General features: G+C 50.7%; 1 protein-coding gene, 2 non-coding genes and 1 pseudogene across 3 annotated transcripts; 1 reads left to right on the plus strand and 3 right to left on the minus strand.

Annotated features, from left to right (window-relative positions):
• Window positions 1–1,761: 1,761 nt before the first annotated feature.
• Window positions 1,762–1,833, plus strand: TRNAC-GCA. The gene has a single exon. It is a non-coding gene; the product is annotated as a tRNA-Cys (tRNA).
• Window positions 1,834–4,681: 2,848 nt separating this feature from the next.
• On the minus strand, window positions 4,682–27,545 carry LOC120381543 (zinc finger protein 3-like; the record flags this gene model as incomplete). The annotated part of the gene is made up of 2 exons (XM_039499720.1): window positions 4,682–5,544; window positions 27,317–27,545. Coding segments are annotated over 2 exons (1,092 nt in total), but the record flags the coding sequence as incomplete, so codon positions are not given.
• Window positions 21,806–21,878, minus strand: TRNAF-GAA. The gene has a single exon. It is a non-coding gene; the product is annotated as a tRNA-Phe (tRNA).
• A 29,148-nt stretch (window positions 27,546–56,693) lies between the features above and the next one.
• The window catches only part of LOC120381541, a 682,838-nt pseudogene continuing 668,244 nt past the window's right edge, over window positions 56,694–71,287 (minus strand).

Here is a 71,287-nt window from a genome sequence, read left to right on the forward strand (position 1 = left end):
CACTGAGGAGTATGTTGAGCAGTGCTGGTCCCAATACAGACCCCAAGGGGACACCACTATTTACCTCTCTTCATTCTGAAAATCAGACCCTTTCTTTCTTGCATTTGAACCAGTTACCTATCCCAGAGAGGACCTTCCATCTTATCCCATTTTTGCTTCAGAGCCTTTGGGGAGAGACCTTGTCAAAGGTTTTCTGAAAATTTAAGTATACTATATCCACGGGATCACCTTTATCCACATGCTTGTTGACTCCCTCAAAGAATTATAGTAGATTCGTGAGGCATGATTTTCCTTTACAAAAAGGATGTTCATTCCTCCCCAATGTAAGCGGGGGCAGACTCACCCGGCAGCACCTCCTGCTGGTCATCTTGGGAATTAGCTCTCCAGCCCTCAGAGCACCCTCTGCAGGCCGGTGATCTGCCTTACTGCAGCTGGCTCTCTGTCCCTCCAGGACACCCGGTGCCCCTTTACCCTGGCAGTACCCCTGGCAGTACCCCAAAGGTCTGAGTCTCCCCTCCCAGGGGAACCCCCACCCACTATCCCCACTTCACCTCAGTCTTGGCTACTGCCCAGTCTCCATCCAGCCCCCATTCACTGGGGCAGACTGCAGTATGAGCCACTCACCACAGGCAAAGGGGTTTGGACCTGCCGCCTCTGCTTCCCCCTGGGCTGCCCCATTGCAGCCCTGCACCTATTCAGCCTGGAGTCAGGCCTGCAGCCTGGGGCTTTCCAGGCCAGAGCTCCCAGCTCCTCTGGCCCTTCCCAGCCCTGCTCCCACTCTAGGTGTCTTGCTTAGGTCCCTGCAGCCAGGCCCTTCTCTCACTACAAGCAGAGGGAGACTGACTGGGCTCCTGGCTCACAGCCTCTTCTAGGGGCCAGCTGGGCCTGACTGGGGCATGGCCACAGCTGAGCCTGCTTCCCCCAATCAGCCCAGGCTCCTTGCCCCAGCCCCAGCCCTCTCCTGGGCACTTCAAGCCCCGCAGGGCAGGAGCAGGGAACCACCCGCTACACCCAGCAAATTCCGTTCACCGATGTGTCTAATCATTGGGCTCTACAATTCCACCCAATGTGCCTGGTACTGACGTTAGCCTTAGTGGCCTGTAATTGCCAGCTGCATCTCTGGAGCCTTTTTCACACACTGCTCCAGCCAGGGACTAAAGGCCGCCCCAGACTTTCCCTTTCTCCCTTCTGGGAAATCAAGTTCACGTTCTACAAGGAGCTAAAGAAGCCTCAACCCTGCATCTGAGTTAATGTCACATTTCTCACTGCCCGACACAAACAAATGTCATTTCAATCCCAGGTGAGTCCACTTCAGTCATTCCTCAGCCCCATTCCTTCACCCTCCTGCCTTAGCTTAGGGCATTGCGCCACCCTGTGGCCGTTTCATGTCCCTCCTCAGTTTCACATAGACACAATTTCCTTTGCTGTTCAACGAACAGCAAAACCTTTCTGTGTCTCTAGTCTGAGTCAGGGCATTCAACTCCATTGAAACCTTCTCTCCTGCAATGGCAACAGTCAGACAGAGGGGACGTGGCCACCTTCAGTCCTGAGAGTGAGATATTCACTCTCCTCTTTCTTCAAGCTGCTGCTGTTAGTCCATAAAACATGTACCATGGAATAAAAAGCTGAGTTTACTCCAGGGTGAGGAAAGAAAGGAGCCACCAACTCCCCGAAAAATCTCTGTGCCCCAGAGAGAACCTGCCCCTGCTATTAGAATCATTGATGTGCTTCAGCTACAATGGGGAAAGCATCTGCTCTCATGGGGGTATAGCTCAGTGGTAGAGTGTTTGACTGCAGATCAAGTGGTCCTTGCTTCAAATCCAAGTGCCCTCTAATAAGCCTCTCCTTATCCTTTTATTTTTTTATTTTTTTAAAAAAAGGGAAAACATTTTGATTACCATTCTCCATTATGTTCAGGAGCTCCACTATACGGGGATGCTTGAAATGAATGTAAACACTCAACATTTCACTGTCCAAATGCATAAAAACCTAGCACACCTGTCCATCAGCTGAAATCAGTTCCAATCCTCTAAGTGTCTAGTTTATGTTTTCATCAATTAAACAAAGGGATCATATGAATGTACATTTGCAGACCCCTCTTCTCCAGGGCTGTGCTGTGCAGAAGAACAAGAACCATCCAGTTGGGGCTCAGGAGTCTGACGAGCAAAGGCCACTTGGTGCAGGCTAAAGTCACCAGCACCCTCTGCTCCTTCCCATTCAACCAGCAGCTGGGCCCCCAGGACAAGGCATGAGAAGAAGACAGTGGCGGTGAGCAGGAAAATAGCCACCAAGAAGCTGGCTAAAGCTGTCAAGATCCCCAGGAAGGTCACCATGCCCATGTCTAGAATGTACTGTCTGCAGCGGGGACCAAAAAGGCAGAGAAAAGCCCTCAAAAGTTCTAAGCTGCCAAGCCCCAGAAGGTGATCACAATCCTACCTAAAATCAAGACAGGATAAGGCTAAGGTCATCTCCAAAGCCAGGGCTAAGAAGGTAACACTGAGAAAGAAGTGGAGAGATTTCCATTGGGATGACTCCTGCTCCCCAATGGCTCTTTTATGGATCACCATGGACCACCCGGAGAGATCAAAGTCCTGCAGGACAAACAGCCCCATGGACAGTATAATGAAGTGGTGGCAGTGGGGGGAAGTGCTGTGTTTTGTGTAACACCTGCCAGGTGAGTGATGCACTGACAGGGCAGCTGCCCATGAGCTCATTCTCTTCGATCTGCTCCTGCTGTTATTTCAGAGCCAGCACGAGCGGGAGTGTGTCCCTGTCACTTCACCAGCTGTAGAACAGGCTCTGTCTGCAGCCCAGCTCTGATTAATCCCACTTGTTAATGTATTCCTACTGCGATACTTTCCCAGTTCTCTGCCTCATTCGAATATTCCGGTCAGAGACTGAACATGGGGAGGGATGGACTAATTTGTGTGACATTCGGTAAGTGGCCATCGTATGTGATTGAAACCTCTGCTGGAGGTGGGCAGGAGCCTGTTACACACATAAAATAGCTAAGCTTTACCAAACTACCTGCTACACATTCAAACCTTCCTGTACACACACAATAGAAATTGAGGCTCTGAGAAATGGCAACTTTCCTTTAACACAGATCATTGTTTTCTGTACTTCCAGAGGCACTGAAGTAGCAGCTGTTTAAAGGTAATGTGCTTTTATTTCATGATCAGCAGCAGAGCCTCTGTCAATTTACCACCCGTAGAGCTGATTGTTTCTAACTGCAGGTTTAGCCAGACCATTCAGTAACATTATCGCTCTGTTTACAAAGCCTTTGGTTAGTGACGAATCATGAGACTTATCCCTTCCTGATGTAATTCCACTGACTCCAGTGTCTCTTTCTCCATTTCTGGTTCCAAGAAAATAAATTAAAACAACCTTCAGAACTAACATGCTGTGGGAAAGTGGAAATGATTCAAATAATTCAATTTCTTCTGTATCTTGTGTGTGTCTATCTGCTTTGTGTGTGTGTGACCGACCAGTGGGGCTTTTTGTTTGCTCCTGGCAGGTGCAACCATGTCAGATTTGTCTGTGGGGAGGGGCCAGAGAAAACAGACACCCTGGCCTTCCAGCTTGGGGTTAGGCAAAGGAATAACAACCCTGTCCCATAAAAAATAAAAAATGTTACAGAAACAGTGGTAGGAACAGTGCTAGAGAAACTGGTAAATAATCACAATACCCAGGCTTGAAGTAATCGGAAACACAGAATTCAAAAAGCAAAGCTCAGGGGATATTGGGGGTTTATTCTCTGAGCTTAGCCATGTGCTATAGCACAGGGAGCACTTTTGGAAGTCTCCCATCCCACAACTGGGGAAAAGGAAAAGGATTCTTAGGTTCTAGCACTGATTGAAGGAGGATGGTGATAGGGAATAAGGGAATCCCTCTGACTTACCCTAACTACATCTGTTGTTACAATGGGTGAAATGACTTCTTTTCCCTATCCCTGCCCTGTTCCTGCTCTTTGTTATAGTTCAATATAGTTCAAGTGTGGAAAATGATCATAAAAATATCTGTTCCCCAGCACAACCTGCAGCAACATCAGAACAACTGGGAATGAAACAATTTGTTCCCCAAGGGAGAACTCGATGACTAACAATGCTGTGAAATGGGGGAACAGTATAACCGTGATGCTCAGGGTTTGTTTAGACCAGGGAAAGTGATGGAGTTTAGGTCAGGTCAAGGGGAAAGCTAATGCCAACCCCTGCACCTGGGCTGCATCTGCACTACAATTTTTTACATTAAGATCACTAACTTGAGCAACCAACGCCATGTACAGTCCTAGTGGATGTCAGGCACAGGTAGTTTTTGCCTCAGTGTAGCTTGTTGGGATGAAACCTCTCCCCCCACCTGGAGGGATGAACATTCCTTGCAGGAGGGACACACACTCCTGTGACTCAAAAGGAAAGGAGTTGATAGAAAAGATCACAGGACTGACCCCAAAGAAGGGTGAGCTGCAAAAGGCAGAAGCAGGCAACTGATCTGGTGGAGCTGAGAGAAGATGGTACAAAAATCATTATGTGGGAAATGAGCAAATATGATTTAAAAAAAATTTTTTTGGCTAACCCTAGTCAAGGGATTTATTACAGTTCTCTCTCATGTGGATTTTCTGATGTCTAATGAGGCTTGAGTGCTGATTGAAGCTTTTCCCACACTCAGAGCATCCATAAGATTTCTCACCCATGTGGATTTTCCTATGTTTGTTAAGGTGTGAGCTCTGATTAAAGCTTTTCCCACACTCAGAGCATGTGTAGGGCCTTTCTCCTGTGTGGATTCTTCGATGTTTGATAAGGGCAGAGCTCTGACTAAAGCTTTTCCCACACTCAGAGCACATGTAGGGCGTCTCTCCTGTGTGGATTCTCTTATGTACGATAAGGTGTGAGCGCCGATTGAAGATTTTCCCGCACTCTGAGCATGTGTGGGGTGCTTCTCCTGTGTGGATTCGCTGATGTGAGATGAGGGCTGAACTATCGATGAAGCATTTCCCACACTCAGAGCATTCATAAGGTTTCTCACCTGTGTGCATTGTCTGATGTCTGATAAGGGCAGAGCTCCGACTGAAGCTTTTCCCACATTCATGGCATGTGTAGGGCTTCTCTCCTGTGTGGACTCTACGATGTCTGATAAGGTCTGAGATCTGACTAAAGCTTTTCCCACACTCAGAGCATATGTAGGGCTTCTCTCCTGTGTGGATTCTCTGATGTCTGATAAGGACAGAACTCTGACTAAAGCTTTTCCCGCACTCAGCGCACGTGTAAGGCGTCCCCCTTGTGTGGATTCTCTGATGTGAGATGAGGGCTGAACTATCGATGAAGCATTTCCCACACTCAGAGCATCCATAAGGTTTCTCACCTGTGTGGATTTTCCTATGTTTGATAAGGTTTGAGCTCCGACTGAAGCTTTTCCCGCACTCAGAGCATGTGTGGGGTGCTTCTCCTGTGTGGATTCGCTGATGTGAGATGAGGGCTGAACTATCGATGAAGCATTTCCCACACTCAGAGCATTCATAAGGTTTCTCACCCGTGTGGATTCTCTGATGTCTGATAAGGGCAGAGCTCCGATTGAAGCTTTTCCCACACTCATGGCATGTGTAGCGTGTCTCTTCCAAGTTGATTCTGTCGCTTGTTATAAGGTCTGAGAGGCTACTAAAGTTTCCCTCTGGCCTCCCCTGAGTCTCACAGGCTTTTGTTTTTTCTGGGACTGCATAACTCCCGGAAACATTCCCTTTGGATCTTCCTGATAAAGTTCCATGTGGTTCTCCTTGCTCAGCATCTTCCTGATGGGGTTTCTCCTCCTCATTCTGACTCACCATCCCATCACCTGATGGGAGACAGAGAGAATGCGGGCATAGATCACTACCTGCACCGGAAAGAAAGAAAATCACAGAGAGAGGAATGGAAAAAGGGATGAAGAATCCAAAATGTGTGTGGGAGAGATCAAACCTATCAGGAGCTGAATTTCCCCAAAACCTTCCCCAGAGGAGAGAGGAAGGGATCAGTTTTGGTCTGCATCTCATGAGAACACTCAGGGGAAAGAGAGATCGGGGAGCGACTGCTGCCAGTTGTCACTCATGGCTGCCCTCCTATTCTGACTGACATCTGCCATAATGATTCCACCTCTGCAGGGAACAATCCTGAACTTGGAGAGCTCACAGGGTCTTTGTAGGGCATCCCGAATGTTTCCTGCATTCCCACACAGTTGTTGAGTTGGTTTAACCAAGTCCTCACCTGTGCAGGCAGCTCTTGGAAGCACTTCTTTCTCAGAGCCCTGGAGGTCTGGGACCCACGGCTCTTCCCCTCGTTCCAGCTGCGAGATCACATCAGGTTTGGAAACTGGAAACCGTACTGCAGGCAAAGAAAACCAAGGAGGTCAGTGGAATTTGTGGGATACTTGTAACAAGGAATGGTTTTAACCCCAGCTCATTTTTAAGCAGTAACATCCCAAGACCAACTTCCTTGGCTCAAAGTGGCAGGAGAGTTGTTATTATAAATCATATTCATTACCTTAGTGCCTAAGGAGCAACTAACAGTGGGTCCCCATTGTGCTAGGACAAGTACAAACCCAGAACAGTAAATGGCCCATGCCCTGAAGAATTTACAGTCTAAATAAGGCCTTTGGCTAAGCAGCAGGGGCAGCCATAAGCTGGGAAGCGCAGGGTCACATCCTCACGTCCCAAACCAGTCACACTGAAATAAGGTGCTATTGGGCTGTTAGGAAGATGATCCTGTCCTGATAGTGCCCATCACCACCAGATAAAGAAACAGATCTTAAGATGGTTAAAGAAAACTTAGTTTGACAGCAGCCTGTCTGGCAAGAAATCCCTTATCAATGCTTGTGGTTGTGAAACCCTCATTTCTGTATTATTTTATCTTTATGGCCACCACTCTTCTATTGTTAATCTGTCTGGTTCTCTAATTGTTTCTGTCTGCTGCATAATTAATTTTTCTAGGTGTAAGTTCATTAGGGCAGTGGAATATGCTTGCTTGGAAATAACCCCAATAAACATCGCATTGTCTGTGCTTTGGACTTCTGGTCTTTCGCTGCTTGCTGTCTGCGTGACAAGAACCAGGGAAGTGGGAGGGTGAAGGGAAAACCTCTAACAAATAGACATGACCTGATAACCAAGAGGTAAGCCTTTAAGGAAGGTTTTAATACACTTTGGAACGGATCAGGGATTCTCATGAGGACTGATGAGGGGCTGATGGTAAACACACATTATGGTGTATAATTAATTTTGCTAGGTGTAAGTTAATTAGGGTGGTGGGATATAATTGGTTAGATAATTATGTTACAATATGTTAGAACTGGTTCGTTACATTTCAGCACAATGATTGGTTAAGGTATAGCTGAGAATATTACTATATAAACAGGGTCAAACAGGAGGGGGAAGGGAAATTGTAATCATGTTTGTTAATGTGTGGGGTGGAAACGGGAACACAGGCCAGGCTCAGCTGCATCAGAGCTGGGAAGGGGGACACGGGATAAACGCTCTGCGGCATCAGAGCTGGGAAGGGAACATTGGGGAACAGACTGTATCAGTAGATCGAGATAAGCCCGACCGGTGTGAAGGGCTTCGGAATATGCTTCCTTGGAAACTAATCCCAATAAACATGGCATTGTCTGCGCTTTGGATTTCTGGTCATTTGCTGCTTCCTGTCTGCGTGACAAGAACCAGGGAACCGGGAGGGTGAAGGGAAAACCCTCTGACAAATGGACATGACCTGATAACCAAGAGGTGAGCCTTTAAAGAAGGTTTTAATACACTTTGGAACGGATCAGGGATTCCCATGAGGACTGAGAGGGAGCGATGGTAAACATGCATTTAGATCCTTTTCTTGTTTGATATCTTTTCCCCCTAAGGCTGAACCTCTGGCACTGTCATGGATCCACAGGATCTGTGCAATGCCCTGGCTTTTAAACAGTCCTTGGGAGGTGCCCCTTGAGTGCACTAGACCCCCAAGGGCTCCCACTATTCCACAAGGACAGGCCACTTAGCTTCAGCACCTGAGACTGAGCCTCTGGCTTCAACACTCCTACTTCAACCTGTGAGCTCTGCCAGCAGGTCCAGCTGAACGACACTCCTGTTCAGAGACTGTTCCTCATTCATGCTTCAATGCACCTCAGCAAGTTTTTGCTGTGACACTGGGCAGACTTTTAAAACACTGCAGGGTTTATTAGTCAACCGAAACACAGCATTGGAAAGTCTTTTCATTAGCACAGAGAAGCAATGAAGACAATATAGTCCACACTGGCCAATGCCCTTGAGCCAGGCTGCTGTAGAAAACAGTTTGGTTTCTTTTCACTGTGTCTGTCCATTTGTCTTCACTCCAGCAAGGCTCCCTGCGTCTGTGAGCCCAGTTCTTCCTGCTCCCAAAAACATAACGAGTCCATGTGTGCTTCATTCAGCCAAGCTGAGATCCTCCCATGGACAGGTGACAATTATTCCCTTGTCTCTGTCGGGTATTCCATTGATCTAAGTTGGCCCCAGCCAATCCTTAGACAGCTACGTGAGAAAACACCTCACATCTCCTGCTCTTTATAATCACAGCAATACCAATCACAGCGGGAAACCGAGGTGTGTATTGGCTTCATACAAGTATCACCAAAAGTCCCACCTCTCTCACACACACACACACTGCTCACAGCCCCTGGAGAGAAAGCAAAGCACAGGAACTGGATGTTAGTCCAGTGAACACAGTGGAGGACAAGCTGCAATCCTCACACCCTGGTCAAAAAGGAGAGGCATGTGGGTCCCTGCCCATAGAGAGGGGCTGGCTAGAGGCCTGATACCTGAGGGGCCATTCCGTGAGCAGACCATGGAGGCAGGTCAAAGGCTTCGCTACCCCAGAACTGACACATCACAAAAGCACATTTTGGGGAATTAGGAAATCTAGTGACTCAGGTGTAATGGGAGGGAGAATTAAACTCCCCCAGTGGGAGGAGAAGGCTGGGGAATTACACACTAACATTCAGGAGCAACAGCCTCTCATTCTTCTGGAAAAGGAGAAGGTCAGAAACAAGAACTGGGCCAGGCAGCCTCAGGAGGGACAGGCTCAGAGATCCAAGGAGCCTGGCGGGAAGACAGCTTGTGGCTGCTGCAGATGGGGAGAGGGGGGACAAGACTCTCTCCAAACTCTCACTCTTCTTGACCCCGACCTGATTTTACGATCAATGACCCAGTCTCACGTCTTGTGGGCAATTTCATACTCGCTAGAGGTAAGATGTCATGATCAGAGAATTGCTTATGAGCTTGGACCATGTGTGGAGGGGCAAGGAGGTGAACATAAAGAAATGGGTTATTCAGCTTGCTACAGTTAAGGGCCTTATATGAGGCGGAGGCTGTGGGAGAAGTTCTGCTGAAGTCTGGGATTTACCTGACCAGGCCTAAGGAGAGAATCCCAGGTCAGATATTTTGCACCCTCATTTTGACAGACTAAGGAGTAACTACAAACAGGTGGAATACGCCACAGGATTCTGAAAGAAGGAAGTTTGGGGTGGGCTTTAGCAATTAGGTTGCTGTGCAGGATCTCAGCAGTTGGACACATTTATATATTGGGATTATTAATAACTAAGTGATGTAAATCATGAGTATTAAGGCTTGATGCTAAATTATGGACTTCCCAAAGGCCAGGTATGGTTTGGGGCAGCTATTGACATTATTGTAATCAGAGCAAAGCAGCAGATATGGTATATCGCCATCCTATTACCATAAGGAAGTGGATAAATTACCTCTCCTAGTGACCATTTTGTCAGGTCCCCGAGACAGTGTAAACTGAAGCAGGGCCTCCCTTCTGACGGGCTCCCTTGCCCCTCGATCTTTGTTTCCATTGGTGTCATAACTTGTACGTCCGCACCGTGCAAGCCCCTCTTTACTATACTGATCTTAGTCTAACTGTTATGTGGATTGATCCTTGCCTGTGATTTCAGTTATAACTGTCTGTATTTAATCAAGTTTCTGTGTGTTTCACCAAATTCCATCTTCTCCATTAACTGTGAGTAGCCATGTACAAGGGCAAGCTGTACCCCCAACACGTAATCTTATAGGTGTAAAAACTGTACAGGCTACACTACAACCCTGTGACATCATCAACAAAGTGCCCATTTGTGCCTGGGTAGGGGCCCTGCTCTGGGAGGGAGGATGCAGCAAGGACTCAGGATCGGTGGCCGGGGTCGCTGTGCACAGAGATGGGGAGGTTATATGGGGAGGGGGGTAATGAGTGAGAGAGGGAGGTCAAGAGTTAAAATAGTAATATTTGGGGGAGGAAATGTATAATGAAGTGAAACAGAACAGAAAGGAAACTGGAGTGTAGGCTCTAGAACAACAAGGCTTGGGCAGGGATTCAGGGTTAAAGGTCTGGGATCCCCCACAGCTCTAGATCCCCAAACCTCTCCTCCCTCCCACTGACCCACCCAGCCCACTTCCTGGGTGCCCTACCCCCACACTCTCCTCCCCTTCTTCCCATTACTGGCAGCCGGCACCACCTCCCAGCACCTTGGGAGCTTCTTGTGTTCCCTCCTCGTCTCTCACAACCTCCTCCCTCTCTGCTGATTCTTAGCTCTAACCCTGCACACACCCTCCCCATGTCCTGGCACCCCAGAATTAGCTACTCCCCCCTTCTGCTCCCCTCCCACAGCTCTGTTCTCCCTTCACCCGTGGGCTCCTGAATAGCAACATTATACTCACTTCTATCAAAAGAGGAGCTCATCTGACTGTCACACAAGCCATGCATCAGTCACACACCTATTTTTATTAATTAAATTATTTATTTTTTAATAATTTTTAAAATATTTTATTTTTTTATAATTTTATTAATTAATTTAAAAAACATTTATTAATGTAGTTACTAATATAGCCAATAAGGATACATTAAATGCAATTTCAAAATGACTGATGACAAATGTCTAAAAATTATTCTAGTGGGTGGGAGATGAGGCAAAAAGTGTGGGGGCAATGAAACTTGTCAAAACTTGTATGATGAATAAAGGTATAAAGTTATTACTACTCAGGTTCTTTAGAGACCTCACAGCTTCTAATAAGCCAGGGGACAGGAATCCTTACCCAGCGAGGTCACCGTCTCATAGTTCTCCTGCATGACATCCCAGTAGAGGGCTCTCTGAGCGGGGTCCAGCAGAGCCCATTCCTCCTTGGTGAAATACACAGCCACCTCCTCGAAGGTCACCGGCCCCTGAAAGAGCAAGAGTCCAACACTCAATACCTACTGCCCCACTCACACTTTCAATCAAATGGAAGCTCTGGTGGATGACAGTCAACAGAGTCCCACCCCCACCCCGCTCAGAGCAGCCAGGAAACGCCAGGGGGAGGGGACGAAGCGAGAGCCCCTTGTCTCTCCCAGCAGATCCATCCCCCCCACTAGCCACAGACGGACACAGGAGATGGAGGCCCTGGCAGGTGCAGGGAGAGCTCGCTGGCAGGGAGCCCAGCGCTGTTCTCATTGTGAAGAGCTGGACGGGGCCAGACTCAGTGGGGGGCAGACGACATGATGGTCCAGGGGGGCCTTGCTGAGGGGGTTCCTCCAGCAGGGGTGTCCTGTCTCTCCTCCCCCCACTTCTCTTCAGCTGTCTGCCCCTGCAGCTGTTCCTGCAGCCCTGCCCCCTCCCCCACTTGGAGCTGCCCCGGCCAAGCTGCTCCCAGGAGCCTCCTGTGCTGTGCGGCGGGGGGGGGGGAGGGTTGCTGATGTCGGGGTGGCCCCACCCTCCTGCCTCTGTGCCCAGTCTCTGCTGAGCTGAGCTGGGGGGACAAGATTCTGTGCTGCTGCCTCTGGGTCTGGAGTGGGGGCTGCTGGCCCCTGCTGCCGTGTGAACGAGCCCTCGGACTAGTGAGTGCCGCTGGCCTGGGAGTGACAGCGGGTGTGTCTCACACTCCCCCCCCCACACACACACACTCACCCCACCACAGACACGTCAGTTACTGTTGTTACTCCCTTTTACTTCCTGTCAAAATGCGCAAAGTACATGTAGTCTCTGTAATTTTATTCTTCACATTCGGTCAGGATGACAGTGCTGGTAGTTTAGCTTTTTAACTGGTCTGTGCATTTCATCATTTTATTTCTGTCTTATGCCTAAATTCAGTTCTCTGAGTAACGAGTTCTAAAATGCCTCACCTGTCCTGGCTGGCGTAATTATCATTATTACTGTTAGTAACATATTGTGCTTTATTGTGTGGTGTTGTAAATAACTAACACGTTATGTCATATAGAATCACTATATGCTAAATAGAGAATCGATTGATCAGTATGTAGCGAGAATAATCATGTATTAGGTATCTACGTAAATAGGGTTGAAACACAAGGCCTGTAGGCTGAGACCTGCAAGATTTTAGCTTCACTATTTTAGGCCTTGGAGCTAAGAAATGCTGACAGAAGTAAATGGCCGAAGAATAACCCGATGCCCTAAGATGATGGGAAAAGAGGTACCAAGTGGGAACAGGGTGAAAAATTAGCCGGAAGATTAATTTTAAATAAAAAAATTCTGGAAAGGCACCTCTGTTTCCAAATGTGCCTTAACCACAGGATACAGGTTGTATGTCAATGCTAATGAGGTATAATCAGATTCACATTATATAAAGGGGGTGCCCACAGGAGGAAAATTGAGCTCCCTATGGGAAATTCCAGCAGGAACCATCCCTCTACTGATGATCAATCCATGAAAGACACATCAGACCCTAATACTATTGTTCAGGATGTGAGTGGAACTAGAGTTGTTACTTTTGCACAGGTCTTCATAGAATTTCTGTGCGCTTGGGTCGTCATAACCTTAACTGTAACTTTAATAAAACTTGTAAAACCGACTAGACCTTGTGCTTGTGAATGTCTGTGTGGCCCCTAGCCTTGGTCTTTGTGTGTTCCTAGAGACTATACATTTGAAGCAAGTAGCAGAGGCGACTTTCACTCTGTTAAGCTTGAAACTGTCGCCACCAGAGCTGACCCCGCGGGGGTGAAATGCCACATTACAAACTGCACTTTACATAAAATCAAAGGCTGCACAATACACCACACACCAGGCCACCCTCACTTCTGCGCTGCTGCTGGCGGTGGCATGGCCTTCAGACCTGGGCGCTCGGCCAGCAGCCGCTGCTGTGAGGCCGCACTGCCAGTGCTGAATTTGTGCCAGGGCTGAGCTCTGGCGCCTCTTTCAATAAAATAAAGCACTAGAGGGAGGTATCAGGGTCTGGACGTGATGGTGGGGAGCCCGTGAGGGCCAGGGGGGACGGGAGTTCACCCAAGGCCCCATTTTCTCTAAGGCCAGCCCTGGAGCCAGGTATGGGGGAGGGGCACATCCCCTAAGGCCGCGGTTCTCAACTAGGGGTCCCTGGGCCTCTGGGGGGCTGCGAGCAGGTTTCAGGGGGGCCTCCAAGCCGGGCCCGTGTCAGATTCGCTTGGGCCCAGGGCAGAAAGCCCAAACCTCCCTGCCTGGGGCTGAAGCCTGGGGCTATGAGCCCTGCCACCAGGGGCTGAAGCCAAAGCTTGAGCCATTAGCTTTGCGGGGGGGCCTGTCACATGGGGCCCCAGGCAACTGCCCTGGCTGCCGCCCCCTAACGCCAGCCCTGGCTTTTATATGCAGAGAACCAGGCACATGCAGGGCCGTGGAGTTTTTATAGCACATTGGGGGCCTTAGAAAGAAAAAGGTTAAGAAACCCCCCCCCCCCAGCCTCCCTGGTGGGTGCCCCTCACGTCTCACAGCAGCCGCTGGTTAATCAGGTCGGGCTCCAGCCCTGGGAGTCTGGTCTGTTTTCCTAGCCCCACCTAGGGGGGTTGTTTCCTGTCCCACAAATTAGAGCATTTCCACCTTCTAACCCCGTGGGTCTGTTCCTAGAATGGAAGCCGCATATTGAACAAGTCCCAACAGGTTTGCTGCACCCTGGCCTCCTCCCATTCTCCACCCTGGGAATTATTTGGCAAACTCCAACCTCCAAACCAGACTGCCCAAGCCTCCCTCCTCTGGTGCGTTTGGTGTCCCTCCCCTCCAGCAGGAACCCACCAGCAAACCCCCAATAACCCCTACCTGGATGGGATCCTCTGCAGCCATTTCCCTTCCCTGTCCCATGGGAGGACGGGATGAGCTGGAGCGAAACACGGACGACATCCTGCAGCCTGGCAGGGCGAGAAGGGCAGTTGTGGAGGTTTCAGAACAGGCTTTAGTTCATGTCACATCACGACTCCCCCAGGATCTTTCCCTGCACAGACACAGCCTAGATTCTGCCATGCTGGGAACATGCTCCAGCTCTTTATTGCAAGGGAGACCTGGTCCCTCCTGCCAGGCTAAGCCCACAGAGAGATTTTTCAGCCTCCCCAGTAATAAAGTCTCTGAACAAAATGCTGGAAAGGAGCAGAACCAAAGGGGCGGGGCAGGCCCCATAGGGACACTGGCTCCTCCCTTCCCCTCCTGTGCGGCCATGTCCTGTCGCTGGCAGAGATCGGCCCCCCCCATCTCCTCCCCAGAGGCAGCCGTGTCTGCGGGCTCCCCCAGCCAGCACCTACTAACCACCACCCACGCTGGGGGAGTGACACAGGACAGCAAATTCCACCTACCCAAGGACAAATTGCTGCAGATAAACGGGCTGGGTTCACATCCCAAAGCTGAGAAGAATTTAAGAATTATGGAGAAAATAGGGAAAATGAGAGACTAGAGAGTCAATAATTTTAAAGAAAACGAGGGAATCTCCTTGGATTTTCTAGCCACATGTGGGGAGGGGAGAGAGAAGGGGAAGAACTAGAGAGAATTGTTCTCAGGTTTTGAGATGGAAAGAAATGGCACAAACAGGAAAAGAATGTGAGTAGCTCACCCCCGTGACCATAGGTGTGTGCAGCACATTTCATTAGGGTGCGCACCCAGGGAGCCCTGCCCTAGCCCCACCCCATCCCTTGCCTCCCCCTTCCTGCCCCCTGGCTTCCCCCCTCAGAACCCCAACCCCCCCTGCTCCTTGTCCCCTGACTTCCCCCTCCTGAGACCACCCCACTGTAACTGCCTCCCTAGGACCCTACCCCCTACCTGTCCTCCTGACCCTTATCCACACCCCCACCCCCAGACAGACGCCAGGGACTCCCACGCCCCATCAAACCACTCCCCGCCCCGACAGGCCCCCAGAACTCCCGACCCATCCAACTCCCTCTGCTCCCTGCCTGCCCCGACCCCGCTCCACCACCAGACAGGCACCCCCCGAACCCTCAACCCATCCAACCCTCCTGCTCCTTGTCCCCTGACCGCCCCCTCCACAGGCCCCCCCAACCGCTAATCACCCCTCCAACTATCCAACCCCCCTCCCCACCTCCTGACAGCTCTGTCTAGTGGCTGCTCCCACCCACACACTCAAAGTGGCGGAGGAGGTTCCCTCTCTTTCAGGGGGAAGGTTGCCTAGTGGTTAAGGCACAGGACTCAGGCTCAGGTGTGCTGGGTTTGAGTCTCTGCTCTGCCACAGACTCCCTGCTCAGCCTTGGGAAAGTCACTTCACCTCGTTGTGCCCTAGATCCCACCTGCGCAATGGGGCCAACACTGACCCTGCCTCCTGGGCTAAATCCATCCATGGCTGGGTGATGGGCGGGGGGGGAATGGAGATACCAACATGGGGAGATTTGGGCTGAATTTCTCCACAGCCGGAGAGTGGGAGCCAGCTCCACAGGGGGGATGGGAGCGAGAGGGGCTCAGGCCAGCTCCACACAGAGGGGGGTCAGGGCTTCAGCCCTGCAACTTCTGCCACTAAGGTGGCTGGGGCTCCCGAGCCAGGGACTTCAGCCCCAAATCTTCTGCCAGGGTCCGGGGTTCTCCTCCCAGCCCCAGGGGGGCTCCTCCCCCCGCCGTGCAGCTCCTGCAGGGGCCCGGGGCTTCTCCTCCCGCCCGCCAGCTCGGCTCCTCTCCCCCCCGCGACTTCTGCCGGTATCTGGAGCTTCTCCTCCCCCCAACCTCCCCCTACCCCCGCCCCAGCCCAGCTGGGCTCCCCGGGGCACCCGCCGCTGCTGTGGCCGGAGCCGAGCCTGGCGGGCAGGGAGCAGCGATTCACGCGGGGGCCCTGGCAGAGCCCCCAGCCCGAGCGGGGGGGGGGCTCTGCTGCTGCTGGCCCCGACCCCTGGGGCTGTTTGGGGGGGCTCACTCAGCCCCCCAGGAGCGGGGTGGAGCAGCGGAGCAGAGCCTGCCCAGCAAACAGCTGATCGCAGCTGCGCCCAGGCCGCCCCCGGGGAAAAGCTCCGCGGAGGAGGCGCCACAAGCTGCCGGCAGCGGGTCATTCCCGGGGGGGCCGAGCACCCGCCTGCAGCCGCCGCAGCCTCCTCCCCCCCCAGAGCCCCCACGAGAGGGGGGAGCAGCCTCCCCAGCCGGGGCTCAGGGCATTGGGGTGCCGGGGCTCCCCCCCTGCGCACGCCTGGGCCCGGGACACTCACACACACACTCGGCCCCGGGGCTCCCCTGGGGCCCAGAGACCGATCAACCCCCCGCCTGCCCCCCCGCCCTTCCCGCCCGCAGCTCCGGCCTCTCCCCTCCCGCCCCGCCAGCCACACCCAGGGGAGCCCCGGGCCCCAGGCTCTGTCCCCACCTGGAGCCCAGCGGGGCCGGGGGCAGCTCCTGCTGCAGCTGAGAACAGCGGCTCCGCTCCGGCCCGGGCGGCTCCAGCGCTGCTGGCAGCACGTGGCCACCAGGAGCAGCTGCTGAGCCAGGCTCCTGCGTCACAATGTGCCAGAGCCCCGCCCCAGGAGCTGCCCCGCCCCGGGCTGTGCCAGAGCCCCGCCCCAGGAGCTGCCCCGCCCCGGGCTGTGCCAGAGCCCCGCCCCAGGAGCTGCCCCGCCCCGGGCTCTGCCAGAGCCCCGCCCCACGAGCTGCCCTGCCCCGGGCTGTGCCAGAGCCCCGCCCCAGGAGCTGCCCCGCCCCCCGCCAGTGCCAGAGCTCCGCCCCCAGGAGCTGCCCCCCCCTCTGGGATTTGTTCTCCTGCCTCCTACTTCCCAGCACCCACCGCTCCCAGCTGCTCCCTTCCTGTGTCTGCAAACACCCCCCCGGGCTGCAGGGCTCACTGGGGCTGGCTCCAGTGGCTGAAGTTGCCTCCATCTCTGCTCACCTGGGGGTGGGGGAAGGACAAAGGGAGGACATGGGCCCAGGGTGTGAATGCAGAACCAGGGGCAGGGAAAGAAGGACTGTTTGGAAAGGTGGGTTTTTTGCAAGGGGGAGGGGGTGATCCAGATGGACTCAGAAGCAGTTGGGCAGCAGAGGCTCAGGGAAATTGAGGGGAACCCCCTGGGTGTCTCAGTGTTGGCCAGGGATTGTACAGCACCTAGCGCAATATGGGGTCCCAGAGCCGTAACTAGCAATTTTTACACCCAAGGCAAGAATATAAAATTGCGCCCCCTGCTGTGCCACCCAGCCCCCTTGAAACACCCCCCCCAGCGCCACCCATCCCTGTGGAAATAACCCCCTCCAGCGCCGCCCGCCCCGCAGAAACAAACCCTCCTTCCCCAGCGCTGCCCCCCCCCGAAACAGCTGTGGGCCGAAAAGGAAGGTTTGGGGGAGGGAGAAGAAACGGCCCCCGTAGGGTGACCAGATCTCACCGTCACACCCCTCTTCACCCTCTAGCCCCCCACTGGCCTGCTGCATCTCCTGCTAGTCAGTCCCCCACCCACCACTCCCCTCCTTTCACCTCCTCCCTCCCCTGCCAGAAACCCCCGTGCCCGCCCCTAGAGCCCCTGCTGGCTCACTGCTCACCTCTGTGCCCACCTGCCACTTGTCCACCCGCTCGCCCACCTGCTCCCCACTTGCCCCCTCACCCCCCACAGGTATAAAGCCTCATTCAGAGACCCGGCGGGGGGTCACTATATCACTGCACCCAGCAGTCACTCACTGCGGCACCAAACATTAAACTGCTGAAAATGGCGCCCCCCCTCCAGCCACCAACATTTTGGACTAGAAAGCTTTGCCCCAGACATCCCCTTCAGAAGACACCCCCAGACTGGCTGAGGGATGCTGGTGTGGCCTCACCTGGCAGCCCCCAAAGAAGGAATTGGGGGGACTAAATGGACAGGGCCCCTCTCTAGCTGAAGCCTGGCAAGGGAGGTACGTGGATCCCACTAGAATTTAAAATGAAAAGTGAGGGAGGGGAGGCTCTGCTGGACCTGGGCAGCTCTAGATACAGCACCAGGCACGTAGGAGGATTTCCACTCCTGAGCCATGGAAGCAGAAATTGACTTTTCCTTTCCAGATTTAGTTAATGTTCAGAAAGGGAATCCAGCGCCTGCCTTCCAGATTTGAACAGCTCAACATTCAGGAGTGCTCCAGCTCAGTTTGGGCAGCTGTTACTTCATTTCTCCCAAATCAAATATGCTGATCCACTGTCGTTTGCTGTAGAAAAAGTAGGATTAAATTGAGCAAGAAATGCTTCCCAGGGGTTATTAGGACTGGAATTGCAATTTTCAACAGCCATTGCCTTTTTGTTTGTAAGGAAGTCAATGATATTGCACTGGTAAATTCCCCAGAGGTAATAATTGAAGATATACCAATCTTGTAGAGCTGAAAAGGACCTTGAAAGGTCAAGTCCAGCCCCCTGCCTTCACTAGCAGGACCAATTTTTGCCCCAGATCCCTAAGTGGCCCCCTCAAGGATTGAACTCACAACCCTGGGCTTAGCAAGTTAATGCTTAAACCACTGAGCTATCCCTCCCCTCTGCCCTGCTGATTGACCCACCCTGGAAGCAAGTTACCAGTGACCCAGGGCTGGCGTGGAAGGAGAGTGCAGGGCGGGGTGTGTGGGGAGAGCCCAGGGCTGGGGTGGCAGCAGAGGTGGCTCTAGGAATCTGGCCGTCCCAAGCAGAGCGGCATGCCGCAGGGGGCGCGCTGTGGGGCGCCGGTCCCGCGGCTCCTGGTGTCCTCTTGCAGATGTGCCTGTGGAGGGGCCGCTGGTCCCGCGGCTCCGGCGGACCTCCCGCAAGCATGACTGCGGAACGTCCGCCAGAACCGCCTGCCACCCTGCCGGCAAAATGCGCCACGCGCTTGGCGCACTGGGGTCTCGCGCCGGCCGTGGGTGGCTGGGGGTGCGTCGGTGGGGGAGCAGTGGGGGTGAATGGGCGGAGCTAAGAGCTGGGGCAGCATGGGGTATGTGGGGGGGAAGAGCCCAGGGCTGGGGTGGCAGGGGGTGCAGGTGGAGGGGGCAGAGCCCAGGGCTGGGGTGGCAGGGGGTATGTGGGGGGGAGAGCCCAGGGCTCGGGTGGCAGGGGTGCAGGTGGAGGGGCAGAGCCCAGGGCTGGGGTGGCAGGGGGTGTGTCAGTGGGGGAGCAGTGGGGGGGAAAGGGCGGAGCCAAGAGCTGGGGCAGCATGGGGTATGTGGGGGGCAGAGCCCAGGGCTGGGTTGGCAGGGGGGTGCAGGTTGGGAGTGGAGAGTCCAGGGCTGGGATGGCAGGGGGTGTGGGTGGAGGGGGCAGAGCCCAGGTCTGGGGTGGCAGGGAGGTGCAGTGGGGAGCTCAGGGCTGGGGTGGGGGAAGCCAAAAAAATTTTTTTCTTTGGACGGCAAAAAACCTAGAGCCGACCCTGCCTCCACGCACTGTGAGGTAGGTAGGAGCAGATCATTATTATCCCTACTTGAAAGAGGGAGAAGCTAAGGCTGAGAAAGGAGAATTGACTTGTCTGAGGTCACACAGCCAGTCAGTGGCAGAGTTGGGAATAGGACCCAAGAGCCCTGATTTTCAAACTCACCATCGGATCTTGAATTTCAGACATTGAATGACCTGAATAAAGTGCTCTCAGATGAGCTCCAGACCAACAACAGTGCACAGGAATTATTCAGCAAGTATTTGAGGAGAACTGCAATGTTAGAGAGAATCATGAACTGCTCAGAGACCATTAATGCAGAGAAGCAGCAAAATTCATCAAACATAGAACTGGTTCTGACTTATTTCCTTGGTCTTAAAAGAGACCAACAAGGACCTGAGTCTCCTCCCTGTCAATAACCCCCTGCTCAGCCAATCAGGGTAGAGACTGAGGGCGGGAGGCTGAGGGTTCTCACCAGAGAGCCCAAAGGATGGCCCAGGTCACTGGTGGGGATCACTGCCCGAGCACTATTTCAGCCCCACATTTTTGAGTGGACCTCCCACAGTGAGAGCTGCAGAGCACTCCCCCGCAACACACACATACACACACACACAGATGGCAGTGGGAGGGGAACAGGAGAAAGAACAAAAGAAACAAGAGATGAACAAAAAGGAGGGAGGGATGGAGGAAAAGGTGAAACAAAAAGGACAAACCCTAATGTCTCCAGTGATTCTAAGGGACAGAATCCCAGGTGCGCAATAAAATTCTGCCTCCTTAAGCTCATGTTTTCCATGCCTAGAATTCAACTGTCACCAGATGGATCAGACTGAACAGGTTTCAGACCTTGAGGCGGCTCTTACCTTGTAAACAGGGATGGCTGTTTTCTAGTAAAATCACTGAAAGGGAAGGAGAAAACTCGAAAGAGGTTTCTCCTGGCACTCACGTCCGTGAACCCGAATACTCCCTCAGTCCTCAGAGAGAGACCTGGAGAAGGAGACTTGTTGGAGCAAAGCCACAGGGGTCTCTGAGGTTTCCCTGGCCCCTCGCCCCGGTCCTGCCTGGCTGATGTCAGCATCTCTCTGTGAGGTCACCACCTCCCCACCACCTTGGACCAACAGTCTGAGGTCCTGCAAAAGGCCTTTGTGATGTCACTGCCACACCCCTCCCTTGCTGTGCCAATGTCCTGCCCCTGGCCAGGCACTTTGGAGGTCTGAGCTGCTCCCTGGGGATCACCCCACTCAAGGAGCGTTCGTTCTAGGCAGCTAGCCGGCTAGACAGGGAAACATCAGACGCTGCTCCCAATGTTACACTCAGTTTTTCAGAAATTAGTCGACTTTATGGCCAGAAGAGACCATTAGAGCATCTAATCTGACCTCCTGCATATCACAGGCCTCCTGTAGGACACAAGAGCTACTTTTGGGGCAAACACATTCCAGAAAGGCATCTAGTCTTCATGAAATGACATCAAGAGATGGAGAATCCACCACTTTCCTTGGTAGCTTGTTCCTGTGGTGAATCATCCTCGCTGTTGAATATTTGAGCCTTAATTGTAATATGAATTTGTCTCTTTTCACCTTCCAGCCACTGGGTATTGTTATGCCTTTCTCTGCTCGATTCAAGAGCCCTTTAATACCCAATCTTATCTCTCCATTAAGACACTTCAATACTTTAATGAAGTCACCTTTCAATCTTCTTTTGATCAGCTAAACAGGTTGAGCTCTTTCAATAGCTCACTAGAAGGCATTTTTCTCCAGCCCTCAGAACATTTAGTGGCTCTTTGCTGCCCCAAACTCTAATTTCACAACATCTTTTTCAAACGAGGACACCAAAACTGGAGGCAGTATTCCAGTATCAGCCTGCTTGATGCAGGTTAGGCAAATGTGAGAACCACTATACTACAGAAAGTCCATTACACTGCCCTGCCCTGCCCTCAAATTCCCTGCACTTTGGTGGTGCTCACCCTGGCACACACTGATGGGCGAACCTGGAGAAACTGGCAGCAGCTCTTTGATGGGTCAGCTGGAAGAACAGAGGACGGGAGCCAGGGATCAGGAAGTCGTCCTTACATCACCTTTGTGACTCTAGCTTGAAGGGGAGCTTCTTTTTCTTCCCCTTGCTGAGAAGCAGCAAGAGAAGAAAGAAAGGTCCGGTGGGCCAACTGGGTGCAGAAGCCAATGCTGCCTTTTCCTGCAGTAAAGCCCAAAGTGAGGGACTTGCATTGAGTAAAGACAGTGCTGTGCTTCCAGGAAAGAGCCCACTGCTCCAGAAAGAGGGATGAAACAGCCTGCTGAAGCCTGGGATTGAACCAGGGACCTTTAGATTTTCAGTCTAATGCTCTCCCACCTGAGCTACTTCAGCACCTGCAGGGGGCCTTCTTGGGCTGCTGCTTCTCACCTTGAAGTTTATTCTCCATAAACCATCTCTCTAGTCAACACTGACCAATGCAAGACGGACATCGCTTGCTATTTTAGCACTTGGAAACGTCATCAACTAGTCTCTGGATCTCTCAAATGCTGCACTTCAGTTCATGGGGGAAAGGCGAGAGAAGCGACCTTTGAACAAAGGGCCTAGGGTTAACATCCTAACGCTGTCTGTTGCCGACTGTGACACTATTTAATACTGGCCCACCCTGTGCTGGTGAGTGCTCCATTGCTAGATGTTAGTACATTTCAGTTACTGTCAAAATTAAAAGTTTCTATATGCTTAGAAGAAATGATTTTTTAATTTGCTTATATACGGCATGAATAAATACCCTTTTACACATCCTAGCATGAACATTTATTGTCTTATATGATAGAGAAAATCCTGCATCCAGATTGTGCATCAAAATCATGAAATGAGCTACAAATGCAATAAAAATACGGTATTCAATGGTTTAACATATGGAGCGGGGCTGGGGGGCACTGAAGACACTTCTTGCCTGGGATGCCACTTGGTCTAGGGGAGGCCCTGTCAGGGAAAGCAGGAGTTAGTCTCACACGCCTATTTCCAGGCTGTAATCTGTGGGCGCCCTGCTCTGGGGGAGGGATCGCGGCAGCCCAGACTCAGGGCTGGAACAGGCCCCGGATTGAGGGGGTGGCTGCAGGGTTTGCAGCGCTCTGATGTCTCAGACAATGTGTCTCTCCCAAAGCCTCAGATCTGCGTCCCCAGAAGGCTCCTGCGCTGCCTCCGCTCCTTTCATAGTCTATAGCAAGAAGCAGCAGCAAGGGTCAGGGATGAGCCATAGGCAACTAGGTGGGGGGCAGAGGCTTCAGCAGGAAACCCAGCCCCCAGAGCAGAGGGGGATAGGAGGCTTTTTCTCTCTCCTTAGCCACGGGCTATAGCTCCGAGAGCTCTGTGAAATGCCTCCCCGCCCACAGCCTGGGGAAGGGGAAGGAGTCTCAGGTTCTAGCTCGATTTGGAGGAGGATCACTGACCCCTAGAACCACTCGCTGCCCTTTCCCGGAGAAACCTGTGATGCCCAGAACGGGGCTGAGATAAATGCTGACAGGAGTCAGGAATTGCTCCCCTGGAATAGCAGCAGGATTGAGCAGCTAGAAATCTCCCCAAAGGAGCTGAAGCCTTGGTGGGTCAGACATAGATGCCCCAGGTACTGCATGGGGGGGTTAGGTTTGTTTCTGGACAAGAGCAGTGAGAGTTTTATTGCCTCAACATTTCTGTAGAAAAATTCAGACCCAAAGTGTGTCTGGTGGGGAGGTCGATAGCGGTTTCTTTGGGTTTGATTTAGTTTGTTTTCTCATTCTCATTGTAAAAGCCCTGGGTCATTTTGATGGGAACAATGTTTGTGGAAGGCCAAGGACAAGTAAGAAAAGTTAAAAATCTGCGTTGGAGTGAGGGGGTCTGTGTGGGCCAGGGCAGGGGTGGAGATTTTCATGGGGAGGGGTTAGGGGATAAACGAGAGGCTTTTGCGGGAACACAGGGGGATGTTTTGCAGTTTAACCTCCCCACTTTCCTGTGCTGCTGCCCAGCTCAGACCCCACTGACACCCCTGTGACGAAGTGGGAATTTTCTGGATGTTTTGTTTGCATCTTGTGTGTACCTCAGTTTCCCCATTTGTTGCACGATTATCTAGGTTAAAGGTCCAAAATGTGGGGTGCACCCTGCCAGGGGGATGGAGTAACATTCAGGGGGATGCAACTGGGCCCGGGCCAGCCCCTATGGGGGTGTAGAGGGGGAGCCACCCAGCTCCACTCTTGGCTCCAGCTCTGGCCCCTGCCTCAGCCCCCTTACCCCTGTCTGTGTCCCTTCCCCCTTAGCTGCGGCCCCACTCCCAGCCACGACTCGGGGGGAGCATGGACAGGGGTGGGGGGCATGACCCCGAAGTGCTTTGGGACCACTGATCTCAGTGGTGGGACAAGGGGGTTAAATCTTGGCAGAGACCCCCAAAGGGCAGGTGTGGCTGCTGTCGAGCTGCCTGGGCCCTGACAAAGGCCACAAATTCTGTCTCCTAGCAACCGATGGCCGGGGTGCACCTGCTGCAAGAGGCCAGCTGGCCGGGAGGAGTCGGAGAACAAAGAACGAGCTGGAGGCCAGGTGAGCAGGTTGCCAGGGAAACAGGACAGAGGACAGATGAGGGGCAAAGGGCCTGGCTGAGTCGGGCTGTTGGGAGCAAGGAGTCTGCTGGTTGGGGACTCGAGGGGAGAGCCCAGGCTCTGAGTTTGGGGTCTCCCCAAGATGGACGTTGCTGAATCTTCCTGCTTCCTGTGCGAACACAGAACTTTCCCAGGCTGGATCCCAGACCCCTAACAAACCTTCTGTTGTACAGCGCTGGCTGAGTCACTGGGGACTGTGGAAGTGGGGGTGCAGGACTCCCCTTCGGGGAGGGTGAGGCTTTCCGAGGTGTCCGATTCAGGTGGACTCACTGCAGGAAGCTCCTGGTGTGGAACAGGGGGGCTGAAAGGTCCAAGGTCAGTCCCAGGAGGGGCTGAAGCCAAGGAGGCTTCCCCCAGTGAGAGCGTCCCCTGGGGGGAGTCACACTGAGGAGGCTCCTGCCTGGGTTTGACTCCGAGCTGTTCCAGAGCACGGAGCCTGTGTGCCCGTCACAGCCCCCCAGCATGTGACCTACAGGCTCCACTCTGGCAAAGCTCCCTGTAAATGAGAGACAAACTCCCCCCTTCTCCCAGTTACTCTCCCCTGCCGAGAACCCAGAGCAGCTCCTGCCTCGCTGGGTCTCCTGACAGCCACAGCTGGCCAAGGAGCCGCTCCCCTGGGTCCCTGTGCAGGGGCAGTGTCAGTTCCGACCTCACGAGTACAGTGGCGACGCTCCCTGCCTGTCACGGGGGGGGGGGGGGGCGAGGGCTTGATTCCCTGAGGAGAAAGCTGGGATTGTGACACCCATGTATGTCTGCAGCACAATTAAACCCCACAGCTGGCCCAGGCCGGCTGACTCGGGCTTGCCAGGCTCGGGATCCAGGGGCTGGAGCCCGACCACGGGGACCCTCCCCCCTCGCTAGGTTCAGTGGCCGATATACTGAAGATGAGTTTGTAAGTGGGGAATGTGCACTGGGTGCTGCCACTGGAGAGACACTTCCCAGCAGAAGACCCACCCAGTGAATGTGATCTACTCTAAAAACATGTGATGACAGAAAGTCAGCCTGGGGCTCTGGATTTATCATCTCGCAACGACTCGATTCAACTTGCTCAGGTTAGAAAGAAATTTGTGTTTTTTTATTGTGAGCCTGAAAATTGCCTCCAGTGTGAAAGTCAGAGCGGGATTATTTCACGCTCACGCACCCTTATCACTAATGAAGGAGTAAAGGAACGTGCAAACCAATGAAGCCTTAACATGTCATTTGCATCCTCAAGCCTTGTCCCTGTGGCAGGATCTCAAGGACAGACAGAAATGTTACCCGGTGTCAGGAGGAGAGAGGAAAGCACTTCCCCTCGTGTATTTCCCCAGGCTGTTGTGCAAGGCAGCAGAGGCGCTTTAGGGCATTTTCTGTCACTGATTTTTTTCATGTTGGTGTGGGAGGAAAGACTTAGACCCGCCCACTTTTTGAACATGTGAATGTGAAATGACCAGATGATGAGTTAACAATGATGCTGTTGCACAGGATTTGACTGGAACTAGAAAACAAAAAGCCCTTAAAGTGGAACTCTTGGGTGAATAGAACGAGCTGATTTATAGTCAGCCTTGAAAGGCAATAGACTGTTACATTGGGCAGAACAGCCTGGTTTGGTTGGTTGGTTGTTGTCCCTGATAAATTGCAGAGCGTTCAGAGAAGAGCCACAGGAATGATTAAAGGCTTGAGCAGGGAGAGGAGTTTAAAAATAAACCGAACCTTCCCTGCTCCTGCCGGCTGTGACTGCTGAGGACATTTTCCTTCTCTACTCCAGGGTCTCTCTTCTGCCAGATTCTCAGCAAGTCAGGCCCCCTGCAGACTATGGCAGAGCAGTTTGGTATTAAGCTACAGGACTCACAATGTAAGAGTGCGGCTGCTGTAGCACCTTGACTGACCATGGGCTAAATCCTGCAGCCCTGGCAGCCCAGGATAACCTCCCACTGATGGTGATGGGAATTTAGCCTTTGTAACGATCTGCTGGTACCTGAGCTCTCAGATGTGAATTAAACTGGGGGCAGACACAGCTCTATCCAAACAAGTGAAGGATGTAAGTGAAAGAGCAAAGCTGGCCCTGGGGAGCTGCTGCAGTCCCGTAACCACAGTTGGGAGGGAACAGAGGGAAAACACCTGGAGCAGTACTGAGAAAAGGAAGTTTGTCAGTGAGATCAGTAGCAATAAATGTGAACTGAAGGAGTGCTTTCTCCTCTCTGCCGACAGGTTTGAATTGTGTTACTGTACTATGAGATAAAGCTTTACAATATCCTGCTCTAATTTCAGGATGGGTCTGTAACCATAATTAGTCTCTGTAGAAGTGGGACTTTCAAAATTCCCAAGGAATTTAAGGGGTGGGGTTCACGGTTGGTCACCTGAGGGAGTGCAGTAGAATTCAAACCAAAGACCAGAGAAGCGAGAACAGGGATTGTGGGACACCTCCCGGAGGCCAATCACAGCACTGTAATCGACCAGGGTGTCTACACTGGCACCACGGGGATGTAGCTCTGGCCCAGAAAGCTGTACGCCTCTCGTTGGGAATCCCTCTGATTTACTGTTTTTACAGAGGGTGAAATGACAATTTTTCCTATCCCTGCCCTGTTCCTGCTCTTTGTATTAGTTCAATATATTTTAAGTGAGAAAAATGGTAGAAAAAAATATCTGCTCTCCAACACAACTTGAAGCAACATCAGAGCAACTGGGAATGAAACAATTTATTTCCAAAAGGGGAACTCGATGACTAACAATTGCTTTGAAATGGGGGAACAGTATAACCGTGATGCTCAGGGTTTGTTTAGACTAGGAAAAGTGATGGAATTTTGGTCAGTTGAAGGGGAAAGCTAATGTCAACCACTGCACCTGGGCATCTGTTCTACAACTATAATTGTCTTTTTACATCAAGATCACTAACTTGAGCAGACAACGCCATGTACAGCCCTAGTGGATGTAAGGCACAGATACTTTTTGCCTCACTGTACCTTGTTGGGATCAAACCTCCAGGAGCTGATGAACATTCCTGGCTCAAAAGGAAAGGAGTTGATAGAAAAGATCACACTGACCCCAAAGAAGGGTGAGCTGCGAAAGGCAGAAGCAGGTAACTCATCTGGGGGAGCTGAGAGACTACGGTGAAGATGGTGCGAAAATCACAATGTGGGAATTAGAAAATGTGATTTTTTTTTTTAAATTTTGCCCAGCCCTAGTCAAGGGATTTATTACAGTTCTCTCTCATGTGGATTTTCTGATGTCTGATAAGGTGTGAGCTCTGATTGAAGCTTTTCCCGCACTCAGAGCACGTGTAGGGCGTCTCCCCTGTGTGGATTCTCTGATGTCTGATAAGGGCAGAGCTCCGATTGAAGCTTTTCCCGCACTCAGCGCATGTGTAGGGCGTCTCCCCTGTGTGGATTCTCTGATGTCTGATAAGGTCCGAGTTCTGACTGAAGCTTTTCCCGCACTCAGCGCACGTGTAGGGCGTCTCCCCTGTGTGGATTCTCTCATGTCTGATAAGGTGAAAGCTCCGATTGAAGCTTTTTCCGCACTCAGAGCACGTGTAGTGTCTCTCTTCCAAGTTGATTCTGTCGCTTGTTATAAGGTCTGAGTGGCTACTAAAGTTTTCCTCTGGCCTCTGCTGAGTCTCACAGGCTTTTGTTTTTTCTGGGAGTGCATAACTCCCGGAAACATTCTCTTTGGATCTTCCTGATAAAGTTCCATGTGGTTCTCCTTGCTCAGCATCTTGCTGATGGGGTTTCTCCTCCTCATTCTGACTCACCAGCCCATCACCTGATGGGAGACAGAGAGAATCCAGACACAGGTCACTCCCTTTGCCGGAAAGAAAGAAAATCTCAGAGAGAGGAATGGCAAAAGGGATGAACAATCCAAAATAAGTGTGGGAGAGATCAAACCTATCAGGTGCTGATTTTCCCCAAACCCTTCCACAGAGGAGAGCGGAAGGGATCAGTTTTGGTGTGCATCTCATAAGAACACTCGGGGGAAAGCGAGACTGGGCAGGGACCTGCTGCCAGTTGTCAGTCAGAATAGGAGGGAAGCCATGAGTGACATCTGCCATAATGATTCCACATCTGTAGGGAACAATCCTGAACTTGGAGAGCTCACAGGATCTTTGTAGGGCATCCCAAATGTTTCCTGCATTCCCGCACAGTTTTTGAGCTGGTTTAACCAATTCCTCACCTGTGAAGGCAGCTCTTGGAAGCAGTTTTTTCTCAGAGCCCTGGAGGTCTGGGACCCACTGCTCTTCCCCTCGTTCCAGCTGCGAGATCACATCAGGTTTGGAATTTGGAAACCCTACTGCAGGTAAAGAAAACGAGGGAGGTCAGTGGAATTTGTGGGATACTTGTCACAAAGAATAGTCCATGGTTTTAACCCCCAGCTCATTTTTAAGCAGTAACATCCCAAGGCCAACTTCCTTGGCTCAAAGTGGCAGGAGAGTTATTATTATTATAAATCATATGCATTACCTTAGTGCCTAAGGACCAATTAACAGTGGGTACCCATTGTGCTTGGCAAAGTACAAACAGAGAACAGTAGATGGCCCATGCCCTGAAGAATTTACAATCTGAATAGACAAGACAGACACAGAATGGGGGAAGGGGTAGAACCCACTGTTAGAATAGAGATATTCAGGCCTGCCTGTAAAGTCTATAGTTTAAGAACTTAGGTGTACTTTTATCACTTAGCTACTTACAGGAGTATGAAAACAAAGAATCAAAATCACTGTGTGTATTTGTAAGGGCCTTCTCTTACTGTGACCGTCTGAGGCCTTGTTCTTAGACTAAGGCCTTTGGCTAAGCAGCAGGGGCAGCCATAAGCTGGGAAGCGAAGGGTCACATCCTCACATCCCAAACCAGTCACACTGAAAAAGACGGTTACTCACCGTTGTAACTGTTGTTCTTTGAGATGTGTTGCTCATATCCATTCCAGTTAGGTGTGCGCGTGCCACGTGCACGCTCGTCAGAAGTTTTTTACCCTAGCAACACTCGGTGGGTCGGCTGGGCGGCCCCTGGAGTGGCGCCACTATAGCGCCGGATATATACCCCTGTTGACCCATCTTCCCCTCAGTTCCTTCTTGCCAGCTACTCCGACAGTGGGGAAGGAGGGCGGGTGTGGAATGGATATGAGCAACACATCTTGAAGAACAACAGTTACAACAGTGAGTAACCGTCTTTTCTTCTTCGAGTGATTGCTCATATCCATTCCAGTTAGGTGATTCCCAAGCCTTACCTAGGCGGTGGGGTCGGAGTGAGACGTCGCAGAATGCAAAACTGCTGAGCCAAAGGCTGCATTGTCTCTGGATTGTTGGACCAATGCGTAGTGTGAGGCAAAGATGTGAATCGATGACCAGGTAGCCACCCTACATATTTCCTGGATGGGGACATGAGCCAGGAAGGTGGTAGAAGAGGCCTGCACCCGTGTAGAATGGGCGGTCAGATGTCCAGCGGGAACGTGAGCCAGTTCGTAGCACGATTGGATGCAGGATGTTACCCAAGATGAGATCCGTTGGGAAGAGACCGGCATGCCCTTCATGCGGTCTGCCACCGCTACAAAGAGCTGAGGTGAACGCCGGAAGGGTTTTGTTCGCTCTATATAAAAGGCAAGAGCCCTACGGACATCCAAGGTATGTAGCTGTTGTTCCCGGCGCGATGAGTGTGGCTTTGGGAAAAAAACTGGGAGGAAGATGTCTTGATTGACATGAAAAGCAGACACCACCTTAGGGAGGAAAGAGGGGTGTGGCCGCAGGTGTACCTTGTCCTTATGGAAGACGTATAAGGGGGATCAGCCGTCAAGGCACGAAGCTCTGAAACTTGCCTCGCCGAGGTGATAGTGACGCGGAAAGTCGTCTTCCACGAAAGGTACAGCAGGGAACATGTGGCCATAGGCTCGAAGGGGGCTCCCATAAGCTTGGTCAACACCAGGTTTATATCCCAGGTGGGGGCTGGGCGATGGACTTGGGGGTACAACAGTTCCAGTCCCTTAAGGAACCTGGAAACCATGGGGTGAGAGAAAATTGAACGGCCCCTTTCGCCTGGGTGGAAGGCGGAAATAGCTGCCAGATTAACCTTTTATGGAAGAGACCACTAGGCCCTGCTCTTTGAGGGACCAGAGACAATCCAGGATAGTAGGGATGGAAACCTGTCCTGGGACCAAGTTATTCTGATCGCACTGGTGCGAGAAACGCTTCCACTTAGCGAGATAAGTCGTCCTGGTGGAAGACTTCCTACTTCCCAAGAGGACCTCTTGTACGGAAGCAGAGCAGCAGAGCTCGGATTGGTTCAACCACGCAGGAGCCATGCAGTGAGATGAAGGGTTTGGGTGGTGCAGGTTTGGGTGGTGAAGCCTGCCGAAGTCCTGTGTTATGAGATCCGGCCACAGTGGCAGGGGAATCGGATCCGCCATTGACAGGTCGAACAACAGGGTGTACCAGTGCTGCCTCGGCCATGCTGGAGCAATGAGGATCAAGTTGGCTCTGTCCCTGCGGAGTTTGAGCAGGACTCTGTGAACGAAGGGAAACGGCGGGAAGGCATAACATAGGTGCCTTGTCCACGGGAGGAAGAACGCGTCTGAGAGGGAGCCCGGGGAGCATCCTTGGAAGGAGCAGAACACCTGGCATTTCCTGTTCTCTCGGGAGGCAAAGAGGTCTATGCGGGGAAAGCCCCACCTCCGGAAGACGGAATAGATGATGTCGGGATGGATTGACCACTCGTGAGACAGGAAGGACCTGCTGAGGCGATCTGCCAGAGTGTTCTGGACTCCTGGGAGAAAAGACGCTACCAAATCGATTGAGTGGGCTATGCAAAAGTCCCACAGGTGAGTGGCTTCTTGACAAAGTAGGGAGGAGCGCGCCCCGCCCTGCTTGTTTATGTAAAACATGGTTGTTGTGCTGTCCGTGAACACGGATACACAGCGGCCTTGTAGATGGACCCGAAACACCTGGCATGCTAGACGGACTGCCCTCAGCTCCTGCACGTTGATATGCAGGGTCAGCTCCTGGGGCAACCAGAGGCCTTGAGTGTGAAGGTTCCCGAGGTGGGCACCCCAACTCAGAGATGATGCGTCTGTGGTTAGTGCCACCGAGGGCTGAGGAGGGTGGAACGGCATCCCTGCGCAAACTACAGTGGGGTCCAGCCACCAAGTGAGGGAGTCGAGAACCGTCCTGGGGATAGTGATCACCGAATCTATATTGTCTCTGTGTGGACGGTATAGAGAAGCAAGCCAGGTTTGGAAGCACCAAAGTCGCAGCCTTGCGTACTTGGTCACAAAGGTGCAGGACGCCATGTGACCTAATAGACCGAGGCAGGTGCGCACCGACGTTGTCGGGAAGGATTGAAAACTTCGAATGATCGAAGACATTGCCTGAAACCGTGGCAGAGGAAGGCAGGCCCTGGCCAGATTGGAGTCCAGAACTGCTCCAATAAAGTCTATTCTCTGCGTTGGAGTCAGGGTAGACTTTTCTACATTGATCATGAGGCCTAGCCTCCCGAAGCGGTCTTTGACGACACACAGGTGCTGTGATACTTGCAACTGGGAAGTCCCTCGAATGAGCCAATTGTCGAGGTACGGGTAGATGTGTATTCGATGGTGGAAGGAGGCAGCTACTATGGCCATACATTTGGTGAAGACTCTCGGGGCCGCGGAAAGACCAAAGGGAAGCACCGTGAACATGAAGTGCTGTTGGTTGACCACAAAACGGAGATACCGTCTGTGCTGCGGGTAAATGGCACTGTGGAAATACGCATCCTTCATATCGAGGGCGGCATACCAGTCTCCCGGATCCGGGGATGGGATGATGGTCCCCAGGGATACCATGCGGAACTTGAGCTTTATCATGAATTTGTTGAGTTCTCGCAGGTCCAGGATCGGTCGTAGACCACCCTTTGCCTTGGGGATCAAAAAGTAGCGGGAATAGAACCCCTTGCCCCTCATGTCCTCTGGCACCTCCTCTATGGCTCCCAGATTTAGGAGCGCATGACCTCTTGTAAGAGGAATTGCTTGTGAGAGGGGTCCCTGAAGAGGGACGGGTAGGGAGGGTGGGATGGGGGTGGAGAAATAAATTGGAGGTGGTATCCTGTTTCCACCGTGCAGAGGACCCAACGGTTGGAGGTCAGCTGGGACCAAACAGGGAGGAAATGGGAGAGGCGGTTGAAAAAGGAGGGAGAAGGATCCGGCAGGGAAACTGGTGGGCCATCCTCGGACGTCCCATCAAAAGTTTTGTTTTGGCCCCGTAGGTGGTTTAGGGGGCACTTGACTTTGGTTTCCCTGAGGCCAGACTGTCTCCGCTGATACCCCTGCCGCGCCGTGTGGTCATATCCTGGCGCGGCCTAGGCTGGTTATAAGGCGGTATGGTTGGGCGTGAAGGACCTACGTTGGGTCACCGGCATGTGCATACCCAACGAGTGCATTATGACTCAATTGTCCTTGAGGCTCTGCAACCTGGGGTCGGTTTTGTCCGAGAAAAGGCCCTGGCCCTCAAAGGCAAATCCTGAATTGTCTGCTGCTATTCTGGGGGAAGGCCTGAAGCTTGTAGCCAGGAGATGCGTCTCATCGTTACCCCGGATGCAAGCGTTCTGGCTGCCGAGTCCGCTGCATCCAGAGAGGCCTGGAGAAAAGTTCTCGCCACTTTTTTACCCTCCTCTAGTAGGGCCGTAAACTCTGCGTGGGACTCTTGGGGAAGGAGTTCTGTAAACTTCCCCACAGACACCCGCGTTCATTCACGGATTGGACAACCAGGGAGCAGGGAGGTGGGTGGGTGTAGAGATATTCATACCCCTTGGAGGGGACCATATATTTTCTCTCTACTCCCCTAGCTGTAGGTGTAATAGAAGCTGGGGATTGGCAAATTGTGTCTGCACTGGCTTGAATAGTGCGGATGAACGGGAGAGCCACTCAAAGAGGCGCATCTGCTGATAATATGACTACGACAGGGTCCTCTATTTCAGCAACCTCCTCCACTGGCAAATTCATGTTTTGTGCTACTCTCCGCAAGAGGTCTTGATGGGCCCTGAGATCAATAGGCGGAGGACCAGAGGAGGATGTTCCTGCCACTGCCTCATCAGGAGAGGAGGGAGAGGAGAGGCCAGGTACCAACGGGTCCTGAGGTGGGTCATGGACTGGCGGAGCACCATCTGCATCAGGTGGAATCTCAGGGTCTGCAGATTGAAGTGGATCCTCGTCCGTGCCCGCGGGAGGAGGATGGCTTACAGTCGCTTCAGGAACCCTGTGCTCTGAGGGGCCGGAGCGTTGAGCCACAAGTGAGGCACCTTGGGCCTCGTGATATGCCCACGGAGTCCAAAAGGCCCATTGATGAGGACCTTGCTCCTGGCTTTGTGCCTCTGGATGGTGGCACAGAATATCAGATGCCCAGTCCTGGTGCTAAGAAGCACTCCCAGCCTGGGACGACATTGACATGTGTCTCGAAGGCCACGGCAGGGCCGAGAGACCCTGGTAGGGTACTGCTGTTCCTGACGTTCGGTCCCGGGGCGGTACCGGTCTTGTCGGTGCCACGAACGAGACCGGGACCTTCTACCGTGCCGGTGCCGGGAGGTCGACCGGGATCTTGAGTCCCTGTGCCGGGAGTGACTGCGGGACACACGGTACTGAGATCGGTACCGAGTCGGATCGGTATCAGGAGTATCTGTCCGGTGACAGAGATCTTGAAAGTCTCCGCGTACGACCGGTACTGCGATGGAGAGCGGTGCGGGACTGCGGCGGTGCGGAATCGGCAGGAGCGGGAACGTCTCCGAGACGCGACCTGGAAAGACGTCTCTCCGGTGGACCCGGCGGAAGGAGGCCTTATCAGGCCAGCTTGCCGATGGATTGGATAACCTGCACCGGCGGTGCCGGGGGTTGAGGCTGCATCGACTCTGTCAGCGCGATGAGCTCTCTTGCCGTTGAGAAGGTCTCCGGCATACAAGGGAGAGTGAGCTCGACCACAGCATGAGCCGGGGAGCTATGTGGCACCAGACTCAATGCGGTACCGGAATTGATGGTGCCGCGCTAGGAGGAGCTGCCAACTGCGGTGCCGGTGTTGGCGGTGCCGCAGCAGTTACCGGGGTCCGACGGATGGACTTTGATGTGTGCTCCTTCTGCGAGGATGGGGTCGGAGCAGTACGTCATTTCCCAGTGGGGGAAAGGGAGCAGTGCCGGGGAGCCGGTGCCGGCAGATGCGGTGCGGGAGTCCTTTGGTACTGGGAGCGATCCGGTGCGAAGGTGCGCTCCTCACCAATGCGGGTTGGGTGGACGGTGCCGGCACCGCAGGACTAAGGGCTGATTCCATAAGGAGCTGCTTTAGTCGGAAGTCCCGGTCCTTCTTCGTTCTTGGCTTGAACGACTTGCAAATTTGGCACTTATCTGTCAGGTGGGATTCTCCTAAGCATTTTAGGCAGCAGTCATGAGGATCCCCCACCGGCATCGGCTTCTGGCACGCCGAGCAGGGTTTAAATCCCCGTGCCTTGGGCATGAGCCCGCACTGGTCGGAGGAAAGGGGGCTACTCCCCCAATCCCCCGCTTAACTATATACAGTAACTATGAAAATACGTACTAAAATTAACTATAACTACAAGAACTTGAACTATATACACGATTAAGAGTAAATAACTACGAGAAGCTAGGGATGTGGAGGTCAGCAAAGCCACTCTCCATTGTTCCAACGACCGTCATGGGCGGTAAGAAGGAACTGAGGGGCGGATGGGTCGGCAGGGGTATATATCCGGTGCTATAGCGGCGCTGACCCACCAAGTGTTGCTAGGGTAAAAATCTTCCGACAAGCGTGCACGCGCACGCGCACACTTACTGGAATGGATATGAGCAAGCACTCAAAGAAGATCGATATTTACCCTGAGGATATGACCCCTGCTAGGGACAATAATGAACTGAGAGACCTCCCAAGGGCTTTGTTAGGCATCCCAGATGTTTCCTTCAGGCACTTACAGATTCTGGGTGGTTTAATGTTTCCTCACCTGTGCAGGGAGATCTCAGGATCTCTCTTTCCTCTGAACCTTGGAGGTCTGGGACGCATGGCTCTTCCCCTTGTTCCAGCTGGGAGATCACATCACGCTGGAAAACTAGAAACCCTGCTCAGATGAAAGAAAACAAAGGACTTCAGTTGATTTCATAAGACTTGGGCATAAAAAAAATTCTATTAATTTAACTTCAGTGCTTAGTGTGACCTGGTGGACCAGGGGCAGTTCTCACTGAAAATGCCAAAGTTAGGGCAGGCTGAAAAAGGGAGAGCAGATGCTCCCAAAAATGGTGGTTAACACTGAAGTTAAACTCACCGACCAGTCACAAACACGGGTTATCGAGAAGCTGAAAAAAGAAATCACACGGCCCCCTTTATTGCATCCCAGTTCTCTGACTCCTAATCAGCAGCGAGGTCCAGTACAGTGAGAGGTTATTTAAAAACTCTGCTCACATAAACAAAGTGTTCCTCTGACCCCAAAGGCTCAGCCACATCACCAGGTCAGTATAGGTTTGGATATTACCCAAAATTCCATCCTTCCAGACAATCCTTTAGCATCTAAACTAAAGGTTTAAAGGAAAGAAAGACAGAAAGAAGTTAAATGGGAAAGCAGTCAGATACATTCCAAAATGGATATATCAGGTTCTTAGCAGTATTGGTGAGTTGCTGGCTTGAAAGTCTGTCTGGAACACATCCATAGCTTGGATGGGTCATTCAGTCCTTTGTTCCAGGGTTCAGTTTGTAGAGAAGTTGCTCCAGATGTAGAAAGGGGGATTGAAGACAAAATGGAGATGATGCAGCTGCCCTTTATATTCCTTTTGCCATGTGGCCTGTACTTCCTGTGTCCCAAACACAAGCTTCACAGCATGTGGCATGGAAAAGCCTTGAAGTTCTCAGTAGACAGGCATACCCCGGCATGTCTTGCTGACTCAATAGGTGTATCCCCTTGGTCCTTTCCGTGGGCTCATTGTACAGCTGATGACCCTCAATGGGCCATCAAACAGGCTAGGCAGTGTTGATGCTAATATGTCTGGGGGTGTCACCCAGAAACACTGCACAAGTCTGGAAATACAGATATACCCTACATATCTATAACTCACAATACAAAGGTGATACAAACATAGAAACAAAATTATCATACGTGGAAAATCATAACATTTTCACTGACACCTGGCATGGCATATCTAGCACGATTCATTGCAATTTTATCAGATTATAATATTATTTTATTATTAATACCAAAGTGTCTCACAATTCCATCCAGTGTCACACTTCGTAAACCAGTGAATTTCCATGACTAGTTCCCCAGGTCCTTGAAGATGCCGAACACTGTGCTTATGAGGGATTGAAATACCCACATATCTGCTGGGAACACACACACAGACACTGTGTCAGTCTATACCCCTGTGTTCTCTCTTCTAGAAAATTATGATCAATTTTGTACACAGTATTGCTTGTGAGGTATCATTTGAAAACGCATAACCTACTGAATATTATCCTCCTGTTAAAATGTGTAGTAACACTGTATGTAAAGTTATGAGATTTTACAGTATGAGATTACTGAAAAAGTTACAATTCTGGGGAACACCCACAGACCAGTTCCTCAGAGACAGCAAGGCAAACAGCTGGTCAAACAGCCATTCTCCTGCAGGGGGAAGGTGTGAAGAAGACATTTACATTCCATCACAGGGACCTCTTGAAGCTGTTGTGGAAAACGACCACACGATTGATTTTTAATCAGCTCAGCCTGAGGTTCTTTTCTTGGTTAAAAGTGCTCAGGGGGCGACAGCTATTGGAATACTGTCCCCCTGAGCTAAAAATCACACAAGCCTTTTAAAGCTTAAAACCACAATCAATGGCACATACGCTGCACGTTAATTTCCTTATTTGGAATATATTGCAAAATATGATGCAGGTCAAAAGCAAGCTGAACAATCAGTTTTCCATATTCGGCCTTTCCTGTTATTGTTATTACACCTGGTGATATGGGAGCAAGACTCTGCATGTCTCAAGAAATGTCACTACCAACCTAGGCCATTTTCACATGCTGGGGTGCAATCCAGACCAGTGAGGATTACAGTGTGTCATCTGTAATCCTGGGTGAGATTCAGTGTTCTGCTGCTGGAGCTCCCAGCCTGCATTCAAGGCCGCACCGAGTGTCTGTGTGATAAGTAACCCTGGACCGGCAGCTCAGACTCCAGCCGCCACCTTGTTACACCCCAAGCACTTTCTGGTTTGGGTAGAGAAGGCTCAGGGTTTGAGAGAAGGCCGGGGGTAGGAAGCTTCTGTTCGTTATGCTGGACCTAACCCCCCAATTTTACTTGAGTAAAGAGGAGATGTTTGACACTGTGTGATACTGCTCCTGTGCTCTGTTCCCAAAGTGTTCTGCAGCAGGGGAGGGTCTCTGGTAGTGTGTGTGTCACTGGCATATTGGGATGATGCTGCCAGGGCCGGCTCTAACAGTTTTGCCACCCCAAGCAAAAAAAAAACAACGCCACCCTGCCCCCGCGAGCGCCGCTCGACCCCTCCCTGAGCGTCGCACTGCCCAAGTCCCCACCACCCCAGCGTCGCGTCCCCCAAGTCCCCGCCCCCCCAGCGCCACGTCGCACCGCCCCAGTCCCCGCCCTCCAGCGACGCATTGCCAAACCAAAAACAACAAAGACAAACCCCGATCACTGCCCCTCCCAAGGTGCCACCCCAAGCACGTGCTTGGTAGGCTGGTGCCTTGAGCCGGCCCTGGATGCTGCAACAGGACAGAGGTGGCATTGTGGGGGTGGCATGAACCTTCACTCTTCATTTCCCCTTCCAGGAACAGAGGAGACAGGAACCCTTACCCAGCGAGGTCACAGTCTCATAATTCTCCTGCATGACATCCCAGTAGAGGGCTCTCTGAGTGGGGTCCAGCAGAGCCCACTCTTCCCTGGTGAAATGCACAGCCACCTCCTCGAAGGTCACCGGCCCCTGAAAGAGCAAGAGTCCAACACTCAGTACCTGCTGCCCGACTCACAACCCCACTATTTGTGGCAGAGAGGAGCGAATCAAATGGAAGCTCTGGGTGGATCGCAGTCAACAGAGTCCCATCCCGACCCCGCTCAGCATATCCAGCAAATACCAGGGTGAGGGGATGAAGAGAGAGCCCCTTGTCTCTCCCAGCAGATCCATCACACACCTACTAGCCACTGACGGATACAGGAGATGGAGCCCCTAGCAGGGTCCAGGGAGAGCTGCCTGGTAGGAAGCCCAATAACCTCCTCATTCGGAGGAGCGGGATATGAAGGGAGAGGCAGCTCCAATAAGCCTGACTCATGGGTGCCCCCTTCAAATCTCACAGCAGCCGCTGGTTAGTGAGCTCAGGCTCCAGCACTAGGAGTCTGGTCAGTTTGACTAGCTCCATGTAGGTGGGCTATTTTCTTTCTTCACAAATTAGGGCATTTCCACCTCCCAACCTCCTGGGTCTGTTCCTAGAATCTAGGCCACTTATTAAATAAATCCCAGCAGGTTTGCCACACCCTGGCCTCCTCCTTTCCCCACGCTGTGAATTTCCTGCCCCGCTCCAACCTCCAAACCAGACTGTGCAAACCTTCACATCTCCGGTGTATTTGCTGTCCCTCTCCTCCAGCAGGAACCCACCAGCAACCCCCCGACAATCTCTACCTGAGTTGGCTCCACTGCAGCCATTTCTCTTCCCTGTCCCACGCCAGGCTGGGATGAGCTGGAGCAAAACATGGACGCCATTCTGCAGCCTGTCTGGGGGAGAAGGGCAGTTGTGGGTGTTTCAGAACCGGTTTTAGTTAATTTCACATCAGAATTCCCCCAGGCCCCTTCCCTGCAGACAGACACCCTAGAGTCGGCCATGCTGGGAAATGCTCAATCTGTTTATTACAATGTAGATCTGGCCCCTCCTGCCAGGCGAAGCCCAGACACATTTTTAACCTCCCTTCTCCCTCCCCTCACCCCCTAACAATGTCTCTGAACACAAGGCTAGAAAAGAGCAGAATCAAAGGAGTCACTGTGGGGGATTCCCTCGGACACTGACCCCACGGCAGCCACACCCCAGCAGGGGGAATATGGAGTCAGGAACTGGCTTTTCCTCTGTCTGATCCTTGTTTTGTTCACTGGAAAGTGGTTCTGCCCAGGGATGCAGCAATACATGTGTCTGGGTGGACTAGAGAGCTGGAAATCTCTCCTCTCACATTTCTCCCACTACCCTTTTCAGTCTCTCCTTCCCCTGTCCTCTCTCCCTGCCCCTCTGGCTGGGAAAGTCCCATTCCTGGGGGCTTTGCTCTCCCAGGGCTGGATTTTCTCCTGGCAATTGCTACTGGGAGGAGAAATGAGGAGGGGCTGTTTGTGCAGAGTCACTTTCTTGCCAGACCCCAGCACTTTCCCTCAGGTCTTTCAGTTACCTGGAGACTTGGCTCAGAATTTAGTATTAACAGGGCCCAGGGCTGCCCTAGGGCGCTAGGACAAGCTGGAGAAAGTCATCCCCTGGGCCGGGCAGAGAAGCAGCTTTAATTAAGGTCACTTCCCAGCACAGAACCCCACTGGGGGAGCAGCAGCTGCTAAGCCTGGTCTCCCAGATCACAATGGAGGCTGCAGCGTCTGACCCAGGAAGCTGAACCCCAATATCCTGAGCAGAGAGGGGCAGAGCGTTTGAGCAGCTTCCCTCCTTTAGCTCTCTGGGGAGAGCAGCTAATGAGAGCCCCTCCTCACAGGGAGAATTGCTGATCTCATTTGCCCCACTGTCCATCCGGAGTCACTCCTTGTCTTTCCATACAGTGACTGTGGATTAACAATGGTCTCAATGAAACCAGAGTTCAGAAAGACTGAGTCCAGAACGCTGTGGAAGATAGTGCCATAGTGTAGCAGTGCTAGATCCCTTCCCACCTCCCTCACCCCCCAGATCCAGGACAAGGACTGGACAATGGACTGGACAATCTAGGACAATGGAACTGGAAGTTCCTGCAGTTTTCAAGAGGGGAGAAGAGCAAAAATCTGTGATTTCACCTCACAGTGTCTGATAAGTGGCTAGAAAGTTATCACAGTGACTGGGCCTGGCCGGGGAATGTCGGGTAGTGCTTGGAGCCAGGATTCTGGCATAAGCTAATCAGGGAGAAGAAGCGAGGTCAGGAGCAGCCTCCAGAGCCCCAGCCAGCCCCCACCCCCAGATATTCTCTGGGACCCAGCCCCCAGAGTCCCTGGCCAGGGACCTCAGATACCCCTCAGAGCCCCACCGGCCAGAGAACCCCCACCAGACCGTCACTGCCAGGTTGGGAATCCCAAAGGGTTCCCCCCACCAAGAGACCCCAACACCCAGAGACCCCCCAAAAGGGACCCCCACTGGGAACTCAGTCCCTCACTGACTGCCTAGGACTCCCCCCCCACCAGCAGGATCTGCCCTGCCCTTTGCCTGGCACCCCCTCCGCCCCCCTGCGGGATCCCCTGATGCTTTACAGGGGCACCCCCTGGCCTAGCGCCGGGGATTCTCCCACACACACTCTGTGCACTGGGCACGGCAGCGATCCCAGGAGTCTGCGGGGGAAGCCCAGACAGAGCCCCTGGCTCAGCACCAGGCTCCCTCTAACCCCCTGTCCCGACTCCCCAAGAGACGCCCACCCCGGCTGTTCTGCAGCCACCAGGCCCCCAGCGATACCCACCTCCAGGACCCACAGCCTCAGGGCTGGGCACATCACACCCACCCCCTGAAACCCCAAATCTCCAGAACCCACCAACCTCACTAGGGTACCCCCTGCCCAGCCACCCAGAGGCCTCCCCCCACCACAATCCCCCTTCAGCTGCTATCTCCCCACAGCCCCACCCCCACCCAGCAACACTGTTACCTCACAGTGCCTGAGAAGTGGATAGAAAGTGACCACCGCCCCCTGCTGGCCAGTCCCACAGGCAGAGGGAGCCCTGGGGGATGTCTCTTGAACTGGAGTATGGAAGGCCTGGAGGGACAAAATAGGTAAGAAACGTCCATGCCTGTCACTAGCAAATAATGGCCACCATGGATCCACCCCAGTGGTGGCTGCATCTTAGCACTGCGGGAAGCAACTCCTCACAGAGGCCATTTGCCATGGGGTTTGGGATACTTCTGGACCCAGACTGCACTCAGAGTGACGTCCTCATCCCGTTCCAGGTGAACAAAAGAAAAGGGTCCAGCCAACTCTCCCGTTACCAGCTGGGAACCACTGATAACCACAGTGGGAGGCCTCTGGCTTTGATGTGTATTAAATATCTGGCTGGTCTCTTTCTTCGGCAAACATTTTAACAGAGGTAAAGGAGGGAACAAATGATTCACAAAGGAGACAGGAAAGATGATCTCTGGGCAATTTAACTCCCTACAACATCCAGGATGGAGAAGAACTCAGGGCAACAGGTTCCCTCGAAGGAAGAAGTTGCTGGGATTTAGAAACACGGGGAACAGCCCCAAACCCGAGAGGATTTTTAACTGACATTTGATAATGACACAGAAAGAGGCAAAACCTGAGCTTTGAGAGCAACGTTCAGAAATGAAAGAGAAAGGGTGGAAATCTGAGAGATTTTGGATCCATTTTGCAAATTATAGAGAGGAAAGTGGAAAATCAGAGGGATTTTATATCAGTTGTTGATAGGAGGTAAAATCTGAGTGTTTCACATCAATATCTGATAAATGAATAAAGAGGAAATGGGCAACATTTGCCAACATTTTATATCCAGGTTCAAGAATCTGAGAAAGGTGTAAATCTGAGATTTTCTTGGTATTTTATAATTAGAGAGACAGGAAATCACAGGGCATATTCAATTAGAAATAGACAACTAGAGAGCAGTGGGGCAAACGTTTAGGTTATTTTATATGAATCTTTGAGATTTGCACAGAAAATGTGTCACAAACTGCGTATTTGATAACATGAGAGAAAAACACCAAGATCTGAGGGATTTTATATTGCTGTTAACGAACTAGTGGAAAGAGGACTGTTGGACTGGATTTTATACAACTGTCCAATACATAAACACAAAGTGATGGTTGCCCCACCCCACCATTCCCATGGGCAGCAGGGAGCCCTTTGAGGAGCTGATTAAAGGGCAAGGGAGGGGAGCTGAAAGGTTCCTGGATGAGGAAGGGGCAGCAGTGGGGATGGGCGGGTGACTGGCAACTGATGGTTGGGGACAACTGTGTTGGTAGTTAGGGGGCAACAACTGGGATTGGGAAACGGGGGTCTGGGCAGTCCCCACGGGGGACACGTGCGCCTCCCTTCCAGTGATGAGCTGCGAAAATCTTAACAACCGGTTCCCTATAAAAAGTTCTGATTGAAGAGATGTGCCACAGTATGGATTTTTTTGTACCAATAGGGTTACCATACGTCCGTATTTTCCCGGGAGGAATTTTTAAAATTTACCACCCAGACAGCGATTTAAGAACCTAAAAGCCTGACATCTCTGGGAAAATACAGATGTATGTTAACCCGACCTACAGTTCTTTTTTACAAAGATGGGCCTGAACTAGAACTGAGCTCCATTTCCCATGTGTGGGTCCCCGCCACTCCCTGGGGTGTGCTAGGGTGACCACATGTCCCAATTTTATTGGGACAGTCTCAATTTTGGGGTTATATAGGATCCTATTACCCCTCACCCTCTGTCCTGATTTTTCACACTCACTGTCTGGTCACCCTCGGGTGTGCACAGGTGTGGGTCCCAGCTGCTCCCTGCCCCCCTCATTGAAGCAGGTGTGCAGGGTTAGTGCCCTGGGAACTGCAGGGCACCTGTGGCCATGGGGCTGGCTGCAGACAGGGGCGTGGGGCAGGGCTAGCTGGAGGCAGGGAGTGTGACACGGGCTGGCTGCAACAGGAGCTGGCTGTGGGCAGGTGGTGCAGACAGGCTGTGGCGGGGAAAGGGGCTGTGTCAGGGGTCGGGGGATGGCAGGGGCTGCGGGCAGGGACTGTGGCAGGAGGTAAGGGGGGTGGCAGGGGCTGTGGCAGGACGGATGGCAGGGGCTGGCTCTGGCCAGGGGGTGCAGACAGGGGCTGGCTGGAGGCGGGGGCGGCAGAGGCTGTGGGTGGGGAGGGTGGCAGGGGGCAGCTGTGGGCAGGGAGGAGCGGGGGTGCAGACACTCACACAAGGGAGCAGCTGGGAGCAGGAGGTGGCTGTAGGCAGGGGCTGCGGGCGATGGGTGCAATGGGGTGGCAGGGCAGGGGTGCAGAAAGGGGCTGGCTGGGGGCAGGGGTGGCAGGGCAGGGGTGCGGCAGGGGCTGGGGCACGGTGGCAGGGGCTGGCTGCAGGTAGGGGTGTAATGGGGGTACCAGGGCAGGGGTGCAGACAGGGGCTGGGGGCAGGGAGGGTGGCAGGGCAGGGGTGCAGACAGGGGCTGGGGGCAGGGAGGGTGGCAGGGCAGGGGTACAGACAGGGGCTGGCTGGGTGCAGGGGTGCAATGAGGGTGGCTTGGCAGGGGTGCAGACAGGGGCTGGGGCAGGGGTGCAATAGGGGTAGGGGTGCAGCCAGGGGCTGGGGAGGGTGACAGGGGCTGGCTGCGGTGAGGGGTGCAATGGGGGCAGGGCAGGGGGTGCAGACAGGGGGCTGGGGCAGGGCAGGGGGTGCAATGGGGAGTGGCAGGGCAGGGGGTGCACACAGGGGGGTGGGGGCAGGGCAGCGGGTGCAATGGGGAGTGGCAGGGCAGGGGGTGCAGACAGGGGCTGGGGGCAGGGCAGGGGGTGCAATGGGGGTGGCAGGGCAGGGGGTGCAGACAGGGGGCTGCAGGCAGGGGGTGCAATGGGGGTGGAAGGGCAGAGCCCATCCAAGCGACCCGGCTCCAGCTCCCCCTGCCCCCTTCCCTGCCCTGGCAGAGACCCGGCACCTCCTAGAATATCAGGGCTGGAAGGGACCTCAGGAGGTGTCTAGTCCAACCCCCTGCTCAAAGCAGGACCAATCCCCAACTAAATCCCCAAATGGCCCCCGCAAGGAGTCAGCTCCGGGCCCTGGGTTTAGCAGGCCAGTGCTCCAACCACTGAGCCATCCCACCCCCACCCCAGGGGCAGCCATGTGCTGGGGAATGACTCAGGGCAACAATTTCCCACCTACACAAGGACAAATTGCTGCAGATAAAACGGGTGGGAAAATGCCCCTCACTAGAGAAGATTTTAAACTGACGTTTGAGACTCATGGGGAGAACGGGGGAAATCGGGGGGGATGGGAGAGCTGATCATTGGAGGGGAAAGGGGGGGGAATCGCCCCAGATTTTATAGCCCCGTGTGAGACACTGAGCGAGAAAAGGGGCAGAACTAGAGAGAATTTGTATCGGGGGCGAGAGGCAAGTGGCACAAACAGGGACAGGATCCAATTAACTCACCTCCCCCCTTCGCCCGCCCGCCATTCCCCCCCCCCCCGGAATTTCCTGGCTGCACAGAGACAGTTCAACCCCCCCCTGCGTCCCACTGACCTTCCCCTCCTACAACTCCAGCTTCTCCCCTCCCTGCCTGACACCCCCCATCTCCCCCCACACCACAGGGGATCCCCCCCCACCAGGCCCCAGTCTCTGCCCCCCAAATCCCACTGGGGCTGAGGCAGCTCTGACGCTTCTCCCAGGTTCCCCGGGGCAGAGTCACTTTCCTGCCCAGCCCCAGTGCCCCCCCCGGGGTCTCTCACTCCCCGGGGGGCTCCGTGGGGGGCTGGACACCAGGGATGCAGGACGGCAGGAATGGCGGTGACAGACCTCCTGCTCCTCAGTCTCACGGCGGGACCCAGGGGGCTCGTCACTCTCCGGCTCGGGAGCGCTGGGAAGACCCGACCGTGGACGGGCCGTCGCTGGGGGGGGGGGGACGGCCCCGCGCAGGCGCTGAGCACGTCCTTATATCACTTCTGTGGCGGGAAAAGTGCTGAGGAGATGGAACGCTGAGGGCTGGTTTGGGCGGGAAAAACCGGTTTGGACTGGTTTGAGCCTGTCCCCTGATGGTAAACAAGTCCCCTCTCAGAGATGGAGTCCAGGGGTCAATAGTTCATATGCTCCAGATTGGATCTTATTTTAAAGCCAGTGATTTACTTCATAAACATCTTATTAACCAACTAATGGAACCTATTGAACAGTTCATACTTCTCACACCTCACAATGAGATAAAAAAAAGAACACAGACAAGCCTTGTCAGTAACGGCTAATGTCCCAACTCTGCGCTTGTTGCAGGGCTGCTGCCCAGGGACGGGAACCTCCTGGCACCCAGCCTCCACAATCACTCAGGCTGCACTTTCTGCATGACTAGGTGCTGGCTGAGGGGGGCGTGGGAATTGGTGGCCTCTGCTGCAGGTGATGGAATCGCGGGTATTTAAAGCCATGGCCTAGAGGAGGGAAATGCCTAACTCCAGAGTCTGCAGCTGCCTAGGGCCAGGGCTGAGGATTTAGAGTCCCTAGTGCAGCCATTGCAAGGTTGAAGCAGGCTCAGCCCTGGCATTGCCACCCCTCCTGCGGCTAGTAGCTGCAGCTGGCTAAGGCTGGCCTCTGGGAACTGGCCCCATGGCTGTAGCCAGAGAAGCTGCAGGTGGCTCTGTGACTACTGGGGCCATTAAGCTAGAGCAGCTAAAGACACTGGAGTTCACCTCAAGGACCAGAGGTCACCAGTAGGACAGGAATGTCAGGGGAGCAGGGAAAGAGGAGCAGGTCAGGCTGGCAGAGGGAGCTTCCAGCTGGGTGGGAGCATGTCCAAAGTGGAAAGGAAACAAGCGTGGGGAGAGGTGGTGGTGACCAGGTAGCAGACTAGCATGTAGATGGGAGCAGAGGGAGAGAGGCTGGTGGCTTCAGATTCCCAAGGGCTAAGTCCTGACTTTGGGAGATGGTGTTTGCAGGTGGCTGGCTCACATGGCAGGATGGGGGCTGAGGGGGGGGATCTGTCAGAACTGATCAGGTATCTGCTGGCTTTAGAACTGAGCTGAGACTAGGACCACATGCCGTGACTGGTGACATGGGGGGTACTGGAGACATGGCTAGAGAAGGTCTGAATGAGGAAGGAGATAAATCTGTGGGGAGTTTCCTTGATCACTATGAAAGTTCTGCTCACTGTGGATACTGGTAAACCCACATGGGTGTACAGCTCAATGAGAAAACCCGGGGGCTGAAGGAGCTGTGTAGGGCAATGCATATAGTCATGTAGGAGTGTGTGATCAAAATGAAAAATGTCTCTGAGGTTCAGTACCGGGTTTGCTATGGCACCAATGGCACTGCCCTACCAGGCCCACACTCGGAGCCCACAGTGACTATATAGGGGCCTACAAATATGTTTGGTACCAGGACCCACAGAAGGTTAATCCGGCCCTGATGGCCTGAGCACTATTTCAGCCCCACATTTTTGGGTGGACCTCCCACAGTGGGAGCTGCCTAGCCCTCCCCATACACACACACACACACACACACACACTCTCCCATCTTCCCTGTGTTGGGAGTAGAACAGGATAAAGGAAATTATAAGCAAGAGAAGAAGAGTAAGGCGGGAGGGAGGGATGGAGGAAAAGTGGAAACAAAAAGGACAAACCCTAATGGCCCCAGTGATTCTAAGGGACAAGATCCCAGGTGCACAATAAAATTCTGCCTCTTTAAGCTCGTGTTTTCATGCCTAGAATTCAACTCTCACCAGATGGATCAGACTGAACTGGTTTCAAACCTCCAGGAGGCTCTTACCTTCTAAACAGGGATGGCTGTTTTCTAGTAAAATCACTAAGAGGGAAGGAGAAAACTCGAAAGAGGTTCCTCCTGGTGCTCACGTCCATGAACCCAAATACTCTCTCAGTCCTCAAAGAGAGACCTGGAGAAGGAGACTTGCTGAAGCAAAGCCACAGGGGTCTCTGAGGTTTCCCTGGCCCCTCGCCCCTGTCCTGCCTGGCTGATGTCAGCATCTCTCTGTGAGGTCACCACCTCCCCACCACCTTGGACCAATAGGCTGAGGTCCTGCAAAAAGCCTTTGTGATGTCACTGCCACACCCCTCCCTTGCTGGGCTAATGTCCTGCCCCTGACCAGGCACTTTGCAGGTTTGAGCTGCTCCCTGTGGATCACCCCACTCAAGGAGCGTTCGTTCTAGGCAGCAAGCCGGCTAGACAGGGAAACAGCAGACGCTGCTCCCAATGCTACACTCAGTTTTTCAGAAATGAGTTGACTTTATGGCCAGAAGAGACCATTAGAGCATCTAATCTGACCCCCTGCATATCACAGGCCTCCTGTATGACACAAGAGCTACTTTTGGGGCAAACACATTCCAGAAAGGCATCTAGTCTTCATGAAATGACATCAGGAGATGGTGAATCCACCACTTTCCCTGGTATCTTGTTCCTGTGGTGAATCATCCTCGCTGTTGAATATTTGTGCCTTAGTTGTAATATGAATTTGTCTCTTTTCATCTTCCAGCCATTGGGTCTTGTTAAGCCTTTCTCTGCTAGATTAAAGAGCCCTTTAATACCCAGTCCTTTCTCTCCATTAAGGCACTTCAGCATTTCAATGAAGTCACCTTTCAATCTTCTTTTGATAAGCTAAGCAGGTTGAGCTCTTTCAATAGCTCACTAGAAGGCATTTTTCTCCAGCCCTGAGAACATCTGGTGGCTTTTTGCTGCCCGAGCTCCAATTTCACAACATCTTTTTCACATGAGGACACCAAAACTGGAGGCAGTATTCCAGTATCAGTCTCACTGATGCCGTGTCACTTCTTGTAATGTTATTGACATAATCTGTAACTGTATAGATCACCCTTGCGACCACTGTTCTATATTTGCAGCCAATATTGTAGAAAGGTTGTCGTGTAAGGGGTCTATGGAGAGGTTCTGATTGGCTGATTATAATGATGCTATCTCTAGATGTGTATCATTTTTGTAGTTGACGTTATGAATATTGGCTCTATGCTGCCCGTATTTCAAACTTGTGCTCTGCTTCCAGGGAACACCCCAGCCAGACAAGTTGGTGTCAGTTCTGCCTAGAACGAACGCTCCGTGAGTGGGGTGATCCACAGGGAGTAGCTCAAACCTGCAAAGTGCCTGGCCAGGGGCAGGACATTGGCACAGCAAGGGAGGGGTGTGGCAGTGACATCACAAAGGCCTTTTGCAGGACCTCAGACTATTGGTCCAAGGTGGTGGGGAGGTGGTGACCTCACAGAGAGATGCTGACATCAGCCAGGCAGGACAAGGGCAAGGGTCCAGGGAAACCACATGGACCCCTGTGGCTTTGCTCCAGCAAGTCTCCTTCTCCAGGTCTCTCTTTGAGGACTGAGAGAGTATTCGGGTTCACGGACGTGAGCGCCACGAGGAACCTCTTTCAAGTTTTCTCCTTCCCTTTTAGTGATTTTACTAGAAAACAGCCGCCCCTGTTTAGAAGGTAAGAGCCTCCTGGAGGTTTGAAACCTGTTCAGTCTGATCCATCTGGTGAGAGTTGAATTCTAGGCATGGAAAACACAAGCTTAAGGAGGCCGAATTTTATTCTGAATTGTATTTGATCCCCACCAGTGAGCTGGGCCATCCTTTGGGCTCTCTGGTGAGAACCCTCAGCCTCCCTTCCTCAGTCTCTACCCTGATTGGCTGAGCATGGGGTTATTGACAGGAGGAGACTCAGGTCCTTGTTGGTCTCTTTTAAGACCAAGGAAATAAGTCAGAACCAGTTCTATGTTTGATGAATTTTGCTGCTTCTCTATATTAATGGTCTCTGAGCAGTTCATGATTCTCTCTAACATTGCAGTTCTCCTCAAATACTTGCTGAATAATTCCTGTGCACTGTTGTTGGTCTGGAGCTCATCTGAGAGCACTTTATTCAGGTTATTCAATGTCTGAAATTCAAGATCCGATGGTTAGTTTGAAAATCAGAGCTCTTGGGTCCTATTCCCAACTCTGCCCCTGCCTGGGCGTGTGACCTAAGACAAGTCAATACTTCTTTCTCACATGTAGCTTCTCCTCTTTCAACGAGGGATAATAATGATCCGCTCCTACCTACCTCACGGTAGGTGGAGGATGGGGATCCATTGGAGAGTGTCACTAGGAGTAGTGCATAATATGAGGTGTCCTATCACATTTACTCAGAGCAGATTATGACATAATAGAATAGCTGAAATATTCTAATTGATTTGGTTTTTTTTAATTTTGAAATTGTTAAGAGCAGCAACGACTTAGCTCAGACTGAAGCATCTTATCTAATGTTTGAGATCGAAGTGTCTCCTCTTTGTGTGTGACGAGACAATTTAACACACTGTGACAAACAGGAGATGCTTTTGTTTTGCAACAAAATATTTTTGCAAAGAACTTTCATCCCACTTGTTATGATTTCGAGAAACAAACTGGTTTAGTCTAAATGGGATTTTCTGACAAACGGTTTCAATGAAATTTCCCCACCATCTCGATTCCTGGGCTCCATCCCTGCCTCTGGGGGTTTGCTGTTTGTTAGAACAGGAGTAAGGACTGGTGGCTTCTCTTTCTGGCTCTGCCACTGCCTTGCTGGCCCTTGGGTAGGTCACTTCCCTTCTCTGTGCCTCAGGCTCCTCCCCATCTGTCCAATGGGAACAGGGACAATTCTCAAGCTCTGGGCAGTCGTGAGCCTGAGTGAGAGAAGGGGCGTTAAAGCCCTCTGTGAAGGATAAAGGGGAGTTTCTTGGTGTTTGCACCAAGGAATTCTAAAGTTTGCTAAAATGTCTAGTCTATGGAAACAAGAAATGGTTAGGGCCAAACTTTTTAATCACTGCTTTTTTTTTAAAGCCCATTCAGGGATGTGAGTCCCTGTCTTTTAGGTACCTGGGGTTCTTTGCCAGCAGGAGAGAAGAGGTTCCTGCCTCCATTTTTGTGGCATTAACAAACCATGTGTTGTGCCCCAGTTCTTGTCTGAGATCCCTGAAAAAGAACATCTTCCCATCCATGAACAAGACAGGACCTATCTTTCAAAGGGGTACAAAGAGACCCCTGGGACTTACAGACTAGCTAGCCTCACTTCCATAGCTAGAGAGATACTGGAATATATTCTTAAACAATCAGTTTTCCAGCAGCACCTACAGGATAATTTGGTTCTTAGGACGAGGGAGCATGGATTTGTCAAGAACAAATCATCCCAAACCCAGCCTCTTTCCTTCTTTGGCAGGGTTCCGGGCCTAGTGGAGGTGGGTAAACAGTAGATGGGATCTATCTCGGGGTTACTAAGGCTTTTGACACAGTCCCGCAGGACATTCTCACAAGCAAATGAGGGAAATGCAGTCTAGATGCAATAAGTGTCATGTGGGTGCAGAGCTGGTTGAAAGCCCAGACTCCAAGGGCCCTTCTCCAGGTTTGGCTGCCCAACGGAGAGGGTGCACCTAATGGGTCCTGCAGGGATCAGTCTGGGGTCCGGTACTATTCAATAGTTTCATTAATGATTTAGAAAATGGAGTGGAGAGCCTGCTTCTAAAACGTGCAACTGACACCAAGCACTTTGGAGCTCAGGACTGGAATTCAAAACACCCGTAACAAATTGGAGACTTGGTCTTCTTGAGCCAAACCCATGGCTGGGCCCGCTCTCTAGACTGGGCTGAAGTGAAATCCCAGAGACAGACACTCCTCCTCCTGGGCAGTGCGCTCTGACCTTGAATGGTCAGATGCTGCTTAGCTCTGTCAGAGCAGATTTGGCTGGGGGATTCTCCCAGCACTTTCCAATAGCGGGAAGGTACGAAATCCCCATTTGCCTGCTGGGGACAGAGCCCTAGAGGGGGGGGGGAGCAACTTGCCCAGAGTCCCCCAGGAAAAGGAAAACAACCAGCAGTGGAACCAATAGGAAACCCAGCAATGGAACTCAGGAGTCCTGGGGGTGTGCTAGGGTGACCAGATGTCCCAATTTTGGGGTCTTTTTCTTATCTAGGATCCTATTACCCCCCACTCCCTGTCCCGATTTTTCACACTCGCTGTCTGGTCACCCTCGGGTGTGCACATGTGGGGTCCCAGCTGCTCCGTGCCCCCCTCATTGAAGCAGGTGTGCAGGGTTCCTGCCCTGGGAAGTGCAGGGCACCAGTGGCCATGGGGCTGGCTGCAGGCAGGGCAGGAGCTGGCTGGAGGTAGGGTCTGGCTGCAGGCAAGGGGTGCGGGGCTGGCTGGAGACAGGGGTGTGTGGGCTGGCTGGCTTCAGGCAGGGATGCAGTGGGGTGCACCAGGGGTTGGCAGGGCTGGAGACAGAGGAGTGCGGGACTGGCTGGCTTCAGGCAGGGGTGAGTGGCAGGGGGTGGGGCAGGAGATGCCTGGAGACAGGGCAGGGGTGTGGAAGGGGCTGGCTGTGGGCAGGGGTGTAGAGCTGGCTGCAGGCAGGGCAGAGAGGATGTGGCTGGTGCGGGCAGGGCAGAGGTGCAGGGCTGCAGGCAGGGCGTGGGGTGCGGGGCTGGCAGGAGTCAGGGGCTGGCTGCGGGCAGGGCAGGGGGTGCGGGGCTGGCTGCAGACAGGGCATGGCTCCAGGCAGGGCAGGCGGTGCGGGGCTGGCTGGAGACAGGGGCTGGCTGCGGGCAGGGCAGGAGGTGCGGGGCTGGCCGCAGACAGGGGCTGGCTGCGGGCCGGGCCGGGGGGGCGGGGCTGCCTGCAGGCAGGGCCGGGGGGTCCACCAGGGGTTGGCTGGAGGCGGGGCTTGCGTGGCTGGCTGGAGACAGGGGCTGGTGCGGGCAGGGCAGGGGGTACAGGGCTGACCGCAGACAGGGTCTGGCTGCGGGCAGGGCATGGGGTGCGGGGCTGGCTGCAGACAGGGGCTGGCTGCGGGCAGGGCAGGGGGTGCGGGGCTGGCTGCAGACAGGGGCTGGCTGCGGGCAGGGCAGGGGTGCGGGGCTAGCTGCAGACAGGGGCTGGCTGCGGGCAGGGCAGGGGTGTGGGGGTGGCTGCGGGCTGGGCAGGGGGTGCGGGGCTGGCGGCAGACAGGGGCTGGCTGGGCAGGGCAGGGGTGTGGGGCTGGCGGCAGACAGGCGCTGGCTGCAGGCAGGGCAGGGGGTGCGGGGCTGGCAGCAGACGGGGCTGGTTGCGGGCAGGGCAGGGGGTGTGGGGCTGGATGCAGGCAGGGCAGGGGGTGCAGGGCTGGCCGCAGACAGGGGCTGGCTGCAGGCAGGGCATGGGGTGCGGGGCTGGCTGCGGGCAGGGCAGGGTTGCAGAGCTGGCTGCAGGCAGGGCAGGTGGTGCGGGGCTGGCTGGAGGCAGGGCAGGGGGGTGCAGCAGGGGTTGGCTGCAGCCGGGCGTGCGGGGCTGGCGGGAGACAGGGGCTGGCTGCAGGGAGGGCAGGGGGTGGAGGGCTGCTGAAAATGTACTGAGAGGTATTTTAAGGTGAAGATAACACCATGGTTACCAGGTGACTGGCACATCCTGGGTTAAAGAAAGGAAGGGACCTGGAGTTAATAGTCTGAAGTATTTGTGTTACCAGCCCTGTCACTGTCTGACCCCCCTTCAGTGTGGAGCAGGTGTGTACGTTGCTGTGTGGAACGCACAGACTCCTGCAGAGCAGGGGCAGCTGTTTCCATGGCAGAGAGCCTGGCACTTAGGAGACTTTCTTGACTTGCTGTTTTGAAGCAATTCAGTAAAATAACGGTGGAGCTACAATGTCCGGTCCAAAATTTCAGCCCCCCCGGTGCAAAAACACTATTTTAGGATCTAAACAGGCGGCTTCCAGCGCTAGGACACCTGACCAGAGAGCTCAGTGGGGGCGTAACAGCTGCTGACTCTGAGGGTCCTGGGCAAAATCCACTTGCAGGTGGAGGCGTTTCGATTTATTTGATCGATAATGAGGAAGGTGAAGATTTAATCACGGGTATTTTTAGTAAATGTCATGGACAGATCACGGGCAAAACCCAAAAGCTCATTGCCCATGACCCGGCCATGACTTATACCATAAATACCCTGCATTGAATCGTGGGGAGGGAGGCCCAGGGGTCCGTGGCACCAGCTGTGGGCGCAGGGAGTCCAGGGGGCCCGTGGCACCATGTACTGGGGGAGAAGCCCCGGGGACCCACTGCCGCTCCAGATGCTGCCAGGTGAGGGGAGCCCCAGAGGCCAGCCCTGCTCCGGCCACCTCGGGACAGGTGCCAGGAGCCACTGAGCTGTGGCTGCTCCTACCACCCTTGGAACCACTGCTCAGGCTGTCCCCAGGCCAGCTGCTGGGGCAGCCACGGAGTCAGCTGCAGTGGCCACTGCAGAAGTCACAGAATCTATGACTTGTGCAGCCTCCGTGACACAGAGGGATCCCTAATAAAGAGACAAACCCCTCCCTGCTGTGACTGCAGTTCCTGGAAGGAAAGAGAAGAACAGAAAGTGACGAGAGAAGGAAAGAGAGAAACTCCCTGTCACCTCTCTCCCCTGCTCCCTCCCCCTTGTATTCTGTAACCCCATCTCACTGGGTTCCCTGTGCTGGTGCCATGGGGGTGACTCTAGAGTTCTGGGGATTTGGGGGAGGGGAAGGGGGCTCTTCACTTCTCAGCATTTCACACAAATTTGTCTTTGGGCTGAAGTGTCTCCTGTGGGGCCTCTCAGTCAGAGCTGTACCCCACCCCCTTCAGTGGGGGTGTGTGTAAAATGCAGAGTAGGCAGAGAAGTCGCCCATAAAGGGTCATATTGATCCGGTGACTGGTTCTGACCGGGGTCCCACGTCCTCTGACACAGGATCATGTGCAGAACATGGGAGCTCTGGCTTGTCCTAAATGCTGTAGAGTGTGAGTTCCTGGAAAGGGCAGGGGAGAGGGAGCAAGAGGAGAAAGGCAGAGACATTGGAGATGAGGAATTGGGGGGAGAAGAAGGAGAGAACAGAGAGACAATAAATGATTGAAGCAGAACGGGTGTCCCAACTCCATCTTGCTCATCACAGCTGCAGGTTTTCCAGTGTCAAGTCTGAATGTTGATTCTAACAATGTGCATTGAAATATCAAGGGGATCTCCACATACCTGAGCTCTTCCCCCTCCCCTTTTTTAGTATTAATTTTTATTTTGACGTGTTTGGCTTAACCGTGATCGTCTCTTTCCCCCCCTGTATTGCAACTTGGGGGTTATGTTTATTGTGCCTCCCTTTTGTTCATGTCATTATAATTGTAACAGCAAAGGAATCTGCAGGAGCAAAAACTGACTCAAAACTTCATTTCCCCATTATGCAGAAACATCCTACAAACAGCTCACGCAGCTGGAATCATAACACGCAAGGCCAGGGGATGGGAGATGCAGGTTTCCAAGTGTTCTGTCTTTCTCAGATGACACATTCCAGCCCCTTGTGTGCCTCCATCCTGTATGACCTGCTGGACTTCGACACATTTATTGTTTCATTCTATAGATAATGTGATTGTAACACAATGTGACTGAAATTAAACCACTTCCAGACGAGGAAACAACAGAAGAAAAAAGCCATTATTGCATTGGCTTGGAATCAAACCCAGATCAATGGCTTAGAAGGCACCTACACACACCACTATACCACCAATGCATGTGGCAGGAGTAGCTTTCCTGCAGGCTCTGTGTGCTGGCAAAGGGGGTGACACATGACCATGGAAGGAGTGAGCAGGGTGGATGGGCTGGAAGCTCCCGCACAGTTGGGAGCAGAGTTACCATCCCAGAGTGACTGAAAGGGGGCTAAGGTGAAAACAGATCTCATTGGGAGCTGGCCCCACACCCGCCCCACACAAATCTTCCCTGAGGAGGAAGGGGACAGCTTGTTTTAAAGACCAGGTTTGTGTTTGTTCCTGCTACATACGGAGGGGCTGGGTAGTGCTGATTCCAGCCCCCAGACTCTGGGAGGATAAGGAACAAATTCAGGCTGCCAGTGACCTGCAGGAGGGAGATGATCTTTTGACAGTGACGGACGCCTCGTCCTAAAGGCCTTTGTCTGCCCCCTTCCAGTGACTGTTTGGCACAGGAATGCAGCCCCCACTCCTGGGTCTCTCCTAGGGAAATAATGTTTCTGTGCAAAACACCAAAGCTTTTAACAGAAAGGAAGAAAAGGAAATGGCCACATGATGGGACTAGGACATAAGGAATGAAACACAAGATCTTTCTCCATGTGCATTGACTTTTAACCTTGTTTGTGGTGGTGGTGTATCCATGTTGGTCCCAGGGGTCCTCTGGGGCGCCGGGCATTGGCCACTTTCGGGAGAGTGGGCTAGATGATCTGGTCTGACTCAGTGTGGCTGTTCTTATGTTCTAACTGCTGGTTATGGAAGAGACGAGCTTCCAGGCTACACAGAACTGAAGAAGGGTGCTGGGTTAGCTCCACAGCTTGTCTCTTTCACCAACAGAGGTTGGTCCTCTTACCCTCACCACCTTGTCTCTCTTGGACTCTGAAAAGTGCTTTCTCTCCACTCCCTTTGGAGAGAAATTAAGTTTCTCTTTGGGCAACTATCAGGCTGAAGAAATTGTATTGACTGTGACACTAGAATTGAAGATTTAATATTATAAATAAATGAGTCTAAATCTGAGGTTCTGGTTTTCACATTGGTTTTTCTAACTCAGTTCCCAGTGCTCTTCTAGAAAGGCCTCCAGGACGCCTGCCCAGCCCAGCAAAAGTGGCCAGGAGAAAGCCCACACTGCTGCTCTTTCAGGTACTTGAAGGCTGCTATCAAACCCCCCTCACTCACTCAGTCCCCAGTCTGTGGCAGTGCCTGGGATTCTTCCGTCCTAAGAGCAGGACTCTGCACTTCTCCTTGTTGAACCTCCTCAGATTTCTCTTGGCCCAACCCTCCAATTTGTCTAGGTCGCTCTGGATCCAAACCCTGTCCTCCAGTGCTTGGATTCTTTACATGCTTTCACAGAGCAAAGAGCACATGTTCCATGATTTCATAGGGCAGAGTTTTGTGCTATCGGGAGCTTTCCCTGTGTGAATTTGACAGGTCGATCAACATAGAGACACATTGTGACCCTTCTCAGGGTGCTGAGGACTGTGAGTCTCCTTGTTGCCACCTGCCACAAGGAAGAGGGAGTTTTGCATTTGGCAGCTGGATGTTAGTGACCAAACTCACCAGCTTGCTGGAACTCAAGGACCCTCCTCTGAGCTACAGCAGCCACCTTAACCCTTGAGTTCCTTCAATGTGTCCCCCTCTGGGGTCCAGCCCGGATCACCAGATACCTGGTGAAATCCCAGATCCTCTCTTCCCCAAGTATCCCAGGTTACTAGTTTTACTGTGGGCCATTGCTACTGTATCTCACACAGCACCTGAGTACAGTTATCGAACAAGCAAAAAATTTATTTAACAACGGATAGAGATTTAAACAAACAAACGTGAGTGATGGAAACCAACTGTTACCAAGTATCAGAGGGGTAGCCGTGTTAGTCTGGTTCTGTAGAAGCAGCAAAGAATCCTGTGGCACCTTATAGACTAACAGATGTTTTGCAGCATGAGCTTTCGTGGGTGAATACCCACTTCTTCGGACTGCTTGCATCCGAAGAAGTGGGTATTCACCCACGAAAGCTCATGCTGCAAAACATCTGTTAGTCTATAAGGTGCCACAGGATTCTTTGCTGCTTCAACTGTTACCAACTAAACAAAGGCAGAAAGTGATAGAATAGAAAGGCCAGCACAAAAAACAGAGAGAGGAACAATAAGATACTAAAAGGACAATGGTTGGAACTCTCCATTTCTCTCAGTCTTTGGACTGATGGGTACTAGAGCTGTAGCAACAGTTGAGGAACCAGGGTAAATTAAATCTAAGGTTTGAGCTGCTAGTGAAGCATTTCCCACACTCACTGCATTCATAGGGCCTCTCTCCTCGTGGATTGTTTGATGCCTAATAAGGTGCGAACTGCGATTGAAGGTTTTCCCGCACTCAGTGCATTCATAGGGCCTGTCCCCTGTGTGGATTCTCTGATGTCTAGAAAGGACTGATCTTTGAGTGAAGCTTTTCCCACACTCACGGCATTCAAAGGGCCTCTCCCCCGTGTGGATTCTCTGATGTTGAGAAAGGTTTGAGCTGCTAGTGAAGCATTTCCCACACTCACGGCATTCAAAGGTCCTCTCCCCTGTGTGGTTTCTCTGATGTTGAGAAAAGTCTGATCTGCTAGTAAAGCGTTTCCCACACTCACTGCATTCAAAGTGCCTCTCCCCTGTGTGGATTCTCTGATGTTGAGAAAGGTTTGAGCTGCTAGTGAAGCGTTTCCCACACTCACGGCATTCAAAGGGCCTTTCCCCTGTGTGGATTCTCTGATGAACAGAAAGGGCCGAGCTGCTAGTGAAGCATTTCCGACACTCACGGCATTCATAGGGCCTCTCTCCTCTGTGGATTGTTTGATGCCTAATAAGGTGTGAAATGCGATTGAAGGTTTTCCTACACTCACGGCATTCATAGGGCCTTTCCCCTGTGTGGATTCTCTGATGTTTAGAAAGGTCTGAGCTGCTAGTGAAGCTTTTCCCACACTCACTGCATTCAAAGGGCCTCTCCCCTGTGTGGATTCTCTGATGTTGAGAAAGGTTTGAGCTGCTAGTGAAGCATTTCCCACACTCACGGCATTCAAAGGGCCTTTCCCCTGTGTGGATTCTCTGATGTTGAGAAAGGTTTGAGCTGCTAGTGAAGCATTTCCCACACTCACGGCATTCATAGGGCCTCTCTCCTCTGTGGATTGTTTGATGACTAATAAGGTGCGAACTGCGATTGAAGGTTTTCCCACACTCAGTGCATTCATAGGGCCTGTCCCCTGTGTGGATTCTCTGATGTACAGAAAGGGCTGAGCTGTGAGAGAAGGTTTTTCCACACTCCCTGCATGTATTTTTTCTCTTTCGCCTGAGGATATCCTGCTGTGTTGTGATTTCCATGAGGACCTTCTGAGTTCCCCAACAAGAAATAAATTTATCGACTTTCTTCCCTGGCTGGTTTCCTTGATTTGTTTTTGGTCTGTGCTGAATCTCCCAGGATTTTCCCTGCTCATGACTCCTGGACACATTCCTTTTCGATCTTTGAGATAATGCTCTGTTTTTACCCACTGGCTCAACATTTCCAGGCTGAGAATTCCGCTCCTCTTTCTCACATGCCATTGCATCACCTGCTGTGATAGAGACAGAAACCTCAGACAGGGATGGAAAGGGGAAGACCAAACAAAACAAGTGCTGAAGACAGGTCAAATAAAAATCAGGAGCTGAACTCCCCCAAACTCTTCCCCCAAATAGGAGAGAGGAGAGGGATGAATTCAGCCTTCACATCCCATCCAAATACACAGGGGGAAGGGAGGAAGCTACTGTCTGGTGTCCGCTAGGATCTGCAGAAGCCATGAACTATATTTACCCTGAGGATACGACCCCTGCAAGGGACAATAATGAACTGAGAGACCTCCCCAAGGGCTTTGTTGGGTATCCCAGATGTTTCCTTCAGGCACTTACAGATTCTGGGTGGTTTAATGTTTCCTCACCTGTGCGGGGAGCTCTCAGGATCTCTCTTTCCTCTGAACCCTGGAGGTCTGGGACCCATGGCTCTTCCCCTTGTTCCAGCTGGGAGATCACATCAGGCTGGGTAACAGGAAACCCTGCTCAGATGAAAGAAAACAAAGGAGTTCAGGTGATTTCATAAGACTTTGTTATAAAAAACATTCTATTCATTTAACTTCAGTGCTTAGTGTGACCTGGTGGGCCAGGGGCAGTTCTCACTAAAAATGCCAAAGTTAGGGCAGGCTGAAAAAGGGAGAGCAGATGCTCCCAAAACTGCTGGTTAACACTGAATTGAACTCACTGACCAGTCACCAACTGTGCTTCTGATCCCCCACTAGGGTTATCGAGAAGCTGAAAAAAGAAATCACACGGCCCCCTTTATTGCATCCCAGTTCTCTGACTCCTAATCAGCACTTAGGCCCAGTACAGTGAGAGGTTATTTCAAAACTCTGCTCACATAAACAAAATGATCTTCTGACCCCAAAGGTCAGCCACATCACCAGGTCAGTATAGGTTTGGATATTACCCACACAGTATGGCTTGTGAGGTATCATTTGAAAATGCATAATCTACTGAATATTATCCTCCTGTTAAAATGTGTAGTAACACTATCTGTAAAGTTATGAGATTTTACAGTATGAGATTACGGAAAAAGTTACAATTCTGGGGAACACCCACAGAGCAGTTCCTCAGAGACAGCAAGGCAAACAGCTGGTCAAACAGCCAGTCTCCTGCAGGGGGAAGGTGTGAAGAAGACATTTACATTCCATCACAGGGACCTCTTGAAGTTGTTGCGGAAAACAACCACACGATTGATTTTGAATCAGCTCAGCCTGAGGCTCTTTTCTTGGTTAAAAGTGCGCAGGGGGTGACAGCTATTGGAATACTGTCCCCCTGAGCTAAAAATCACACAAGCCTTTTAAAACTCAAAACCCCAAACAATGACACATACGTTGCATGTTAATTTCCTTATTTGGAATATATTGCAAAATATGATGCAGGTCAAAAGCGAGCTGAACAAGCAGTTTTCCATATTCAGCCTTTCCTGTATTCCTAGTCTAGTTTGTGGTTTTACTTTTCTAACACTTCCATTGTGGTTATGTTTCACAAGCTCGGTTACTGCAAATCAGTGTGTTTGGGGACTTTCCACTTCACCTACTTAGGCCCCTTATGCACACAAAGCCATTGTTCCCCAATTTGGGGGATTTAAATTAAAATAAATAATTGGAGATATACCAATCTCCTAGAACTGGAAGGGACCTTGAAAGATCATCGAGTCCAGCCCCCTGGCTTCACTTGTTCCCCAATCTGGGGGATTTTCCATTCCACTTTGCCTTTCTATGCCCTTTACACAGAGAAGCAAGCTCAGCTAACACTTCAGGCCTACTAGCTTGACCAAAGCTCCAAAGCTCTTTCTGTAGACTTTCCCACACAATTCTCATATCTCCGACAGACAGCCTGGCACCATGACTCAGCTGAGAACTGAAGTTGTTTCTAGTACAAAGGACAGAATCATAAAAAGAGGTGAGCAAAATGCTTCAGACTCTCTCTCTCCCCCCTTTCCCTCTGCTCATGACAACTCCTGAAGAGCTGAACGTGGGCGGCAGGGGTGGGTTAGGCCGAGTCCTGGCTGAAAGGAAAACCAGCCTGTCTCAGCACATGGAGAGAGAAACATTTGCTTTGAATCCATTTTAGCTTGTTAACTTAGACGTTAATTTGTGTTTTATCTTTGCATTTCTTTTGTAAACAATTCTGAGCTTTATGCCTCATTATCTGTATCTTAAAATATTTTTTTGATTGTTAACTATCTTGTTTTATTCTTTATCTAACCAGTGTGTTTGTAATAAAGTGTGTTGGAAACTCCATCTGGGATAACAAGGCTGGCGCATGTCATTTTCCACTGATGAAATGACAGACTTCATATGAGCTTGCGTTGTTCAGGAGTGTGCTGGACAGGGAAAGATGCACATTTCTGGGAGAAGTCTGGGAGCAGAGAATTTTCTGGGGTTCTCCTGTGCTGCACTGTAACTTATAAGTCACTGACTAGCAGCACTCAATACTGTGTAGCTGGGAGTGAGTTACATGCTGGAGACTGTGCGTTACCTGCCCAGGAGTGGCTGTTCTCACAGTAGAGCAGTGTAAAAGGCACCCCAGCTTGGGAACTGAGGGGACACAGCTGTTCAACAGTCCAGGTTGCACTGTGGTTAATATCACAGACACTCAATTTCAAAGAGTCCCTAAAACACAGAGAAAGTAAATCCATGTCCCAGAAATCAAAGACTCCAGAGAGAGGGCAAGTCTCCCCGGCACTGCTTCTTGCTGACAGAGAGGTTCAGAGACAGTGAGAGAGTCCTGGGGAAGCTGGGAACAGGAAGCATGGGCTGGTGGGGTTCAGTGGAGAAAGGAAACAGGAAGGGCAGGGATATCACTGAATGCAGGATCTCAGCAGTACTAGATGTCAGGATAACACATATTGCAGCCCATTGGAAAACATAATCCCAGCTATACATACAAAATGATCGGATCTAAATTAGCTGTTTCCACTCAAGAGAGAGATCTTGGAGTCACTGTGGATAGTTCTCTGAAAACATCCACTCAGTGTGCAGCAGCAGTGAAAAAAGCGAACAGAATGTTGGGAATCATTAAGAAATAGATAATAAGACATAAAATATCATATTGCCTCTACACAAATCCATGGTACGCCCACATCTCAAATACTCCGTGCGGATGTGGTTGCCCCATCTCAAAGAAGTTTACTTGAGCAAACAGGAGCTATTTGACACTGCAATACGGCTCCTGTGCGCTGTTCCCAAAGTGTTCTGCAGCAGGGGAGGGTCTCTGGTAGTGTGTGTGTGTCACTGGCATATTGGGGTGATGCTGAAACAGGACAGAGTAGAGGTGGCATTGTGGGGCTGGCATGAACCTTATCTCTTCATTTCCTATTCCAAGAGGACGGGAATCCTTACCCAGCAAGGTCACATTCTCATAGTTCTCCTGCATGACATCCCTGTAGAGGGCTCTCTGAGTGGGGTCCAGCAGAGCCCACTCTTCCCTGGTGAAATACACAGCCACCTCCTCGAAGGTCACCGGCCCCTGAAAGAGCAAGAATTCAACACTCAGTACCTGCTGCCCCACTATTCACGGAACAGCAGCACCAGGTAAATGGAGGCACATGTTAACAGAGTCCCACCCCACCTTGCCTAGAACAGCCAGGCGGCATCAGAGGGTAGAAAGAGAGAACCTTTGTGTCTCCCAGCTGACAGACGGAGGCAGGGTCATCACATTTATCACATACCCACTAGCCAGAGCTTGATACAGGAGATGGGGCTGTCTCTGGACCCTGCTGGTGGCTCCCTGGTAGGAATCCCAACACTCTCCAAATAAAATATATGGAAGAAAGGGGAAGTCAATAGTAAAGACTATAAGTTAGGAGGTCAGATTTGTAGAAAATTGGTAAGGGAAGCTATCAGAAATCAATGATCAATCAATGAAAAAATAAGAAGGAAGTTTTAAAAAGTATATTAAGTACAAAATTAATCCTAACAACGGTAGTGGTCAATTACTAGATAGAAATGGCAGAATTATCAAAAATAATGCAGAAGAGGTAAAAGTGTTCAATAAATATTTCTCTCCTGGATTTGGAGAAAAACAAATGATGTAACTCATATCATAAGATGTTGGCACGACACTTTCCATTCCAACAACAACTCATGAGTATGTTAAACAGCAGGTATTACAGTTAGATGTGTTTAAATCAGCAGGTCCAGATAACAAGAGTTTTGAGAGACCCGGTGGAGAAGCGTGGTGGACTGTTAGTGTTGATTTTCATTAGGACTTGGAACACTGAGGAAATTCCATAAGACTGGAATAAAGCTAATGCTGTGCCAATATTTAAAAAGTGTAGAAGAGATGACCCAGCTAATTACAAGAGTGTTAGTCTAAAATCGATACTGGGCAAGAGAATGGAGCAGCGATACTGGAGTTCATTAATAACCAATTAAAGGAGGGTAATATAATTAGTACCCATTAACAAAGGTTTAGACACAATAGATTGTCAAACTAACTGGATATCCTTACTGGATGAGATCAAAAGTTTTGTTGCAACTAATAGTATTGATGTAATATACCTAGACTTCTGTAAGGCATGTGACTTGGTTCAGCACAACATTTTGACTAGAAAACTAGAAAGATAAAAAATACACAGGGCATATATTAAATAGATTAAAAACTGGGATTGTAAATGGGAACTATGGTCGAGTGGATTTCTTTCTAGGGGCTTCCCACAAGGACTGGTTCTTATTAATGACCTGGAAGAGAACATAAAATCATCAGTGATAAAGTTTGCAGTTGCCACAAAGATTGGGGTGGTGGTAACTAATGAAGTGTCAGTAGATTCCGGCTCCAGCACTGGGAGTCTGGGAAGTTTTCCCAGCCCTGGCTGGGGGGTTATTTCCTGTTCCACAAAGAGGGGAAGTTCCATTCCCAACTCCTGTGCCTTGAAATTAGGCCCTATCTGACACTACACCCCACATTCAGCATAGTGGTAGGAGTATAAAATGATTAGGCCATAATTATTAGGCATTTTGTGCAAGATGCGTCATGTGCAGTGTCATTGGAAAAGTTGTGATTGGCCGAATATGATTATCCTATTTGTGTGCATGGATCATGTTTGTTATCTGAAGTTATGGATATTGACTCTGTATCTGAAGAACAAAACATGTCAAACCAATCTGAGAGCTTTCTTTAATAGGATAACAAGCCTTGTGGATAAGGGAGAAGTGGTGGATGTGGTATACCTAGACTTTAGTAAAGCATTTGATACGGTCTCGCATGATATTGTGGAAGCCAGTAAATAATTAACAAGGTTTTGAAGAGATCTTAATGAATGTTAGTTAGCATGAGTTAGGTTAACTGTGACCCTGGTGACGTGAGGAAGCAAGATAATGTAAGACAGAGTGAATTGTGTGAAAGTTATTACGACCTTGCAATGTGCAGTCTTGCAGTCTTGTTTTTCTAATAAGATAAGCCTTTTTGCTATGTATAAACAAAATGTAGTTGTTGCTTTTTACTGTCTGTATTATTGTTAGAAATTGTCTGTAAAAGGTATAAAGGCTTGCTGTGATTGTTTACCAGTTGAGAGACCTGTCCAGGACCCTGTGTCCTATGGCACTCTCTCCCTCCATGTGATTACTGGAGAAATAATAAAGTATTTGATTTTGCTGCATCCAAACAAAAAGTGAGAACTGAGTTTTTCTTCGACAATTTGGGGGCTCGTCCGGGATGGCAACGCCCACGGACCCACAGACAACTACTACGGATCATTCCCCTTCGAACCCCATGGCGCCACATGAGAGGTATGAGACCTTTTGAAATCTCTATTGGGGTATCGGAGGAGGACTTTCCGTGAGGACGTCTGTCTCTGTTGGGCTCACGCCATCTGAACTTATTGACTGTGCAGCAGGATCAGATGCAAAGTGGTATTGGGGAGAGGCCCCAATAAGGTTAGTTTATTGCAGTACTGGGAACTGCTGAGTTGGCCAAGGAAATGCATAAGGTAATGCATAAGGTAATGCATAGGTAAATGCATTAGAATGCACCGGTGCTGAGGGGTTTTTACCGCCTCAAGAGGGGTTGTCATACCGCCTCATGGTATTGGTCCGGACCAGGTAAAGATGCATCATGGTTTAAAAAAAAAAAAAAAAAAAAAGGTTGAAAAAGGGTTAAAAAAAGAAAGAAAAAGAAAAAGGAAGAAAAAGAGGCCTTGGTGTGTGTGTGTGTGTGTACACCAGTGTGAGTGGCTGTTACCGGGCTAGCCCAGTATCTAGTGGATCTTTAGGAGATCCGACCCACGGTGGGCTGACTCAGCCTGGCATAGTCCGGCGAGGAAGCTGCCTGGGTCTAGGAGTGTATGAACCCATCTTCCCTCCCCTTTCCTTGTGAGTCTCTCCTGTGTGAGTGGAAAATGGGTAAGGGACTGTCTAAATATTCCACCTTACCCCCTAAGGGTACCCCAGCATATTACATGTACGTACATTATGGTCCTAAAACCTGCAGGTATTTAAATGATTGGAATCTGTATACGCGTGAAAATTCATTTAAACAATGCCCATTAGAAGGTACCTTCAATCTAGATAAGATCATATATCTCAGTGGAGCTTTAATCGTAAAGGAAAACCTCTGTTACAGTGTGAGCAATTTGTCTAGGAACGGGTTAATTTGAAATTCGGCTTAGCCCTGAGATAAGGGAGAAGTTGTTTTGTCTTCAAGGTCATGAATTAGTGCAGACTATGCTAAGTGCTAAGTAAAATTGCTTTCAGCCCCAGCTGGTTGTGGAAAATAAAGAGAGGCAAACAAAAAGCAGTATAAGTTACAAAACTGAGATTGCATTTGCAAAGCTTAACGGTTCAGTGAGATCCAACAGTTTTTGCAACCCTGAAGCCGGACAGGCAGCTGACCTGAACTGGAATCTCTGAAAGAGACGCCGCAGGAGATTCCAGGGTGTAAAAGAACAGCCATCCCAAGAGTGGAAGCATGTTGGAAATGCTGGACAAGCTGTATACAGGATAATCTCCCGTCCACCTATTTCCCTTCTCTGAACATTATACACAGACATGCCAGTCTGGATATGTGTGAGTATTAAAGTGGTTTAAGGCTTGGGGCATTCATATTTTTCCCGAGTGATGTGGGAGCATTCCCAACACTCTCCGTTGTTGTTTTATTATTTTTAATGAAGCTTTAAAATTTGATTATATGCTCTGTTGGTCTGATCACCTGACATGAGGGATAAATTAGTAACAGGAATTTGTCACAGTTTGGTGAGCAATTAAGAATGGGGGGCATTGCAGAATTTACACCATCTATCTGTTTTACCCTTGTTAGTTTATGTTTGCTTTGTTTGGTACTGTTGGTGTTTTGTGTTAAGAATAGCATGATTATAGGTGAGCTCTAATAGAATAAGGAAACACTATTTGGTTTTGGTGCACTATTTAGCTTTGGCTCTGTTTTGTTTAACCGGTTACTGATGTTTTTCTGCTCTGTTCATTTGGGCGTTAGGTGTGTGAGCGGAACTGAACTTCTCGTTCGTAATTCCTCAGGGTGGAAGCCATGTGTGCGATGAAGCTCTGAGGTTGTCCTGAAATTTTACAGTCCCGCCCCCCCCCGTAGCGGACAATATAATAGAAGTAGAAAAATTTGGCTTAGACTGTAATTTTCTTTGTTTTTTGTGTAATTTTCTTTTCTGTTTAAGTGTCAGCAGACAAATGGGTGGGTCTCTGGGTAGACCCCCAAAGGGGTTTGGATTATGTGTTAAGTGAATGGCCATGTATTTTTGCCCAGGTGGCAAGCCTTACTAGGAAGGACTCAGGTAGTCTTGTGAGTAGAAATGTTTTGGGGACAAGACCAGAAGGGTGGGGGCTAGTTGAGTAGCCCACCCTCCTAGCTAAGAACTGGTTGTGGAACAAGCTAGTGTCCATGGACGGGACGATTCAGTGAGGAAAAAAGGATCGGGCCCAAGCGGGAGGGCAACAGACAGAGTGATTGGAAAACAGGTTGGAAACTTTTGAGGGTGTAGTGGAAAGAAGGAGTAAGTGAATATGAGCATGAGGATTTCAAATACTCAGAAGGATATTTGGAATGGTGATTTGCATTGGTAAAGTGGCTGTTGGAAGGAGAAAGCAATTGATTTTTAAGGGAAAATGAAAAATTGACTCTGTGAACTTTGTGAAAAAGCTGAAGAGAACAGTTTTTGGTGTCTTTGACATGTTTGTGAATGAATTCAGGCAAAGAAATGATTAGATTGCACTCATTTGGCTATGAACAATTTTGTTAAATCAGTTGAAGAATGTATACAGTGCTATGTAATGACATTGTATTAGGCCCTACAGGCACTATAAGTGGTGATGTTTTCTTTCAGTGTTTAAAAGCAGGAGTTAAAAGAAATAAAAAACAAGCCGGAGAGCATCTGTGTTAATGCAAATTAACTAACTGATAAGGTAGAGGCCGCTGAACCAGGGCTGTCTAAGGAGCACATACGAGAAAATATGGGGTAATTCCTCTGTTTTGCCTAGAATCAACAAGAGTATTTGTATATTTTAAGTATTTAAGTGCCCCGAAGGGGTGGACCTCTGTTTTTGTCTTTCAGATAATCAAAGAACATTAATGCCAGCTACACAGCATTCAACATACTATGATTTACTGGCAGTCACAATTATGTTGTGTGTTCTATGTTCTGTTTTGTGGTGTTTTGCCAAAGAATTTTTGTGTTTAATATTTTCATGAGATGGTCTGATTTGACATCAAGCGAAAATGTTGCATTGCAATGCAGATACTTGTTTTGTTCAACTTAGAATACGAAGTGTTTAGTTATATCAGAAAAATGTGATATACTAAAGTCTAATACATTTTCTTAAGTAAGGGAAAGAAACTACATTGGCCAAATCTTTTAATTGAGAATTGTTGTTAAAATTTGCATACTGACAGTCTTTGGAAGCAAGGACATGAAAAGTTAACCCACTCCCCATATTGTACGAGGGATCCTTCTGGCTACCTCAGACTTTTAGCCAGAGGGCTGGGGATGGTGGATAGCTATTGGACTAGAAGTTATATTAAGTGAACTTCTCAAAGTGGGTGTGCTTGTCCTGGCTTGTTCTTCCAAAGTTCTGTGATAAGGTTATTTTAGTGAAAGGGTATATGTGGCATACATTGAATGATAATACTTCTGTACTGTATAACAGTACTGTTTATGTGTTCATGGTATGAAAAAGGTGTATAATTGAAGAGTAAAAGTTTCCTTTGTAGGTTAAATGAAGAAAAAAAAAAAAAAGCCAAGTAGAGAATGGCTAACATGCGCTGGCCCCAGTCAAGGACACCGCTTGGCTGCCTACCAAGGGAAGGGGGGGGGAATGGTTGCTGCAATTACACGAGATTGGTGTGCAGCGGCCAGCCCACTCTCCTCCTTGGGGACCTTTTGTAAATATTCAGATTGATTTTATTTCGATGTCTACATGTTGTGGTTATGGATATGTATTTGTTTTAGTTGATGTATTTACCAATTGGGTTAAAGCTTTTCCCTGCAGGAAAAGCAGGTGTCAGGACTGTTGTGACATTTTGCTTAAAGATTTTGTGCCACGTTTTGCCATCCCTGTGGGTATCAACAGTGATCGTGGGATTCATTTTTACTGGATTGTAAAGGAGTTATGTGCAACTCACTGCCCTCACCACCCACAGTTGGGACAGTGGAACGCCAGAACGGGATTTTACAGAATAAACTGGCCCAGATTTGTGCTGAAACGAACTTAAGGTGGCCGGATGCCCTTCTTTTGGCACTGAGGTGTATGAGAGCCATTCCCAATCGAACGACTGGACTCAGCCCTCATGAAATTTGACAGGACACCCAATGCTGACTACCAACTGCACCCCCGCTAACCCCAGCTCAGATGGACATTCATTTGCTGGATAACATAATGCTTAAATATTGTCAGGCACTAATGAAATGTGTTAAGTCTTTTTATACACAGGTGATGGAAGCACTACCAAAGGATCCTGTGCAACCTTGCCACTCGTTGGAACCAGGAGCCTGGGTCTACATAAAGATCCATCAGCGAAAGACTGCCTTGGCTCCATGCTGGAAAGGCCCTTTCCCAGTCCTGCTGACTACCGACACCGCTGTGAAGTGCCACAAACTGACTGCTTGGACCCAGGATTCTCACTGCAGAAAGACCCCTCCACATCAGAAGAATTTTCCTATTGATGATTAGCCTATTCTTTCTTCTAGTTCTACTGTACTTCTGGACAGCAGGGAAAAAAGCTCCCTTGACCACTGACAGACCAACTGTGCCTTTAGACTTTTCTAGAAAAGAGCACAGCTATTACAGGGTGATATGTGCTGGAAACCTCTCCCCTGTAGGATGCTAAACCTCGATTGTTTTGGGAAAGAAGAAGACACACTCACTCCACTGACATTGCCAAAGTCCAGGAATTCCTGACTGAAAAGGACACTGAGAACTGACCCTGGTGAAGAAACAAAGAATTACATACTGGCAGGAAGAACTTTGTGGGACCCATGCTTGGGACTGTGGTATTAATTGGATTTTGGGGTTTATTCTACAGGCTGCGCCCTGTGTTCTGGATAAATCCTTCAGTATGTATTGCCCTCCCTAATTGGATTTTACCTGACATTGCCCTTATCCAGTTTTCTACATACCCAGATTGCTCACAAGGGGCTACCATTAGATTAGCACAACAAAAAGGCCTGGGTTATTTCCTCTGGACAAAACGGGAATTGACCAGATCCCTGTGGGCTGGGTTATTTCATCTGGCCAATAGTGTAGTAGCCATTTGGACTATTCTTCCAGGCCAAGAACATGATAAGAAATTGGGGCAACTAGAAAAGGCCACTAGTCTTATTTTTGAAGCTCAGCTATCTTCAGTACAGGCTGGAGTTGCTGAGTTACATGTAATTTCCACCCTTAGTTCTATGACCCAGAAGTTACTGACAGAGATGGTATTGAATATCACTGAGGCTGGGAAGGCATTGCAGTGGGATCTAGACTAGACTTGGCCCACTGCCCTTACAGACGTCAGAGTACCATCTGATCTGTGGTCATGAAGACATACTTGGACACTTTCTGGATGGAAGTGTGGACATTCACAGTGCTCCTTCCAAGCATATGGACCGGTTAGGGTGGGTGTGGGCTCCCACATACCGAATCCTGCTGTGTCCATGGGGAGGATGCCTGTGGGACTGTAATTGTTTACCGAGACATCTGGGGAAATTAGACCACCTGGTATCTCCAACTGATTTCTAGACAGTACCCCTGGAATGACACCTGACATTTTGGATAAGAATAGAGAGTCAATAGACATTTTGGCCGTTAGAACCACCACAGCTCAGTGTATCTATAAACTGAAGCTAGGGGAAGTTGTCACTGTTTATGACAATATTTGTTGAGAGGGTGGAGGTCAAGGAACTACCCTGACGGGACACCCACTTTTTCAAGCTAATGATAGCTGTGTGTGCGTTAATGACACCACTTTACAAGATATACATATTGATCTTACCACTGCTGCAGGCAATCCTATCATTTCCTGGCCTGCAGATAGAATGTTACATGTAGCTCTTAGATTTCAGGTATATTTTGATTGGATTAGAATGGTGCCTGATCAGTTTCAAAATTTGCTTTCATTGTTACCAAAGGTTCAAAGAATCTCTGAATTGCAAGGGCAAATTCCCATGCTTTAGGATATATATCAAGATGAAAGGAATGCCTTTCATACAGCTTATAGAGTGTTTACTTTATGTACTAGGTTTGATGTTTTCTGCTTTGTGTTCACGATTGTACAACAGTCCCATTATGTTATTCCTATAGGATTGTTATTATTTGTAGTGTTGTTAGTTAATTTAGGATTATATTGTTGTTGTTGTAAATAACGTAAGAATAGCAATACCTTTCATGTTCGTGCTGATCATGCATTGTCATTACATCCCATGAAAACCCTAAGATTGACATATTTGCTGTAGAATCTGATATCCATGGTTTGATGCAAATTGGGATTTGAAATGTTTGTTGTACTAGAAGTACAAAAGGGGGGAGTGTGGAAGCCAGTAAATAATTAACAAGGTTTTGAAGAGATCTTAATGAATGTTAGTTAGCATGAGTTAGGTTAACTGTGACCCTGGTGACGTGAGGAAGCAAGATAATGTAAGACAGAGTGAATTGTGTGAAAGTTATTACGACCTTGCAATGTGCAGTCTTGCAGTCTTGTTTTTCTAATAAGATAAGCCTTTTTGCTATGTATAAACAAAATGTAGTTGTTGCTTTTTACTGTCTGTATTATTGTTAGAAATTGTCTGTAAAAGGTATAAAGGCTTGCTGTGATTGTTTACCAGTTGAGAGACCTGTCCAGGACCCTGTGTCCTATGGCACTCTCTCCCTCCATGTGATTACTGGAGAAATAATAAAGTATTTGATTTTGCTGCATCCAAACAAAAAGTGAGAACTGAGTTTTTCTTCGACAATATTCTTATCAATAAACTAGGCAAATACAACTTAGATGGGGCTACTATAAGGTGGGTGCATAACTGGCTCGATAACCGTACTCAGAGTAGTTATTAATGGTTCCCAATCCTGCTGGAAAGGAATAACAAATGGGGTTCCGCAGGGGTCTGTTTTGGGACCAGCTCTGTTCAATATCTTCATCAACCATTTAGATATTGGCATAGAAAGTACACTTATTAAGTCTGCAGATGATACCAAACTGGGAGGGATTGCAACTGGTTTGGAGGACAGGGTCATAATTCAAAATGATCTGGACAAATTGGAGAAATGGTCTGAGGTAAACAGGATGAAGTTTAATAAAGACAAATACAAAGTGCTCCACTTAGAAAGGAACAATCAGTTTCACACATGCAGAATGGGAAGAGACTGTCTAGGAAGGAGTACGGCAGAAAGGGATCTAGGGGTTATAGTGGACAAGCTAAGTATGAGTCAACAGTGTGATGCTGTTGCAAAAAAAGCAAACATGATTCTGGGATGCATTAACAGGTGTGTTGTGAGCAAGACACGAGAAGTCATTCTTCCGCTCTACTCTGCACTGGTTAGGCCTCGACTGGAGTATTGTGTCCAGTTCTGGGCACCACATTTCAAGAAAGATGTGGAGAAATTGGAGACGGTCCAAAGAAGAGCAACAAGAATGATTAAAGGTCTAGAGAACATGACCTATGAACAAAGGCTGAAAGAATTGGGTTTGTTTAGTTTGGAAAGAGAAGACTGAGAGGGGACATGATAGAATCTTTCAGGTAGCTAAAGGGTGTCATAAGGAGGAGGGAAAAAACATGTTCATCTTCGCCTCTAAGGATAGAAGCAGCAGCAATGGGCTTAAACTGCAGCAAAGGGAGGTTTAGGTTGGACATTAGGAAAAAGTTCCTAACTGTCAGGGTGGTTAAACACTGGAATAAA

This window comes from Mauremys reevesii, linkage group 14, assembly GCF_016161935.1.
Source record: "Mauremys reevesii isolate NIE-2019 linkage group 14, ASM1616193v1, whole genome shotgun sequence".
NCBI classification, from domain to species: Eukaryota; Metazoa; Chordata; order Testudines; family Geoemydidae; genus Mauremys; species Mauremys reevesii.